The sequence below is a fragment of the Malus domestica genome, chromosome 13 (assembly GCF_042453785.1).
Source record: "Malus domestica chromosome 13, GDT2T_hap1".
Lineage (NCBI taxonomy): Eukaryota > Viridiplantae > Streptophyta > Magnoliopsida > Rosales > Rosaceae > Malus > Malus domestica.
Window position 1 is genome coordinate 24,730,676 of NC_091673.1, and position 63,359 is coordinate 24,794,034.

The window sequence follows — 63,359 nt, forward strand, 5'->3', positions numbered from 1 at the left end:
CAAAACGATGCATTTTGGAGCCTTTTGGAGCAAGATTGAGCTTGGGATGGATATCACGTGCTTGGAACGAAATGAATGGACGAGAATGAAAGAGTCCTAATTGAAGAAGGATTCCTAATCAATGAAGGAGTCCTAATTCAAGAAGAATTCCTAATCAACGAAAGAGTCCTAATTGAAGAAGGATTCCTAATCATCGGAGGAGTCCTAGTTAAGGATGGATTTCTAGAAGAATGAGGATTCCTACTCAAACAAGGTTTCCTACTTGAAGTAGGAAAGTTAAGCCTAAAGTTTCCTATTTTGGGTTGATCTTTCCTAAACCTAAATGGCTTTAAGTTTCAGCAACATTGAAGGTTTCCTAAGCATTTTTGGACACAAAGAAAAGTTCTAGAACATTTCCTTATCCTTGCCGTGGGTTGGGTCCTATTTCCCCTTGGTTTTTTCTAGAAGTCCTATCCTTTTCCCCCCATCCTTGCCGCACCTAATTCAGCAAGGGAACCTATTTCCTTGCCTTGCAAGGCTTTCTAGAAGCCTTATCTTGCCCTATCCAAACCTGCCGCACCTCCTACACCTTTTCCCTTATGGATTATGATTGTTTAAGCCTTTTTCCTAGTGGATTTGATTTCTAAAAGCCCTAATCTGATTGCCCTAGGGTTTTATGTGCCTATATATACTCTCATTCACCCTTTGGTCGAATGACGACCTCTCATTCACATCATTCACGCCAGAAACAAGAAGCCACTCTCTGCCACAACCTTCCACCACCATTCTCCATAATTCCTGCCAAAAACCACCCCTTGCCGCACGACCCATCCATCCTAAACACCACCATACTACCCCCATCCATTCTACACCATTCATAACCCCAAGAACCTATCCATAATCTCTGTGCCGCAGCAAGAAGGAAGGAGGAACTTCGTGGATGCACCTACTGCCCAAGTTGGAGTGTCTAGGTGTTCTCCTTCTTTGAATTTCAATGTCTAAACTTATTTATCTTTGCTTTGTGCATATGAGGAACTAAACCCCCCTTGGCTAGGGGGGATTCGAAACCATGTTTTATGCTTGCTATATAATTTGATTACTTCTAATTGCGTTTCATAAGTTGTGAATTCAATTTGCTTATCTATTTGAATTAAAACTTATTTGTGTGTGTTGGTTGAGAGTGCACACTTAATTTTCATGCATAAATCTAATGCTAGGATATAAGGGATTTTCACCTAATCGTTATGAACTTATATTTACAAGTAGTAAAGGTTGTTGATCACAATCGCGTTAAGTAAATTCTTGGCATAAGTTTCATGCGCTTTCACAGTTACGAGTGCCTCGTCAATACTTATGATTTTCATTGAATGTAATGATCTTTGATTGTATCTCTATTATGCGCTTTCATGTAGGGAACTTTTGAGGAATAATTTGATTGCGATGTGCTTTTTCCATCCAATTCATTGACTTAAGGGAAATCTGAAAGTTAATTTAAGCGTATCTAATTAACTTGGGGTGTTGAGAATTCATGGGTTATTGAAAAGCAATTGGAAACCGTTTTGTATGCAAGTGTGACATGTGTGGAGAAGAACCCCTTAGCTAGCTTTCTATCCATTCACTTTAATCAAATTCGTTTTAAAATCTGTTTTAGTTACAAAGTTTCTGTTTTGTTTTCAATTTCGTCAAAATCAATTCCCCATTTATTTTGAAGTGTTAGATTAGTTAGAAATCAATTTAGTTTGTGTTTTTAAGTGTCTTGAGTCAAGTTATAACCTATTTTCGTCCAAATTTGTGTTTTGTGTTCAAGTTGCCCAGATTGTGTTCTTAAGGCAGTTTTGAGTGTTTCTGTGCTATTTTGAGCGTTTTAGTTTGTTTTAGTGTTTTAGAGTTTAGTTTTGCATTCTTTGAGTCTAGTTTAGTGTTTTAAATTTTGTTTTTACGTTTTGAGTCAGTTTTCAAGTGATTTAGCAATTCCTCATAATTCCTGGCCTAGAACGATCCCTACTTACATACTTTGCTACAATTGATAAAAAGAGAGTTTAATTTGTGTGCTTATATATTTCGCATCACATATAGGTTTGATTTGGAAGGTTTACTAATGATTAGTTTAAGTTTGGAAGGTTGAATTTTATCAATTTAAATTACGGATTATTTGAAACTTTAATAATTGGTAGTTTAAATTGATACGTCTTTTATTTTGTAGAGTTACGTTTAGAATAATTAGTTCATATTATTAATTTAGTCTCTTTTTAACATTGCTTATATAAATATTATATGTAGTTTGTCTTGATATGTTATAATTTGGGCGTTATTTAGTATGTTTTGGAATAATCATGCTTATAGCAGACTTTGTATTACTTGTAGCCAAAGATGTTTTGCATGGAGAGAAAAAAAAAAGATAAGCCTAGAGTATAGGTCTGACCTTTTAAAGTTTCGTCGCGTTATGGAAGAAATGAGACTTAGTGTGACAAATGCGCATCTTGAGTTAATGAACCGTACACCGTTTGGGAGGTTGTTCAAAGCGTACCATGAGAATTTGATCATTGATGGTGTTTGCAGGAAATGTGATGCGAATATTGTGTCTATATTGAAGTGCTATGACCCTATACAAAAAGCATTTGTGTTTGGTGGAATAACTGCAACAATTTCTGCCAAAGATATAGCTGAGATTTTCGGGTTGCCTAATGAAGGGGAAGAGATCAACTTGAATAGTAGGAAAAGAAAAAGTGCGTTTACAGGTTTTTATGAGAGATGTCTAGCAGACGTCAAAGATATAAGTAAGAAGGTATTGGAAGAAAGGATTTTGCGAGTGGTTAAGTTGCATGGTAGTGTGCATGAGGGTGATTTTGTGCGACTAGTTTGTTTATATTTTGGCTTGACACTGTTTTTCAGTACGAGTGGAAATAATACTAGTTTGTACATGGTTGGGTACGTTGAGGATATTACCAGGATGAAGGATTATGCGTGGGCTGTAGCAGTATAGAATTGGTTGTTGGGCACAATTGATAATATGGGAGAACGTTACAAAAGTGTAACTGGTTGTGTAATTGGATTATTGGTATGTTAATCTACATTTTATTTCATTTTATTCTATCTGTGTTCAAATGAAATAACATATTAATATCTTACTGATGCAGTTCTGGTTTTGTGAGCGTACTCATTTGATCAATCTAATCAGTGGAAGGGAAAATATGCCTTTTAAGGTTGTTAAGTGGAATTTGTCGGAATTGTATGCAAAGATGGAAATTATGAAGATCCATGAGTTGGAGGTATGTTTATCCAACACATCCATTTGGTTTAAAAATATAAACTACCTACCATTGTAGAATATGACTTTCACATGATAATTAGTTGTAGAATGTGATTTTTACATCATAATTAGTTGTGCAAGTATACTACTGTTTGGCTATTGTGCTTCTATTCTAATATGTGTTGGCTCGTTTTTGGATTTCCCATTTTAATCTAATCCATGAGTGAGCTAGACTATGAGTTGGTTCGTTTTTGGATTTCTCATTCTAATAGAATTCCTTAGTGAGCTATTGTGCTTCCAATCCGTGTTGGAGTAGGTATGTTATTTTTTGAGCAGATTTTGTAACTAAAGTCTTATGTACTTTAATAAAATTAAACATGGTGTGTTTATGTAACAGGAAGTTGTACAGGTAGGTGGGGGCAGTCCAAAAACACCTGAAACAGAGAAGAAAATCATACAACTATGTTCAAATGGTGGGAGGATAAATGTGGAGCCTCACAAAGTGTCAGATGAAGAATTTCTCCCAATGTTTGATATACTGCCATCAGAATTTATGGAAAACAACTTGGGAGAGCCTTCCAACAGTAAGGTGGACCTTAATGACTTGGAAAGAAAATTACAAGAGATGAGTCTTTTGGTGGAGGACTACTGTTCAGAAATTATGAAGCTTACTATTAAAAACGAGAATCTGAAGGAGGAGCTGAAATGTAAGGAAAATTACATAGTGAAAGACAAATCTCCAAAACAAAACTTAATGATTTTGCTGGTGAAATCAAAACAAAGGAAGCCCTTGTTAATGCCAGATTACAAGTATGATGCTTGTGTTAATAAAAAAATGGTAGTTCATATGGATAAAAATTGTGTTGGTTCACGAGCAATTCAAATGCATGAATATGGGAACACAAAAAAAATGGCACCAGTGAAGACAATAGATGTGCGTAGGCTATGAGTGGGCAAGTGTCTTCCAATACCGTACGCAGAGAAGTTGAAACAATTTCTGGATTTGAATGATGATAGGTAGTGTATAATTTTTCATCCTTATTTTTACATTTTTTTACCTGTTAGTTATAAAGTTGTTGATTATGTTGTTTAAACTATATATATATATATATAGGGTTTCAATGTGGAAAGGAGAGCATTGTGCAGTGATCCGTGATGATATCCTCGCACTATTGAATGAGGGAGGTGTTAGTCGACATGTATTTGTAATTTTTATAATTATTTGACTTAGATAGCAATGAATACAATTATATTTGAATGAAAGGTTTACAAATGATTCATAAGATGTTTTGGTTCTTTCTGTAGGTAGTTGATTCTTTTTTTGAAATTTTGAATGACGACCAAATTGGGATTCCAAAAGATAGCTGAAATATGGGTTTATGCAGACATTTGCGTGGGTGCGTAAATTTTAGTTCTTCAAACATTGCAGTTAATTCTCCTCCATTCTAGCTAGTTTAATACCGTCCAATGCTATTTAGTGATGAGTAGTGTAATTGTCAAATGTTGATTTTTATTATTTTTTTTCTGATCCAGTTTTATTAGTATCTATTGTAATTATAAACTACTTGCCCTTGTAACACAGTAATCCATTTTTATTCTGATCTTCTAGCATTAATCTAGAGAATCTTCTACATGCCCTTGTAGAATATGATTTTTACATCATAATTAGTTGTACAGGTATATTACTTTTTGGCTTGTAGGATATTGTGGATGAATCGAATTCTACAGTGAGAATATATATTTATCTTGAACTTCTATTGAAGAAGGTACGGGAGAATGACTATGTTTTCTTTCCGATTAACCATTTCAAAGGAATGCATTATACTTTGCTTGTGTTCAACAAACAAAGTGGATGGTGGGAACATTACAACACATTACAAACCAAGATGAATATGTATGTGGATCCTTATTTCGAAGAGGCTAAAAAATTGGTAAGTTGATAACCATGTAGTATACCTCTTATCCTTCGAATTTTATTTCACACACTAACTTTGTAATGTGTTCTTTTTTTTTTATTTTTTATTTTTTTTTGTAGCATGTGAAAATTTCTGACTACTTTAAGCACATGAAAGATAGTATTTCAAGAAAGCTCAATGAGAACTCTATTTGCAAACATATCATGAAAGGTGATAAGGTACAGACATTGTTGTACATGCTTAGTCATGATGATAGAGAATTTCTCATGTGGCTGAGGCAAACTAATGTTGAGTATCCACTGAAAGCAAACATATCATGCTTACAACAATTTCCTAACATGTAAGTGTTAATTTCATCTGTAGTATGCCTATTTGTTGGTTTCTTGGTGATAGAATGTAATATTTAAGTTCATATCCTTTTTTTTTGTTAAACAATTATGATTGTGGAGTTGCTGTGATGTATATTGCACAAAAAAAGCTGATGGAGAATTAGTCGAAGGTGTCTTTTCGGCAGAGGCAATGAAGAATATGAGAGCACATGTCCTTTGTAGATTCATAAATAAGGGAGATGGTAGCTGGGAAAAGGAAGAGTAGGATAAAGATGTTATGCGAAATTTGAGTTTTTGTTTCATATAAGTGTTTCAATTTAATAAATGATGGGACTCCAATCCATCCGAATTCATTTTCTGCTAGATAAGTTTGGATGTTATGTGAACTGAGATATGCTTTGTCATATCTGTTTTTTTATTTCAATTTCAAGTGAAAGGGAATATTCTTCATGTTTTTCTTTATTGATTGCATAATAAGATTTGTTTGTAATCTCAGATAATGTTATTTTGTCATTATCTGGACATACTTCGTCTGGTGTACTTTCAAATTGTACAAGGATAGGTACTTTCGAAGTGTTGATAAAAAATGGTTGTCGGTAATTTTCCTACATGTTAGGTAGTTTAAAACCGTTTGAAAAAGTAATGTACCTGTACAACTAATTGTGTCTTGAAAAATCATATTCTACAAGGATAAGTAGTTTATATTGTAATCCAAAGTGATAGGTAGGATAAAATTTAACATCTTATGCCTGCCTGTTACATATAGGTTTGATTTGGAAGGTTTAGTAATGATATCATAATAAATATTTAGTCTTCACAGATTGCATAAGCCATATGACATGTAAGTAGATAATGGAAAAAAGAAGAATATGAGTAAACTAAAAAGTCGAAGGCATCATTTTATTACATTGATAAAAAAAAAACAAAAGCATGTGTTCATATATTTGAAAAAAAAAATCCAAATGGCAATGGAGATGTATGTCAAATAGGGGCGTTGCAAGTTTTCCGGTTGTGGCGTGTAGCATCACCACACCTACTGCACTTGTTAGGGCGTGTTTCTTCCCCAATAGATTTTAGTCTTTTAAATTTTGGTCTACCTGGGGACCTCTTTGTCAATGGGGGTTCTATCACAAACTCCTGACTCATAGATTGTTCATCATTTTCAATATCAGGTACATGAATGATGAGATATGAATAAGAAGACTTATAGAAATTTGTTGTGAAATAATCTTTGACATAATCATATGGGTTACCTCCATCTTTCAAAATAGCTGCCAAAGCATGTACACAAGGGAACCCTTTAATTTGCCACTGATAACAAGAACAAGTATGACTTTGTAAGTCCATCATGACAGAATACTCATCTCTGACTTCAAAAATGTGTTCACTTGAGAGACACACATTCCAATGTCTTCCAACTTCAACCATTTTCATCATTTCTTCATCCTTTGTTGGGCATATTGGTGAGGTCCATCTTTCGGCTTCACGTTGCCTATCAGAACTCATCTCCATCAACTTCACACGTATGTTATCAATCATTTGGTAAGTTGGCATCTTGCGTTCATCCAAAATCCAAGAATTGAAGGATTTTGCAATATTCGAGCACATCTCACCATATTTTTTCCCCTGAAGTCGGCATTGGACCAGTTTTCTTTGGGTGTGTTTTGCAAAAATTTTTGAATTATTGACCACCATCCTTGATGAGAGTTTTCATTTTCTGATCGAACACAAGTTGGGATGGAGCGTAACAACATTTTTGGAACAGGTTAGCAATGACTTCACCGTAACCATAACCCATTTGCTTTGGATATTTACTTTGTATATTCAATTTCAAATGAAACATGTAGAATGCATGTGGTGCTTCTGGAAAAACGCTGGAAACAACTTCAAGTAAACCTCTGTTGTGGTCTGATATGAATGTAACCGTACGACCTTGGGGAAGCAATATCTCTGCTAAATTTTCCAAAAACCATGTCCAATTGTTTTCTTTTTCAGAGTCCACAATGCCAAAAGCTAGCGGGAAAAATCTTGAGCCATGTGTTGAGGAAGAAGAACATGTTAGAGAAAAATCTGTTAAGGATGAATACATAAGAACAAGTTATAATAAAGGATGGACACAACATGTATAAAGTTATAAAACAATACTTTCTCATATATTATTGTTTGGGACCCTATTAAACTACCTAACATGGAGCAAAATTAACAAAATGATCAATTTTGTCAACAACATGGATAAACATTTAAACTACCTATCAATGTGGAAAAAAAATTATTAGCTTTCATGCAGTCTATAATATAAGTAGATGTCTAAATCATACCTTGATTACCATTTTTCCCAATGGCTACCAACAAATGACCTTTATCTTATAAAAGTTCCATCGAGGCACAAGAAAGGTCTGCAGAGTTTGAACCCTTCAATACTAGCATTATATGAAATGAATAAACGCTCGAACCGACATGAACTATCATTATAATCAAGCTAGACATGGGAGCCTGGGTTGGTTTCTAGCACTGCTTCTGCATACCATAATAGTTGTCTGTATGACTGTGTATCATCACCATGGACCTTCATCTTTGGTAACTCTTTACCATACCAAGCATTATAGTAAGAAATAGCTATACCATAGTTTTTCTTGAAATCTCTAACAACATCGATTGGTCTTATAATTGGATTGGTTCGAATCTCGTCAACAAGGACTGACGCCACAATTTTGGAACCCATCTTGATGCTTTTTTGATCACGAAACCTAGCTTTACATGTATGTACATTATTCATACTTTTAATGTAGATTAACTTGCTAGGACGATTCAAAATGGCATGCACACGCCAAACACAACCCTCATCATATTTATTGAAGCATTCAGCAGTAACACGTTCACTATCATTTCTTACATAGACATACCTGATACCCTTTTCAACTGCATACTTCATCAATCTTTGTCTAAACTCCTTAACACCACCTGGAAATTCTTGACCAACAAGGCTAATGTAGTTTCTCCAAGCATGGGACAAATATGTCTTCCCATGAGGAGTGGCAAACTTCCTTAAATCTGCACGATCATCTGAGGGTTTTAAGCCTTCATATGTAAAAATCTGCTTATCATGTGGGGAAGAAATGGGATCAAGTTGCTCAACTGGTTCAACCATGGAAACATTGACAGGAATAGATGCTATGTTTTCAGCACAACATGAAAATTTCATTACACTCACATCCATGTCAGATTGCAGTAAACAAGATTGGTGTTCTCCTAGAGAGTACGTCAACTCCATGACTTCAAGACTTAATCCCACAAATCGGAACAAATTTGTTCAGCAATATCCTTGAATTTGTATGATTAAATATTGGAATTAAAAGGGTCTTGCTCTCAAAAGTGCACTTCGCAATGATAGCTCCTTCCATAACTAAACAATTATAAAACACAGGAAAAAAACATAAATGTAATAGGCAGAAAAAGATATGACTATGTAAATTTATTCAGCATATTGATTATTGTACATATCATAATTAGCTATTTCATATAATGTTAGGAACTTAGCATATATACATATCATAATTAGTTGTACATGTTTATTACATTTTGGCTACTGTGCTTCTAATCCGTGTTGGCTTGTAGGATATTGTGGATGAATCGAATTCTGCAGTGAGAACACAAGGCTACTGTGCTTCTAATCCATGTTGGCTTGTAGGATATTGTATAGGTATATTACTTTGTTTGTTGAATTTTCAAAGAGGCATAACATCAAACACCTTATGTGCATTGGTTTTTTTGAATAAAAAGAGAAAGAAGCATATCAATGAGAGATGATAGAAAGGGATTAGGGGGATTAGGATAAATTCTTCATGTTTTGAATTCGCACAGCAAACAACAATAAAGGAGAAAACAATTATAATATACTTGACTTGAAAATAATTGGCACTCAATTACACCTACAGCGCTTGTTGGGGCGTGTTTCTTCCCCAATAGATTTCCGGTTGTGGCATTCAATTTGCTGTGTTTTAGTCCTTTGATAGATGGAGAAGGTTATCGCCAAACCACGAAGGAAAAACACGATCATAAAAATTGTATCTGGAGAATAGGTCTTTGAAGAAATCTGCACGTATAAAACTAGATTAAGCCATGCTGTTGACAAAATCTGCACATATAGATTAAGCCATGCTGTTGACAAAATCTGCACATATAAAATTGTATCTGGAGAATAGGTCTCTGAAGAAAACAGCACGTATAAAACTAGATTAAGAAATCTGCATGTAATTTGTATAGAAAGTTAAAAGTGATTAAGCCTTCCTTAAAAATAGATTGATAAGAAATTCAAATTCAAAAATTGTTATCAAGAAATCAGGTAGAAAGATGAACTGAATAATGAATTTGAATTCTGATAAAAATTTAAAACGTGGGAAATATATGGAGAATGTGCAAAAGTCATAGGAGGGTAAAATAGTAATAATAATGCAAAAAAATCAACTTAATTAGAAAAATTGCTGACATGGAATCCTAGTCATTGGAGCTAAAGTCAAAAGTAACTAAAAATTGGACTAATTATAATGTTGGGCTATAAAATTGGACCTATTTCAAGTTTTCCCTTTTTAAAACTAAATTTTGTGTCATCCACTAACAGAGTGTAGTGGGATTCCTTGACCCCAATAACTTTGTGGCCAAATTGTAGTTTCTTTTCTGCTAACAGTAAAAGGCAAAGAAAACTTGAAGGGCATGATGTTGTTGGTGCCTCAGCAGCATGATGTTGGTATTTTAAAAGGCAGAGAGAATAAGGGTGAGCTTCGGTGTTCGCACCATTCTCTTTTCATTTTTTTATCAAACTAGCATCATCATTCTTAATTAATAATTCAATCATCAACAATCAGATTATTTAGTTTGTAAATTTGATTTAAAAAATTTAGTCTTCCTAATTTATCCTTTGGTTTGACACTTATTCACACACAAAAAGAAGCGAGCTACGTTTGATTTAGGGGTGTGATATCTACACATCTTATTTTACTTCTCGTATACCCTTCTAATTTTTGGCATTCGGATCGAATGAATTAAAAAAAAATCAAAAGAAAAAAATTAACAAGGAGAGTCTGAGAAGTAATTTGGGATGTGTGGATAACACACCCCTTGATTTAAAGTATAAATTTGATCAGTTCAAAAAATCAATGGTGTAAGTGTAACATACAAAAATTGAATTTTGCAAATTATCCAATATTAACTTGACAGCCACAACTACACCCTAATTCCTCCTAAAACCCTCAGGCGGCGTTGGAGCCTTCTCCCTCCTCGTCCTCCTCCAAATAAAGCTCAGAGAAATCAGAATCCTCGCATGCCCAAATCCCTAACAAGCACGCAGGAGGACGCTATCAACCCTTCCCTTCTCGCATTCAAGCCTCGCCAAGTTCTGCTCGCAAACCGAGACATGAAGCACAGCAAGCCTAGTAGCTCTGCCGATGGAGTCCAAACTCTGAGTCCCGACCAGAAGGGTCAACTCCTCCGCGCCGTGGCTTGGTTCCTGGAGAGCAATGGGTTCTCCAGAACCTTGAAAAAGTTCCTTTCAGAAGCTGGAATCGAGGTGGGCACTTGTCTATTTTCTGTTTGGTTGCCTAGAAACGGAGGAAAATGCAGAGCATATATGAATTTTTATTGTTGCATTCTCAGAAAGTTGTTTCGAAAGACCCATTTTGAAAGCTCCCTAAATGATCAAAGCATTCTCTATAGAAATTTTTACTGTTTGTTTTGGATCTTAATTAATTAATCCAGTATCGATTTTCGTAGCCCTTATGATGTTTTCCTTGGCCTGGTTCATATCTAATATGATTGAATAGTAATGTATTTGTAACATTGTCCCAGAAGATGGAGTTGGACAGTTCCTTAACGAAGTATTAGATTTTATACACTGTAAATAAATTTATACTGTATTCTGTGGTTGATGGTGAATTGAATTCAAACTTGGTTATTGACCTTTTTGCAGAAAAGTGAAGTGAAGGACTCTCATTTGGATTTGGGAGAAATGCACTGCAAGTATTCTGAGATGTGGTAACTTGACAAATTCTTCAACTTTCTTTTCTTCTCTTAGTGAATTTTTATATGTTAGGATTTTAGCTTGTCAAATATGTCCTAATTGGTTTAGGATTGTTTTAGGAAAATTAGAGGTAAACCGTTTCTTGTCCTAGAGGGATTAGGAAAGATTTTCAGTTTTCCTTATTCAGTTTACGTTTGGATTTCTAGAAGTCTATTTGGATTTGGATAAGTGTAAGGCCATCTCCAACCGAAGGGTTTAGAGGGCTAGAGGGCCGAAAAACACCCAAAAACCGTCTCCAACTGAGGGCTAGGCCAGAGGGTTTGTGGGCCCCACAGAATCTGAAAATTTGGGCTAGAGGGCTGAAAAACACCCGAAAACCGTTGCACTTAAATTTCTAGAATCAGAAACTGAGGGCTAGAAATGAGTACACAGAATCTGAGGGCTAGGCCAGAGGGTTTGCGGGAAGGCTTAATTTTTTAGAGAGAAAACAGCCAGAGACAGCCGAGAGTTTTGAGATTTGTTCTAGGGTTTGCAAAAGTTCTATAATCTCTAGTATTAATCAAAGGAGCGGTCACAACTGGACGTACGCAAAAGTTTTGCCGAACCAGTATAATTCTTGTGTGTTTCTTAATTTTTTCTATATTTGCTAGTTTAGTCAATTGCCGTTGGTTACATTAAAGAACAAGGTCTGGTGGGCGTGTTTTTCAACATTATGAAGACACTAGACAATCATCAATTGTAGTATCTTCTTCAATACTTTTGAAATGATTCTTTAAATCATTACACATGTCTACTTAATGTATTCAAACGGTCTGAGTTTAATACAGATGATAGTTTTTGTGTGGCAACTTAAATTACAAAACTTTTGTTTTCTGATTTTTTGTAAGTTCAATGATGTGGAAGTAGCAAGAAGGACGGTGTCATGCTAATCTTTCATGGCATAGATATTTGGGATTAGATGGCGATAGATTTTGTTTTAATGCTTAAGTAGTTTTAGATTACAGGATCATATTTTAAACAATAGTTGTCACATACTGGTGGTTTTAGAGGTTATCTTAGATTTTCGTGTGCCATTCTAGAATCATGCTGATGGCACTCACTGGCATGACATCCAATGGGAAAAATCCCGATGCTGTTTGGCAGACTGCCATAATACCTCAAATACATTTGGTGATCGTACTTCTATTTAATTAAACATTAAATTACAGTCTCTATTCTAATTTGAACTGCATTTCTTTGTTATGTAGTAGTGGAGGCACAAATGTCCACAACGAGGATAAAGGTATGTAGGAATTTATAAATTTGCTTGCTTTCGATCGTGCATGAAGGCTCTCTCCCCATTGTATAATTATGAGTCCCATGATGTAGATATGTTCATTATTTTTAGGTCATGAGGTAAAGGTCCCTGAACTTTACCCCATGTTTAGTTTTCGTCCCTGAACTCCCATATTAGTTTTTCTTGTCCTCTAACTTAACTCTGCGTCGCATGAGTGGTCCTTCCGTCAAATTTGTCTTCCTTTCTATCAAATTTAAGGGTATAGTGGCCTTTTCATACAGAAAAAAAAATCAAATTTATTTAAAAAGGGGAAGAGCTTGGCTCCTTAAGGTTTGAGGAGTTCCTCCTCAAAATACTTTGTGGTCTATTCACAAAATTTCGTACTTCTGATTGGAACCGTTCATATTAAGGAGTTCCAATCATAAGCACAAAGTTTTGTAAATAGGTCACGAGGTTTAATCAATCTTTTGAGGAGCCAAGTCTCCCTCTTTAAAAAATTCATTTTTTTATTTTTTGATGAAATTCCTATTTATCCCTCAACTTAACGGAAAAGTTGTCGGAGCTAATGAAAAGGACTACTAGTGCAACAAATGACATAATTCGAGGATGGGAGAAACTATTAGTAGAGTTTAGGGACAAAACTAAGTTCATGGTATAGATCAAGGACCTTTGCTACAGTTTAGCCTTATTTTTATAGGGGTGTGCTATCCACACACCTCTTTGTACTTCTCACACACCCTTTGTTAATTTATATCTGTTGATCTTCGTCAATTCATCCAATCGGATGGCCGAAAATTAGAAGGGTGTGAGAAGTAAAAATGGGTGTGTGGATATCACACCCCTTTTTATATTGCTCTTATGTTAGTTTTTTTTAATTCTGCACAGTATTTAAGGATACCTTCCACTTGCTGTTAAAGGCCGATAAGTTATCCCAGGAGGCAAAGAAGAAGTCCGAGATAGCTTCTGGTTCTCTTGCCGATGCAGCAGAAGAACATCAATCAGAGCAATTTCCTGGTGCAACTGGCAAAAAAATCAAAGATGCTGTGCCTTTAAAGGAAAATGGTGTTGGTGATTCTGAGGTAGAGAAGAAACCAAAGGATAAGAAGAAAAAGAAGACCAAGTCAAGTACGGATTCTGTCAGTGCTGGTGTAGAGCAGCATGGCTTGGAAGTAAAAAATGATGCAAATGAAATTTGTAAATCAATTGCTGATGACAATCCAATGGATGAGAAGAGTGTCAAATCTAAAAGTAAGAAGAAAAAGAAAGATGGTTTGGTTTCTGAAAGTTTAGGTGGTGAGAATGGGAAGGCGCTTAGTATTGGAGTTATGAATGGAACTAGTTCTGGAAAAGATGATTTCAAGATATCAGAAGCGGATGCTACCGATAAGGAGAAGAAATGTTCCAAAAAAAGAAAAAGATTAGTTTCTGAAGGAAATGATGCACAGCCTACTGACAACAAAGAAGATGAAGAATCCAATCGCAGAATGGTAGAGGGTTCAAAAGCATCCAAGGGAAGTGAGCAACCAGTAAATAATGATGCATCACAAGGAAAAGCTGAAAATTTTGGTGAACTAGAGAAAAGGGCCGAGAAGTCTTCGAAAAAGAAAAGCAAGAAGCAACTCAACGGTTCAGCTGAGGTATTTCCTTGACCTTTATGTGTGATGGGAACCATTTGAGATGTGAGTTATTCATGCAGCCTCTTTAAAGGTTCTCTAGGTTCTACATGTCTTATCAAACGCATTTTTCTTCCATTTTATATGTGAATAAATGAAAAGCTTGTCTCATATTGAACTCTTGTTACTTTTGATTCAAGATCTTTTGTCCTAGTATTACTTGAATCTAATTTTACTAGTTTTGGAGGCGGTTTGAAGTCGTATTGTTTTGACACTCCACTATGTCATTTCAAATGAGTTCTTGGGAAACTTTTTCTCAACTATTATTGTGTTCTATATTATGGATGAGTTTTGGAACCAGTAAAAGGGTAGAGTTCAAGAAGTACTTTGATCTTATTAGATGGGGGAGGACGAAGAAGCTAGGACATAAGGGTAGAGTTCAAGAGAGTAGGATGCGTTTAGGAATGTGGAATATAGGAACCCTAACGGGAAAATCTATGGAAGTAGTGGAAGTTATTGTGAGGAGAAGGATAAATATTATGTGCCTTCAAGAAACTAAGTGGGTTGGTCTCAAGGCAAAGGATGTTGAAAACTTAGGTTTTAAACTTTGGTATTCGGGCACAAATAGAATGAGAAATGGTGTTGGCATCATCGTGGACAAGACCCTGACACAAGATGTTGTAAACGTCAAGAGGGTAGGAGATAGAATTATGGCAATCAAGATTGTAATAGGACAAGAACTCATCAATGTGATTAGTGCGTATGCACCTCAAGTAGGGTTGGATACGAGTTTGAAGGAGAAATTTTGGGAAGACCTTGGAGACTTGGTGCAAGGAATCGGTCAGACAGAGAAGGTATTTATAAGAGGAGATTTAAATGGACTTGTGGGCAAGGAGACAGGCAACTATGGAGTGTTGATGGTGGTCATGGTTTTAGGGAGAGAAACAAGGATGGGGAAGCCATCTTGGATTTGTAATGGCATATAATCTCTTCTTAGCCTATACCTTCTTTAAGAAGAGAGAAGAACATGTGATCACCTACAAGAGCAGGTCTTCAAAAACACAAATAGATTTTCTTCTAACGAGAAAGGGGGATCGTATAACTTGTAGAGCTTGGCTAATCAACATCGCTTGTTGGTGATGGATGTACATATCAAAAGAGGGAGAAAAAAGAACAAGACCTTGAACTGCCCAAAGACTAAATGGTTGAATCTAAAAGGAGAAAAACAAGTCATTTTCAAAGAAAAAGTAATCACTCAATGCATTTGGGATAAAAAGGGGGAAGCTAGCTAAATGTGGGATTCCATGGCTAGTTGTATCTAAAAAGTAGCAAAAGGGGTATTATGACAGTCCAAGGGTTTTGCTCCACACCAAAAGGAATCTTGGTGGTGGAAGGAGGATGTACAAACAAAAGTTAAGGCTAAGAAGGAATGTTGTAAAGTCTAAGGATAAAACCGACAAAAACAGTGAAAGCTATAAAATAGCGAAGGAGGCGAAGAAAACTGTGAGAGAAGCAAAGCTAGTGGCTTTTGATGATATGTACAAGCGACTAGATACCAAAGAAGGAGAGTTGGATATTTATAAACTAGCTAGAGCAAGGGAAAATAAGACGAGACCTGAACCAAGTGAGGTGCATCAAGGATGAGAATGGAAAGGTTCTTGCTACAAAGAATGCGGTTAAAGACAGATAGAGGTTATTTTCATAATCTTTTCAATGAAAGTCAAGAAAGGAGTACTTTGGCGGAGTAGAGTAACTCAGAAGAGTGTAGAAACTACTTCTACCGTCGAATCAAGAAGGAAGAAGTGGTTGTAGATTTGAAAATGATGAAGCATAGAAAAGCAGTGGGCCCAGATTATATATCGATCGAAGTGTGGAAAGTCTTGAGAGAGACGGGTACAACATGGTTCACAAACCTTTTTAATAAGATTTTGAAAACGAAGAAGATGCCAAATGAGTGGCAAAAGAACACTTTGGTGCTCATCTACAAGAATACGGGCGACGTACAAATTGCATAAACTATATGGATATTAAATTAATGAGTCATACAATGAAGCTTTGGGAGAGTAATTGAGTATATACTGAGGCAAGAGACACGGGTCTTGGACAACCAATTCGGGTTCATGCCAGGACGCTCAACCATGGAGACAATCTATTTCTTACGAAGATCTATGGAAAGATATAGAGATGAAAAAAGATTTGCACATGGTCTTTATAGATTTAGAAAAAACGTATTATAGGGTCCCACGAGACATTCTTTGGAGGATTTTAGAGAAGAAATGAGTACAAGTAGCATATATCCAAGCTATAAAGGATATGTATGATGGAGCACGGACTGCCGTAAGAACTCATGAAGGACAAACCAAAAGCTTCCCGATAACTATAATGTTACATCAAGACTCATCTTTTAAGTCCTTACCTTTTTGCATTGGTAATGGATGAGTTAACTGGACATATTCAAGGTGATATTCTTTGGTGTATGCTTTTCGCAGACAGTATAGTGTTGATAGATGAAAGAGTAAATAGGAAGCTTAACCTTGGAGAGAAGTGTTGAAATCTAAAGGTCTTCGCCTAAGTTTGTCAAAGACAGAGTATATGGAGTGCAAGTTCAGTTTGAATGAAGGCTCAAATGAGTTAGGGGAGGATTGGAGATCAGGAAGTGCCAAAGAGCGACCATTTTCGCTACCTCGAATCTATCTTGCAACAAAACAGAGAGTTGGATGGAGACTTCAACCATAGAATACAAGTTGGATGGATGAAATGAAAGAGTGCATTGAGTATGTTGTGCGATCGTCGTATGCAAACATGTACATAAAATGAGTGTATCGGAGATAAGAATACTTCGTTGGATGTGTGGGCACATGAGAAATAATAAGATTAGGAATGAGAATATCTGAGGTAAAGTAGGAGTAGCTGAAATTGAAGGAATGATGAGAGAATCGGTTATGGTGGTTTGGACATGTGAAACAAAGGCTTACAAACGCTCCGGTTAGAAGATGCGATTACGAGACAGAGGTTCAGAGACGAAGGGGTAGAGGAAGACCTAGGAGACTTTGAAAAAGACTCTAAGAAAAGACCTTGAGTACCTGGATCTAACGGAAGACATGGCACAAAACCGAGCGTAATGGCGTTCTAGATTCATACAGCCGACCCCACTTTGTGAGAAAAGGCTTTGTTGTTGTTGTTGTTGTATATTATGCATGAGTTTTGTGTGTGGTGCTTTATGCTGTTGTTGGATTGATGTTTGTTTCCTTTTCTTTATTTCTCTATCTCTCTTGCGCTTTATACGTATGTAACTTCAGGGTTAAAGTTTAACCAATGTTGATAAAGGTTGTTACTGCAGCCAAAGACCGTTAATGCATTTCAAAGGGTAAAAGCTGATGAGGTGGAATTTGTTGATGAGAAGCTTCGAGATAATTCTTACTGGGCAAAGGTGTGAGACTGATTAGCTTCTGTATTATTTTCTTGTACTCCGTACGTAGTTTTGTCCACTAATTTCTCCCTCTCAATTCTGTGCAGGATGGTGCGGAGATTGGCTACGGTGCAAAAGCACAAGAGATTCTTGGGCAAGTCCGAGGAAGGTGTGTATTCTGATTGCCACATTGTTGTATTTTAAACTGTTTTATGCTCTTGAATTATCATCTTGCTTTTCCTTTTTGGAGTAGTGCTAGTTAGATAAACAAAACCGACACTCTGATACAGGTGGCGCCCACATACAATGGTAGGGCACACCTCTGTTAGAGAGTGGGTCAGTTTTTTGTGTCCAAATTGTTGTTACCTCTTGTATTGTTAAATCTTATAGGTCTTTGGCTGAATTAAAAACCGAAATAAGTTTGCAGTTTGCACCATAGTTAACTGGTGAAACCTTTTATGTTTATATTAGATAGCATATATAAAATATAGGGGTAAATTACATTTTACCCCCTTAGGTTTGGGGTCGGGGTCGATTTCAATTTTTTACATCTTTAAAACACTTCAATTTCATACATTTATTTATCATTTTATTTCAATTTCATACATCCGTTAAAAAATCTGTTAAGTTAACCGTTAAGTGATGCCATTGCGAATAAGGGGTCCCTATTTGTGCTGACGTGGCTACCACGTTTGTGCCACTTGGCTAAAAACTTAATAAAATATTTAAAATATTAAATTAATTAATTAAAGAAAAGTAAAAAAAAAAAAAAAAAACCCCCAAACCGGATCGTCTTCCCCACCTGAGCCCACCCCCAAATCACACTCCCTCTCTCTCTCTTTAATCTCTTAACCCAAAAACCCTTATCCAGGACCTCTTTCTCTCTAATCTCTAATCCCACCTTCGAGTTATCCAGGACCTCGAGAGTCGTGAGGATCGGCGGCAACCCCTCGTCGAACCTAACATCGACGACGGCTCCGATCACTTGACAGACCTTGTTGACGGCGCCCTTTCTAGTGAAATCATCTATGATTTTTCCACTCACCGACGTCGTAGCAGGTGTGGGAGGCGCAGTGGCTGCTGCGGCCGATGACGTCAAGTAGTGGGCAGGCGGGAGAAGGTCATGAGGGGGGATCTGGGGGTGGGTTCGGGTGGGGAGAAAGGGGCGTCTCTGATTTGGGGAAGATGAAGGGGTTTCTGGGTTTAGGGATTAGAGAGAGGGAGTGTGATTTGGGGGTGGGCTCGGGTGTGGAGAAGGGGGTGGGGAAGACGATCTAGTTTTGGGTTTTTTTTTTTTATTTTTTAAACTTTTCTTTAATTAATTATTTTAATATTTTAAATATTTTATTAAGTATTTAGCCACGAGGCACAAATGTGGCAGCCACGAGGCACAAATGGGGACTTCTTATTCGCCACGTCATCACTTAACGGTTAACTTAACAGGTTTTTTAAAAGATGTATGAAATTGAAATAAAATGATAAGTAAATGTATGAAATTGAAATGTTTTAAAGATGTTGTAAGGAATTGAAATCGACCTCAAACCTGAGGGGGTAAAATATAATTTATCCAAAATATAGTAATTATGATTTTAAAGAACCTTTGAAGCTTAATGAATAGATTGCTACACGGCCTACTATTTTCGGTGGCACAAAAATGTTTGTAATTTTGATAAAAAAGTGCACATCACTGGCAAGTTCAAACCAACATGCCCATTGAATTGAGTTGTGCCTAAGTCAGTGTAGTTGATATAAGGATTTTATGTGAATGAGTGTCAAGATAAACAATCTATATATACGCAATCGGGTGGGGATGACACCAGTCCTCGATAAAATGAATTGGAGGAATAATTGTTTGAGATGGTTTGGTCATGTTTAGTGAAAGGCTTTAAATGTAATAGGAGTAATTTGATTTAAGTTGGAGTCAGGCCGTGCAAAGGTTATAGATTGACGGACAGTTAATATGGCTGTTAATTGGGTAAACAACTGGTGGGGCTCATAGTGAAACAAAAAAAATCATCTAGCTGACTTGTAATCAAAGCTACATTTAGATGTCTCTAGTGTCTTATTTCATTCCAACGGAAACCCCTCGTATTGTTGAAAAAACCCGCACACTAGACCTTGTTCTTTAATGTTACCAACGGCAATAGACTAAACTAGCAAATATTAGAAAACTTAGAAACACACAAGAATTATACTGGTTCGGCATAACTAATGCCTACGTCCAATTGTGATTTTTCTAGGCAGAGAAATCACCACTCCTTTGATTAATAATAGAGATTACAGAACTTTTGTAAACCCTAGAAATAATCTCAAAAGTCTTGGCTATCTGGCTGTTTTCTGTTTCTCTTTTTGAAAAACAACCTTGCCGCACCCTATTTATAGACATAGGGTTGGCTTACATGTCCCAAGGCTGATTGAATTCCTGTTTCTAAGTGGACTAGGAAATTACACTATCCAAATCCAAATAGACTTTTAAAAATCCAAACCTAAATTGAATAAGGAAACTGAAATTCTTTCCTAATCCCTCTAGGACAAGAATCGGTATACCTCTAGGTTTCCTAAAACAATCCTAAACCAACTAGGACATATTTGACGAGCCAAAAACCTAACACTTGTTGCCTTGGAAATCAACTTGGATAAAGAATGGAGTGGGGGTTCAGTAGATTAAAATGTTCCGACAAGACACCCATTATCATACTGGAACAGGGAAAGGGTTAGGTGTTAGAGGATCGGCTGTGAAAGATATGATAAACATAAATGGTATAAATCCTTCGAACATATTGTCTGTTAGGAAATAATTGTAATGTAGTATACTGTTGAAAAAATAACATGTGACTTCTATGAATACAACAACAACAAAGCCTTTTCCCACTAAGTGGGGTCGGCTATATGAATCCTAGAACGCCATTGCGCTCGGTTTTGTGTCATGTCCTCCGTTAGATCCAAGTACTCTAAGCCTTTTCTTAGAGTCTCTTCCAAAGTTTTCCTAGGTCTTCCTCTACCCCTTCGGCCCTGAACCTCTGTCCCGTAGTCACATCTTCGAACCAGAGCGTCAGTCGGCCTTCTTTGCACATGTCCAAAACACCGGAACCGATTTTCTCTCATCTTTCCTTCAATTTCGGCTACTCCTACTTTACCTCGGATATCCTCATTCTCAATCTTATCCTTTCTCGTGTGCCCACACATCCCACGAAGCATCCTCATCTCCGCTACACCCATTTTGTGTACGTGTTGATGTTTCACCGCCCAACATTCTGTGTCATACAACATCGATGGCCTTATTGCCGTCCTATAAAATTTTCCCTTGAGCTTCAGTGGCCTACGACGGTCACACAACACGCCGGATGCACTCTTACACTTCATCCATCCAGCTCGTATTCTATGGTTGAGATCTCCATCTAATTCTCCGTTCTCTTGCAAGATAGATCCTAGGTAGCGAAAACGGTCGCTTTTTATGATCTTCGCTAGATTGCTCCGGTCATTAGTGTGGATAAGTATATAAATGGATAGAGATAGGAAAGCAAACACAAGATGTACGTGGTTCACCCAGATTGGCTACGTCCACGGAATAGAAGAGTTCTCATTAATTGTGAAGGGTTTACACAAGTACATAGGTTCAAGCTCTCCTTTAGTGAGTACAAGTGAATGATTTAGTACAAATGACATTAGAGTACAAATGACATTAGGAAATATTGTGGGAGAATGATCTCGTAATCACGAAACTTCTAAGTATCGGAGTGTGGTATCATCTTGACTTGCCTTATCTGTCTCATAGGTAGATGTGGCAGCTTCTCTGGAAGTACTCTTCCTCCATCCAGGGGTGGTATCTTTAACTGGTGGAGATGCACAAGGTAATGTATCAATTTCACTTGAAGATTACTTGTAGTTTCAGGCTTGGTCAAGCGCGATACAAACCATGTAGTAGGAGTCCCCCAAGTCGCCGAGCTAGGGGATCTGCTGAAAGAGGTGACAGACAAGGTAAGCAATCAGAGCTCCGGCTGATTGTTCACCTTCTCCCCATCTTGCAGCAGCATGAAGGATAAAGAGAAGAAAAATGAGAAGAGATGATATGGGATACTTTTGCTTTTGAAGAAGTAACTTTCCACAGGCTTATTCTTGAACTGAGCTGGAGGGTTTTCTGGTTTCCTCCAGAGTATAAGGCCGACTGAAGAATTTGAGGGTCAAAACAAGTCCATCAAATCTAGAGTACGTTCGACCCTGCTGATATGGGATACTTTTGCTTTTGACAGAGTAATGGAAGTATCGGCACGTGTGCTGTTCCGCTTGTCTCCACATGCTTCCTTGTATCCTTCGCACTTGCCCTATCTGTTCCTCAAGCAGATGCGGTATCTTCCCTGGAAACATAAGCTGTTGAAGATGAGTACTCGAGAGTAATGCCAGGTAAGTAATCAGGTAAGGGGTTCCAGGCAGTCAGTTCCTGGCTGGGAGCTTGATTTCAAGTGCTGACTGATTGCTCTCTTTCTCCTTGTCTTGCAGGTAAAAACAAGGCCAAAGGAAAAGACAGGGAAAAAGCATGATATGGGATACTCTTGCTTTTAACCCTGATGATATGAGATATTCTTGCTCTAGTATAGCTTGTTTGCAGAGGTATTATCGGGGGGAAAGAAAGCTGAATATTTCGAAAGGCTTCGTTGGGAGTGCCCTCTCAGATATGAGGAAGGGTTGAGCATTTTTGCAGGTCTGCCTGTCCGTTAGGGATGGAGGTCGACATATATAGGAGTCTCCCTAACAACAAGTAGTAATGTTATTCCTTTACCCTGCTTGGTCATAGCACGGTAGTGGGAGCTGCCAGCTTCACATGTTTTAATTTTGTCAGAGCACTTTGAAAAAGTGGTATGTGGTATCTGGCTCTCGAGATTCGGAGAACGATGCTTCTTCGATTTTTGAGAAAGCAATCATGCTGGGGGTCTGGCTCTCGAGATTCGGGGAGCAGTGTCTCTTCGATTTTTGAGAAAGTAATCATGTTGGGAGTCTGGCTCTCGAGATTCGGAGGGCGGTGCCTCTTCGATTTTGGAGTAAGCAATCTTGTTGGGAGTATTTTCTCGGATGTGAGTAAAGGTTGGGCATGTTTGCTAGTCTACCTTGCCACGAAGCACGGAGGTTGACACACAGGGACTTTCCAATTATCCAGCAGTGGTACTGTGCCTTTACCCTTGTGGGTAATAATATGGTAGCTAGACCTTCAAAATTTATGTGTCTAAACTTTGTTAGTGTTGTTTCTTTGCTATTCTTTTACCTTTCTTGGTCAGAGCGATGTAGTGGGAGCTGCAAGCTTCACGTGCTCAACTTTGGCAGAGACTTTGGCAAAGTTATCTGTGGTACCCATGAGCTATTGTTGCGTGTGGGAAGTGGGTGATTGAACAGTAAGATTCATGTGCTTTCTACTTCACCAGAAGTCTTCGACAGAATGCCCATAATTTCCGCAAAGCTGCGTGTGCGTGTGACAGGTGCTGACAAGGCTAGAAAAGTAGGTGCCTCTTCGATTTCTGAGATCGGCCCTCGTGGTCTCTGAGCAGCCCAGCTTTTGAGAAAGCGAGCGCCTCTTCGATTGATTCGGAGAACGATGCCTCTTCGATTTTTGAGAAAGCAATCATGCTGGGGGTCTGGCTCTCGAGATTCGGGGAGTAGTGTCTCTTCGATTTTTTAGAAAGTAATCATGTTGGGAGTCTGACTCTCGAGATTCGGAGGGCGGTGCCTCTTCGATTTTGGAGCAAGCAATCTTGTTGGGAGTGTTTTCTCGAATGTGAGTAAAGGTTGGGCATGCTTGCTAGTCTACCTTGCCACGAAGCACAGAGGTTGACACACAGGGACTTTCCAATTATCCAGCAATGGTACTGTTCCTTTACCCTCTCTTCGATTTTTGAGAAAGTAGTCATGTTGGGAGTCTGGCTCTCGAGATTCGGAGGACGGTGCCTCTTCGATTTTGGAGCAAGCAATCTTATTGGGAGTGTTTTCTCGAATGTGAGTAAAGGTTGGGCATGTTTGCTAGTCTACCTTGCCACGAGGCACAGAGGTTGACACACAGAGACTTTCCAATTATCCAGCAGTGGTACTGTTCCTTTACCCTTGTGGGTAATAATATGGTAGCTAGACCTTCAAAATTTATGGGTCTAAACTTTGTTAGTGCTGTTTCTTTGCTATTCTTTTACCCTTCTTGGTCAGAGCGATGTAGTGGGAGCTGCAAGCTTCACGTGCTCAACTTTGGCAGAGAACTTTGGCAAAGTTATCTGTGGTACCCATGAGCTATTGTTGCGTGTGGGAAGTGGGTGATTGGACAGTAAGATTCATGTGTTTTCTACTTCCCCAGAAGTCTTCGACAGAATACCCATAATTTCCGCAAAGCTGAGTGTGCGTGTGACATGTGCTGACAAGGCTGGAAAAGTAGGTGCCTTTTCGATTTCTGAGATCAGCCATCGTGGTCTCTGAGGAGCCCAGCTTTTGAGAAAGCGAGCGCCTCTTCGATTTCTGAGATCGGCTTTCGTGGTCTTTGAGCAGCCCAACTTTTGAGAAAGCAAACACCTCTTCGATTTATGCGATCAACCCTCGTGGTCTCTAAGCAGCCTAGCTTTTGAGAAAGCAAACGCCTCTTCGATTTCTGAGCAGGCGCCTCTTCGATGTCTGAAGCTCCGTCGAGTGCAGCTTTTTATAGGGGCTGGCATTAAGTTCCAAAGCACACTTGAATCTCCACCAGTAGAAGCTCCATTCTTGCACTTCTAAGATCTTGATTTGTCCGACCTCTTCTCTCTTCAACACCTTTGAAAATGTCTGGCCCCTCCGACCGTCGTTTTGACTTGAACCTTGTTGAAGAGGCAGCCCCGCCTTCTCCAGACAACATATGGCGCCCATCCTTCGTCTCCCCTACTGGTCCTCTTACCATTGGGGATTCCGTGATGAAGAATGATATGACCGCTGCGGTGGTGGCCAGGAACCTTCTCACTCCCAAAGATAACAGACTACTTTCCAAACGGTCTGATGAGTTAGCTGTTAAGGATTCGCTGGCTCTCAGTGTTCAGTGTGCAGGTTATGTGTCTAATATGGCCCAACGCCTATTTGCTCGAACCCGCCAAGTTGAATCATTGGCAGCCAAAGTGATGAGTCTCAAACAGGAGATTAGAGGGCTCAAGCATGAGAATAAACAGTTGCACCGGCTCACACATGACTATGCTACAAACATGAAGAGGAAGCTTGACTAGATGAAGGAAACTGATGGTCAGGTTTTACTTGATCATCAGAGATTTGTGGTTTTGTTCCAAAGGCATTTATTGCCTTCGTCTTCTGGGGCTGTACCGCGTAATGAAGCTCCAAATGATCAACCTCTGATGCCTCCTCCTTCTAGGGTTCTGTCCAGTACTGAGGCTCTGAATGATCCCCCTCCGATGCCTTCTCTTTCTGAGGCTCTACCGACTGCTGAGACTTCTCCTAAGCAACCTTTGTGAAGGCTCCATCTTGTTTGTTTATTTTGACTCATGTATATGTACATATTTGTAGCTTATCGGGGATATCAATAAATAAGCTTTTCTTCATTTCAACGTATTGTGTTAAATACACCAAAGCCTTCTTCGCTAAGTTCTTTGAATTTTCTTTTGTTGAAGCTTGTATGTTGAAGCTTTCTGAATGGAGCATGTAGGTTGGGGTAGTGTTCCCTTAATTTTTCGAGTGAGGAAAACTTCTCGGTTGGAGACTTGGAAAATCCAAGTCACTGAGTGGGATCGGCTATATGAATCTTAGAACGCCATTGTGCTCGGTCCTGTGTCATGTCCTTCGTTAGATCCAAGTACTCTAAGTCTTTTCTTAGAGTCTCTTCCAAAGTTTTCCTAGGTCTTCCTCTACCCCTTCAGCCCTGAACCTCTGTCCCATAGTCGCATCTTCTAATCGGAGCGTCAGTAGGCCTTCTTTGCACATGTCCAAACCACCGTAACCGATTTTCTCTCATCTTTCCTTCAATTTCGGCTACTCCTACTTTACCCCGGATATCCTCATTCCTAATCTTATCCTTTCTCGTGTGCCCACACATCCAACGAAGCATCCTCATCTCCGCTACACCCATTTTGTGTACGTGTTGATGCTTCACCGCCCAACATTCTGTGCCATACAGCATCGCCGGCCTTATTGCCGTCCTATAAAATTTTCCCTTGAGCTTCAGTGGCATACGGCGGTCACACAACACGCCAGATGCACTCTTCCACTTCATCCATCCAGCTTGTATTCTATGGTTGAGATCTCCATCAAATTCTCCGTTCTTTTGCAAGATAGATCCTAGGTAATGAAAACGGCCGCTCTTTGGTATTTCTTGATCTCCGATCCTCACCCCTAACTCGTTTTGGCCTCCATTTGCACTGAACTTGCACTCCATATATTCTGTCTTTGATCGGCTTAGGCGAAGACCTTTAGATTCCAACACTTCTCTCCAAAGGTTAAGCTTTGCATTTACCCCTTCCTGAGTTTCATCTATCAACACTATATCGTCTGCGAAAAGCATACACCAAGGAATATCATCTTGAATATGTCCTGTTAACTCATCCATTACCAACGCAAAAAGGTAAGGACTTAAGGATGAGCCTTGATGTAATCCTACAGTTATGGGAAAGCTTTCGGTTTGTCCTTCATGAGTTCTTACGGCAGTCTTTGCTCCTTCATACATATCCTTTATAGCTTGGATATATGCTACTCGTACTCCTTTCTTCTCTAGAATCCTCCAAAGAATGTCTCTTGGGACCCTATCATACGTTTTTTCCAAATCTATAAAGACCATGTGTAAATCCTTTTTCCCATCTCTATATCTTTCCATCAATCTTCGTAAGAGATAGATTGCCTCCATGGTTGAGCGCCCTGGCATGAACCCGAATTGGTTGTCCGAAACCCGTGTCTCTTGCCTCAATCTATGCTCAATGACTCTCTCCCAGAGCTTCATTGTATGACTCATTAACTTAATACCCCTATAGTTCATGCAATTTTGTACGTCGCCCTTATTCTTGTAGATAGGCACCAAAGTGCTCGTTCGCCACTCATTTGGCATCTTCTTCGTTTTCAAAATCCTATTGAAAAGGTCAGTGAGCCATGTTATACCTGTCTCTCCCAAAACTTTCCACACTTCGATTGGTATATCGTCTGGGCCTATTGCTTTTCTATGCTTCATCTTCTTCAAAGCTACAACCACTTCTTCCTTCCGGATTCGACGATAAAAAGAGTAGTTTCTACACTCTTCTGAGTTACTCAACTCCCCTAAAGAAGCACTCTTTTCATGTCCTTCATTGAAAAGATTATGAAAATAACCTCTCCATCTGTCTTTAACCGCGTTCTCTGTAGCAAGAACCTTTCCATCCTCATCCTTGATGCACCTCACTTGGGTTAGGTCTCTTGTCTTCTTTTCCCTTGCTCTAGCTAGTTTATAGATATCCAACTCTCCTTCTTTGGTATCTAGTCGTTTATACATATCGTCGTAAGCCGCTAACTTAGCTTCTCTGACAGCTTTCTTCGCCTCTTGCTTCGCTTTTCTATACCTTTCACCATTTTCATCGGTCCTCTCCTTATATAAGGCTTTACAACATTCCTTCTTAGCCTTCACCTTTGTTTGTACCTCCTCATTCCACCACCAAGATTCCTTTTGGTGAATTTATTTTATTGTATTAATCAAAATTTTAGGCCGTGCGGCTTTTTCTAATGCACAAGTTAGGGTTAAGCTATTTCCAGAAAAACAGGGATAAGCATCCACCTCTCTTTGCTCTCTCTTATTTCTTCACCTCTAACCATCCTTCTCTTCTTCTCCAGTGGACCTCTGCTATAGGGAAATTGGTTTTATTGGGGAAACTCCGATGTATTTCGAGTTTCAACTAATGTACTGTTTTTGAGCGCCTGTCCGTAACATATGGATTCTATGGCTAATAACCCCACTTCTCTTGCTTGTAATCCAACACTATAGTGCAACCTAATTTCGGGTCACAGTTTCGCAAAAACTGTCGCCCAGGAGGGCAGGACTGTTGGACTAATTATTTTATCTGTCCTACTGGAGTATGGAGAAAAGGTTATATTTTTGGTGTACATAAAGAGCTGAATGATTTGGCACTCTTTAAACATAAATTTTCAAAAATAAAACGATAACTAGTGTCTTTCATATTGCCATTGGGCTGATTGTGATGCTCCTGTTGAGAACTATATTAGACTTAAAGCTTTATGCCCTTCATTCATTCTCACACGTACCATGTGCATGCACTCTCTACAATGTCTTGTGTGTTTTTTATTTTTTTTAAAATTTTTTTTTTTAAACAAACGATAGTATCTACATTAAGGGGGGGTGGGCAAGTGAGTCAAGTCTTAACAATGGGCTTGCCATAATAATGTGGTTCAACTTTGACTTTGGCGGGAATCGAACCAAAGACTTCTCACTTACAAGTGAAGATGAATACCACTAGATCGTAATACTAAATGGCTCTCTAGGCACTTGTTTCTTAATTATGCTTTCCATTGAATTTGCAGGGATTTTCGGCACGAAAAGACCAAAAAGAAGCGAGGGTCATACACAGGAGGGCAGATTGATCAGCAATCACACTCGGTCAAGTTCAATTATTCTGATGAAGATTAACTGGAAAGTTTCCTTAAGGCACAAGTCAAGAACGGTATTCACTTGCAGAAACATCTTCCTGGACCCTACCTATTTATATTTCCAAAAAAAATCAACCAAGGGCCCATTTAGAGTTTTACAATGCAAAATTTTTGAATGTGAACTAAAATTTTAAGTGATTTGTCATGTTAACTTTTTGAAACTATCAATTTGTCATATGCTCTCAACTCTGTTAGGTTTTCTATCCAAATAAGTTGTGTATGTTGCACATGACTTGTGTTTAGGCCTATTTATGACTTTCAACTCTTCACTCCCTTCTAGAAGCCTTCTAGAAGGTTGCATTCGACAGAACAAAAATCTAGAGTTTCTACAAACTAAAAATGAAATGATTATGCAATAGAATACTTATTTTTATTCTAAAACAAAATGAAACTTAGTGTAATGACATGATATAATTTTGATTTGCGTTTTTTTTTCAACAGTATATAGTCCTCAAAATATACATTGTTTTTACAAAATCATCGCTTGTGGTAAACAATGAAATGAAGTTAAAATGAGGCCAATTGTTTGAAAGAACCCCAAACACGAGTTATGTGCAAGTATTTTGAATGAAAATCTTAATGATGTTAAGATGAGTCATGAAAAATTGAAAAAAAAAATGTAAAAGTTCATATGATATTTCAAAAACTTTTCTCATTTGTAACTCTCTTCTTGTTATCGATGGGACGAGCCAATGGAAGGCTAGCTCCAGTCCGTTGATAGTAATTTTCTCTTAAATTGTGGTTCGAAGGATGTACGATAAAGTATTTATGTTATGAGTTTAATTTATTCGTAACCGTTTTATTTGTACTTTTTTGGGCCAGGAATTGTTAACTCCAAAGACTCTTGGTTTTCAAAAATTTGCGTCTCTAGCCGCAAATTGATTGGTGCTTCGTTTTTCGCGTAAGATAAACTTATTGAGGAAGCTATGTCCTCACAGAGATAATAATTGCTATATGAAGTTATGTTTACAGGTTTGTTTCGCATTTTTATACGTGTTATTGACGGAGTGTGCAACCGCACATGAAAGCTTCGAGTGTAAAGATAAATGTTCTTAAATCTTAATCACTTCTTGGCGTAAATATATACCCCCATTGACCTCCTATTGGCTTTCGACCAAAAACAAAAAAACAAAAAAAACCTCCTATTAGGTAAGTAATACCTAGGCCCACAAGTAATGAGCCCAATTGAGAGTTACTTCTTTGCCAGCCCAATGACCAAATTGCGATGATACCAAATCATTGCTAGGCCCAAATTGGACTCAATGGTAACATGTGATAAATGACAAGATGAAATTTCGTAGAGCTTTACCACAATCTTTACCAAAGCTGGGTCTAGGACTACTGCCAAAAGTGAAAAACATAGCATTGAGTAGTCGGAAATTGGAGAATAGAAATGAGTTAAGAGTACTGGTTTGGTACTGATGTGCTTTTATAAAAAGTGGGTATAAAAAAAAGCTGAGTTCAAAAAGGTGTTTGGTGCTTATTTTCACAATTTTGAGTAAAAAATGCTGAAAATGTGAAGCAGAAAAAAAATAAGCTTATTCTCATATCAAGCAATACCAAACCAGCTCAGAGTTTGATAGATTTTTCGACTGCTCCACACATTGCCCATAGTTGGGTGTGATATTTCTGTTGATGTATTGAGGCTGATGGCCACACGTGCTATCACGTCATTCAATACGTGTTGTTCACGTTTCTTCCCTTTTAGTTAGGACAAGTCACGTTTTTCACTTGAGTGACGACAAATGTGGACGGGTGTGTTGATGGTAGGTGCAATTTCTTCTCGTAAATAGTGCATAATGAGTCCTTGTGCACACACAAGTATTGCACTCGTTAAAGTACAACCTTTTCGTTTGTATTTTCAAAAAGTAAGAGTGCATGATGAATTTTTAAAGTTTCAATATCAGCAACCTAAAGAATTTGCTCAATAAACTATGCTTATTTTCTCAATCAAAATTTTTAGTAGTTATGTCCATACTCAATTTTCCACTATCAACCCATATATTTGGAGCTGTTAGATTAAAAGAAGATGAAATTGATTTTTAATAACTTTTCTAGATAGTATTATGGTTTTAACAATCATAGTATTGTTTAAGGTGTTATTGGAATTATCCTGAAAATGCTTGAGAGTAGGAATAATTAACGAGTCCAATGTTTCATGCAATGAGGACTCATCTTGAGGTGACGACTAGATATGTGGTGCATGCAATTATCCCTAATAGTCTCGAGATAACCAAGTATAAGACTTGACTTGATCATGAGTTAAAAAGAGATAAAAGGACGGATTGGCCATGAGGAAATTAAAGATAATTTTAACTATATTAAGATAATATTCCAAGGAGTATCAGACTTTACAACTTGAACATCAAGCAATTTATCCCTATAAACTCATTCAGGTTTGGTTGGCAGTCAATGGACGACGACTGACTAGATAAACGAGATTTTTCAGAAGCAACTAGTGAAGGCGATTGACTGCATAGATGGGGCTAGATTTGTGGAGTCAGTTTGCCTTAGGAATCTCGACTGACTAGATAGACGAGGATTTGCTTTGAGTCTGTGGATGGCTATTTATCTTAAGTCTCAGTCGGCGAAGATGTCACTTCATTAGCTTCTCGGAGAAGTAAGGTATTCTATAATTGGTTACATTCAGGTTACATTATCCACTTTTACAATTAAGACGCTCATAACCTTTGAGTACCTTTGCCCATACTGTTTGATATCGATTCGGTGAACCTATATTTTCACCAATATAGTTGAGGGTTTGTCCTTTCCAAATATCGCTCCTCATTATGAATTTACAACCATCTACCCTTGCTGCTAGTTTCATTGGGTGTCTCTTCTTAGGATCTCCTCCAGATGTGTACTTTGGTGGCTCTGGTGGCTCGTAGCATTTAAAGTGCACTTTGCACTATTTGGTAGGATTATGGGAGCACTCTCAGCGCGGGTAGCCTGCCTACCCCCATTTTCTGTTCATCCATTTAGTTCTTCGACCCTTATTTCGGGTAATGGCGACGGATCTGCAGTGGTGGTGGTGCTGTTTTGGTGGAGGTGGCTACTTTACATTCTCATATCTAGGCTTTTTTGGTTGTTAGTTGTGTTGGGCTGCTCTTTTTGGGCCAATTTCATTGTAATTTTCTTTTATGGAGTTGGGCTTTTGTTTGGTTATTCTGGACTATTTTTTTTAATTGTCCTTACCTTGTACTATCATCTCTTTTAATGAAATTTACTTTAATTGGCCAACAAAAAAAATATAGTTAAGGTTGCTGAACCCAGTACATAGAATCCATAACTTCACAGTGATTTACATAACCTTGTCTTCAGGTTTTAGAACTCAAGGCGATGGTGTTCCTTCAATAGCCGGACTCGCTTGATTCAGAAGGTAATAGCGGCTTCCATCACATCACCATATTTCAAGTTATTTTCCCCGGCCGAGCTCGGTGGCAAATTGGCATGCCCGCATCAACATTCAAGCCACCAAAAAACGTAATTAGCTACTAATTATTTTGTCTGCGCCCCGCTTAGACTTTGTAACTTTTAGAGTCGAACAAGTTAACATTCACTTGACTTTCTTCTAGATTCTTATATGATGTTGGCTTTTGACAAAAGGAAAGCAACGGTAACTTATAAAGATTACATTCGATGCATCCTGAGAAAGTAATAGGACTTGGATTCGATCTTATTTTCAACATCTTATACCTTATCTGTATTCATGTGTCTATATTGCTGGTATGAATTATTATCATTATGTCGTGTGACATTGGATCAACACGTTGAACATCGGATATTATTAAAAGAACACAGATACTTTAATTTTTTCAAAAGCAATTAAAGATAAACTTTAATTTTGTCAAAAGCAATTAAAGATATTCTTAGCAAAAACAGAAAACCTTGAAATTCTTGTACATTCTATATATATATATATAGATATGATATATCCCTTGCTTTCATTTGAAGCGAAGCTTGGAAGTTGAATTATATACAAAGATACTTTTGTGGGGATTTGGGGAGGACTTTGTCAACCAATCACCATAAATCCATAGCTTGAAAATGAAGCAAGGGATGCAAGATTTCTTAGAAACTTCAGTGTTGTCGGTGCAGTTGGTTAGTAATATTTCAGTGTTCTTGGTGCAGTTGTTTTGAAATAGCGAGGCCATAGTGATAGAAAAAAATCAAATAACGAGAAAAATAACAAATTAATTATAAATTTTGACTATCTTTATTGACTGTAAAGAAATAAGAACACTATATATTTACCAAGAATATTGCTAGACTAGATTTCTATCAACTAAAATTACAAGGTGTATTTATAAAAATTGAAATCTTAACAAACAAGAAAGCAATCGCAAACCCTACTAAATTATAAGAAAATAATCATATTTCTTATCCTACTAAAAACACTAGCACAAAAAATACCAAAACACGCTAACTTCAAATACACTAGATTGCTAACTTTTCCAACTCAAAGTAGGTTACAAACTTTAAAGTTAACCGTGTCCTTGTAAGATTCAAGCTTTTTGGAGCTTTAGGCCAAAGTAATTACTTTTTTATTTTGAACAAACGATATTATCTATAAGTGGGGGAGTGGGATAAGTCTTACAATAGACTAACAATAACGTGGTTCAAATTCGCCTTTGGTTAAAATCGAACTTAAGAAGTCTCACTTACAAGTGAAGAGGAAAGAGGAATACCACTAGATCATATTATTAAGTGACGGCCAAAGTAATTACATTTTCATCTATATATATACATTTATTGACACACCCCGATCTGTAATGTCCATTAGGACTTCGAATCGAGCTGTGTTGGCCGACACCTGGAAGGTGACGAAGCCATAAAGTGTAATGATGTGGAAAAATGTGAATAAATTTAAACTTAAGAATGCCTAAATACTAGGGTGCGCTGGTGAGCGGGAATGAACCCCCTTCACACGTGACGTTAGAGCATAAGTAAGTACAGTATAATGAATTAAGAATCATACCATCAAAGGCAATCTCCAATACCAAGACTTGCCATGAATCCTCGACGATAAGAAGCTCAACTAATAAAACCTGGAGGGTGAAAACCAAACAAGGGTGAGTGGCCCTGGAAACATAATTTTAATAGAAACCGTATAAAACATTACAACCCCTCGCTACAACACCTGTATAGTTTTCCAGAAAAATCATAAATATACCAAAACACAGCATCTCATCAGCAATATCAATAATCATGTGATTAATAACTCATACTAGCACGCAAGTCAGAGTCACCTATGGTGACCTGTACGACTGCACCCATATCTCATCAATCAAGGTTAACTCATAAGTCGGAGTCACCTCTAGTGACCTGTATGACTTATCCATATCTCATCATATATGCTAGCTCATCACATATCTTATCATATATGCTCGCTCATCACATATGTCATCACATATGCTAGCCCATCACATATTTTGTCATATATGCTAGCTCATCACATATTTCGTCATATATGCTAGCTCATCACATATCTCATCATATATGCTAGCTCATCACATATCTCATCATATATGCTAGATCATCACATATTTCATCACATATGCTAGCTTATCACATATTTCATCATATATGCTAGCTCATAAGTCGGAGTCATCTCTAGTGATCTGTACGACTTATCCATAGCTCAATAAGTATACATGCACACGAGTCGGAACCACCTAAAGTGGTCTGTACGATAGGACTGGGTGTAAATAAATATGCTTAAGTGCTACGATCACGTGAAGACTGTGCGAATAATTGCAGGTTACCTATGAGTTGGAACCACCTAAAGTGGTCTGTAAGATAGGACTGTGCACCTACCTTGGATCCAAGGTGAGTGTAAGATGCGGGAGGTGAACATCACGTGAAGGATTGTGCCCTGGCCACGGTCAGGAGCACTAACACCGGGATGCAAGTTTATGAGCTCTAGATGCATCTCATCATATCTCGCATAACTAAAGCAATCTCATATGACATATGCAACTCATAGGCAACCTGTACTACAATGTCGGAGTTGCCTAAAACATAAATGTGATCATGCCATAACCCAATCATTTCAACTAATACCATAACTCACCTGAATTTACCTATGTATTCTGCGTTCACCTTCGCACTTCAAAGCATTCACAATAATTATGTGCAGGAAAATATACATATGGATATGCCATAATGCAAATCTAAAACTTAACCATATCATAGTATTTTTCCAATACATACATACATATATATATATATAATGTGGCGTAAAATGCACAATCTATAACGCCCTGCGCCCGAATTATTTATTTTCGAAAATAATTATCAAGGATAAGTCCAACAAAACACTAGTTTAATTAACTATCGTTACTTACGTGTCCTTATTTCAATTTCTTGATTCCTTCCACATTGATTTATGACCAATATCCAATCACTAAAAACATAAGTTTAAATCTCAGATTTTCACCAATTTCCTTCACATTGCTCAATTCCCAAACAAGGCTATTGTCTCAATTATTTAGTCTCATTTATAGTATGGCTGCATCTAGCGTCTCGTTAGACTGCCTACGTACCCTAAACAGGGATCAAGTCATTCGTAGTTCACATCAGTACTTCTAAGCATTCACAGTAATTATATGCAATAATCAATTTATAACCATTTGTGAAATTATCAATCATATATATATATATATATATATATGTATATGTATACAATAGGAAGGAAAAGACTCACTCACTTAGAGTTTACTCTACAACTCCCTAGCACACACAAAGAGGCGTCACGAGCGATCGGCGCCTAGAACAATTATCAAATCACATCTCAAAATTCTTATCGATAGAATACATAATTACATAAAACACACCCTTAAGATTCAATCCGGAAAATCCGCATCATAAATTTTCAATCTGTTACTTCTAAAAATACACATTATACTTCTCGAACAACATCCTAAAGTTCCATTACGATCCAACGATCGGATCTCCGCCAATTGCCAAAACCAAGTGGCGGTTAACATTTTATTTTATGAACTTACAAATTCAATTCAGGAAGATCCGTACGTCAGATTCCCAATCCATAATTTCCTATGGTCCTTAAATATTATGTATTATAACATATTAAAGTTTGGTGACGATCGAACGGTCGGATCGTCGATTCACATTTTTACCAAGTAATGTATCGTAAGGAATTTAGTTTCAAACGATCAACCTACGTTATAAAATTACCAAAACTAAACTCAAGGCCTCTAATTTAGCCTAAGAATGACATTGACGGCCCCTTGGCCACGCACCGCCGTGGGTGGCGGTCGGCCGTCTCGACTCGTCGGAAAATCCAATTATTTCCAAAAATTACCAAAAATTACAGGAATGAAGATCTCAATGAGTAGGGTAACTTTCATACATGTGACCAAGGCCAAATAGGCCGGGAAGAGCTTCAATTTCATTAAAACCCGTCGGAAACCCTATATTTAGGTGTGCTTGATTCGACCTCCAAACTTGCTCCAACACCTCCACCACTGCCTGGGCTTTGTTCCTGGGTTCTAGGGGAGCCTAATGGTGGTGGAGATTGACATGATTACCTTCGGGATTGGCCGATTGCCTACGTGACCCGCCGCACCCACTAGTGCCATTCTTCGTGATTTCGAGCCCAATTTCTTCGAATTTGGGATGGAAATGATAAGGAGAGGGTCTGGAGTACATTCCAAATGGTGGTTCAACTTAAACCGACGTAATTTGGCCGGCGGAACCTAAGGATTCCATTATTTCCGACCGGGTCGAGAAAAAAAACGAGTTAAGGTGGTGACCCGATTTCTTCCCTTTCTTTCTTTCTTCCCTCATTTCCCTTCTCTCTGGTTGGTCAGTTCCCTCTCTTCCTCTCCTGCGATTGGGCACCAACCCATCTCTCTTCCCTCTCCCGTTCCCTCTTCTTCTTTCTCTTCCTCTTTTTCAACTTTTTCCCCCCAAAAAATCACTAAATCATAAATAAAGTATATATATTAGAAAAATATATAAAATATATATAAATAGTGACCAAACCAAAAGTACTTCTCGAGTTTCCAGTTTCGTAATGTTGAGTACTTCAAGAAAACGCTAATGGATTAATTCATACACCTCGCTATATGTTGATCAACGGAAGTCAAGACCCTTGCCTTTGATGTCATTTTCATAAAATCACACTTTTAAATTTTGTAAAAACATAAGATTAGGGACGGGTCGTCACATTTATATATTTTTTGTGTGTGTATGTGTGTCATTTTCTAGTTAATTGGATTGTTTAAGAGTTCAATAATCTTGTAGGTATATTTTAAGCTATAGACTCATCAATTCTAAGGGGTAGTGATATCTATACCCTTCTTTTTTCCTCATGTACATTCCTACTTTTTTATGTTTTTTTTTTTTTTTTTTTTTTTTGTGTTTGCTTCGACTGAATAAATCATAAGATAATCAAATGACAAAAAGTGCACGAGGAGAAATAGAGTATGCATAAATCTTTTCTTTTATAAAATTAGAAAATAAAATTACTAGTTAAAATTTTAATGTACATGATCAAATTGTAAAGTGGATTAGACCTCCGCACTCTAACTTGTCATTAGAAGAAATGTTAAAAGACAATTGTGTTTAGGTGCTTGAGTATGCATTATAAGACCCGGATGCATATATGGCTGGAAGCCCCTACTTCCTAGTAGGCCTCTTAGTTATTTTCTTCCATGACAATTTCGAAGGCACTAGGAAATAGGATCGAATCGATAAATTTGTAGAAAAAGTAAAAGATTACTTTGAGAACAATAAGCTTGCAGATGTTCCAGACAACGAGTAGACAAGCAGGCAATGTGGTTGTTATTGTTCGAGAAGCAGCTCAACCACTCTTTTATAACTTAATGGGGTTTGTGTCCTAGACTTGTTTGAGAAGCAGCTCACACAAAGTTGATTAGAAAGCGGAAGATGGAAAAAGAAGACTTCATATTTTACTCCTACTCTTACTAATACCAAAATCTTTTGTGATAAAACTCAACACCTGACGGATTGTGCAAGTAATAATTATATAATTATCAAATTGTGGACAATATCGTTGTTGTTAGAAATGGGCTTTTGATCCGTCTCTCGGATAATTCAACACAAAAAAATATCAACACCATCAACAAAATTGCCCCCACTGATTTGGATAGTTAATTAGCAAGCGGAAGATGAAGTGAAACTATACACAACCAAAATTAGGTGGGAAATTTAGAAAAATAAGCAAAATTTGGACCTGGATTATGGCCATCCTTTTAATTTTATGATAATTATAATTAAAAGTTAATATAAAATTATTAATATATCATTAATGAATAAAAACTTCCTCATATAAAGGAACTACACGCCAGAGGTTCTACTCTTACAGAGCTCCTCCTCCAAAATCTAGAAACCCCTCTCTCTCTCTTTAGTGTAGATAAATATCGTTTGCTCAACAAAAAAAATTTGCAAACTTAGTTCAGCATTCGAATGTCCACTAACTCACTGGAATTGCGAGCTGAAATTGCCCAAGATGCTGTCAACATAATGTAAACACTAGCCTCTCTGCACTCGCTCACACGCATGCAAGAGGTTTTTTTGCATCACGGGCGCTACACACCCCAGAGATGTGTTACTTCTTATATATCCTAAGTGATTACTGAAAATAAATAAGATCTCATTGCTAAAGATGTCTCAAGTTAGTTATTTTTCATTGTAATTGTCAAGATATATGTTTAATGTATTGCGCATGCGAGAGATATTTTTTTTATCACGGACACTACGCGTGCCCCTGAAAATGTGCTGCTTAATTTGTTTCCTTATTTCGTAAGTGCTTATTTATATTTTAATGTGAGGGCCATTTCGAAGTTTTTGATTTTGAATTTGTGAGAGGCCAACACCCATCTTTCCTCCTATTTTTTTTAATATATAACTTCATCGTGTGTTTTTTTTCCTTCTGTTGAGAAGTAGTAAGCACAACCATGTAACCAAGAAATATGTCAATGACTCAGTATAAAAGAACCAAAAGGGGAGAGAATTGCACATAATATTTTTTTTTGTGACAAATACACACCAAATCATTTAGTCTTTCTACACGCGCTCTTGCAATTTTTTTTTGGTTTACCTTAGGATTAGACTTAGAAATACAATATTAAGAGACAATTTATTCTACTATTGTGTTGAACAACGTTGAATAGAAGTTACTTTGCAATATTTTGTACTCTTCTCCGATAATAAATCGGTAAATAGGTATGCAATAGTAGTATATTTCCAAATAAAATAAAATCATGCTGCATATATACACACATTTAACACGGACCAAGAAAAGAAAATTTCTCTTTGCTTTGATAGCTTATAGAAGCATACATCTATAAGCATACTGATGTATGACACTATAAAATAATGGGTACGGCAACAACATTATCTTTGTGCAATCAAATCTAATCGGTAGACACTTCGAACAAATAGTCTGATTTCCACCCGCCAGTAACATCCAAAAAAAGAAGCAACTTCTCCTGCATTAGCATAATATACACAACTGAAATTTTGTCCGTAAGAAAAAAGAAACTCCATACTACTTATTCTCTTTTCTTATTTTGATGGATAAAATGCACTGAAACCAAACTGCCTATAGGCATACTTCGTTTTAGTTCCATGGTATATATGTACAAAGAGTGAAGCAAGAAAATTCCTCTAAGAATACAACCAAATATACAAAGTAATCTGAAATAAGAACATAAAAAGAAGGCATAAAGAACTCATAAAGCTATAAAATGAAGAAGAAGATAAAGCACATAGCACTTTAAATAAGTTCCAATAACCAAATATTAGAACTCTAAATGCAATCACTTAAAAACACAAATGGAAGACATATACCTGAACAATTTTTTCGTTTGCAGTTGAGTTTGTACCCAAATTGTCTCTGGTTGCATCATTCTCAATCGGTTTTTGAGCACCTAAAACGAAAGAAATTAAGCTTATAGAGTTAATGAAAACGAAAACTTAAACTACAAAAACTTTAAAGCTAAAATGTACATACAAAAATTGAAAATTAAACTATTTAGAGCATAATAAGTGCCATGATGTCCAATTCACTCATTAATGATGGATCTAGGCCTGGTGTTGTGTAGATATCCAAGCAAAACTCTGTTAGAATATTAAAAAAAATAAAAATAAAAAAGAAGTAATTACCACATTAATAGATACTGAAGAAAAAAACATTATTCTTTAAATGTGATCCGATCACTTAAAAAAAACAATATTTTGTACCCCAAAATCAACTACCCAGCATAAAGGTGAAGAAAGGAAACCGACTTCAATCATACAATCACCAGCAAGAAATACCCAACCTTATTCATAAATCTGCAAAAACATAAACAAAAAAACTACAATGAAAAAGGCTTTTCAAAAAAAAAAAAAAAAACACCAAATGATAACTATTCGTAAACTGAAAACAATTACCTTATCGCAGCCTATATATGAGCACCCTCCAAAGGCTCTCTTCTTTTACTATTATACACACAAAAAACTCATAATTTTGTAAAAGCAGTCTCCAAAACCAAATAGAATGTTAAGAAGAAAATATTGAATTAACAAAATTAATTATGAAAAATAAAAGATTCTCATGCAGTGGGCATTTCATTATACCCTGGAATTCTAATATCTAGTACGAATTATTCTTCAATTAAGGGAATCGTAATAGTTCCATAAATTATACATCAACATATCTATCAGTTTACAAAAGCGTGTTAACAATTTACCAAGAAAATAATAAAAGTAAGAAGAAAACCAACATAAAAAGTACTCAGAAAGAGCATACGTAGTTGAATCCTAAGCAACAAAATGCCGCTCCGCCTATCTCTTCCTCCAGTTTTCACAGGATGGGTCGTGCTTCTTTCCATCCGCTCCCTGCAATAGATTTCCTATACCTGAAATTAAAATGAAAGACGAAGGGGGAGGGGGGGGAAAGAAATCAAATACTAAGAGACAAAAGTAGATTTTTCGATTTTTTTGGATTTTGATTGTGAAGGAAACAAAGGGTCATTCTTCGCATTTTACAATGCTTCACCAAACTGGGGCTTTCTTTATATATATATAGATAAAAGAAGACAAAAGAGAAGGAAAAAAAGTAAAAAATTTTAGACCTAAAAGAATAAGATGATTCAGTTTTGCGTGATGAAGTCCTCGTCGTCTTGATTTATTTTAGACCTAAAAGAATGAGATGATTCAGTTTTGCGTGATGAAGTCCTCGTCGTCTCGATTTATTTATTTAAGTAAGGAACTAATTCGTTTGTCAAATATTTCTTTCCGCAACATTCTATCCAAGAAAAGTGACTGCTTGAAATTGAACTTCTGTTAAATACTCTGCCAAAAGATATAGCAACTGAAAGGAAAAAAACACTTGTAACTGAAAGATTATAATCATGCTACCAACATTTGACCCAAAATTGAAAGGAAAAAAGATGAAATTCTATGCATATAGCAGATGATTGATAAATCAAACTCTGCAACGGAAAGATTGACAATGGCTTCAAAATTAACTGAATATCTAAAACAACTTGTAAACCTAATTATATGGAAGAGGTAGAGAAAAGCAATGTGCTGCAGACAGCTTACGGCTCAATATTCGTTGTAGACAACTTACGGCTCAATATTTGGGTACAGGCTTTGGTTCAACTCTGGAAATTCCTTCTCTGATTCCATTGAATTGCTAGATAACTTCAGCTCACTCTCAAAGCCCACACTTTGCCCGCGCAAAACTAAATCCGAGAATTCCTCTTCCCTGCATTCAAAAACACACCGTCAATTAATTTTAGATTTTAGAGAGAGAGAAAGCGAGAGAGAGAAAGGGATTGCAGATGGTGCTGGGAGTGAAAGGGGAAGGATGCGGAAGAATAGGAATTGAAAGCAAGGTGTTTATACCATATTTAGGGCCTCGTATTTAGACCTCGTATAAATACTCAGGGGACTTAAATGTAATTATATAATAAAGGAAGGGGCAAATATGTAATTAGGGGAGGAGCCCTTATTCTATAAAATGACCTCATCACCCTCACAAGCACTAAGCCTCTCCTATATAGAGCAAAACTCTCACACTCTCTCCCTCACAAATACTCTTAGATAAATACAATCAGTGTGGACGTAGCCCAAACCTTGGGGTGAACCACGATAACTCTTGTGTTATTTACATTTCTTGCAGATTCACGGTCGGATTTACATTGTACCAAGACCTCCGGTTTTGTGCATCAACATTTGGCGCCGTCTGTGGGAATTGATACGAAAAGTTGTGTCGGTTCTCTTTCATTTTTTCACTTCCACCTTGAATCTGCAAAATCACAAAAATCCAAGAAAGCAGTCCCTTCCTATCCAGATTTCACATTTCCAAATATTGTTTGATTAGCCTCACTACCATCAGCCAAACAGTGGAAAATGGAGTTTTGGAAACTGCTTCTGGCAACCGGGTTCTTCTTGGCTTCGTGGGCTACTTTTATTAGTGGGTGTGCTGATTGAGTTTGTTTCCACTATGCCGGGTCGGGTTCGGGTCTCTGCCGGTTCAACAACTCTCTCCTTACCTCACACAGCTCCGGGCACCAGGGTTTAAGATATCTTCCCTCACTTCTTCCATCCCCAATATTTCTTCACTCTCTCTACACCTCCACTGAAACCCCTCAATCTTTCTTCGAGCTCTGCCATGGCTTCCACTTTCGTCATACTACCAACTCCTTTGTTGTACAAACCCAACACCGCTTCTCTGTCCAACAGCCAGAAGCTACTCCCAGGTCTGCGAAGAAATTCAATGAGAGTCAAAGCAAATTGCCCAAAAATGGGAACCCGCCAAGGTGGTTCTGCAAGCTAACAGAGTGCTTATTCGTCTTGATGAACTCCCTCAGAAATCAGCTTGAGGAGTTTTGCTGCCCAAGACAGCTGTTAAATTTGAATGCTATCTTATGGGAGAAGCTGGGAAAAAGGTTCTTTTTCAGATATAAATGCATACGAGCAAAACTTGGAACACATCAACTCATCCCAACTCTAACAAAGCAGAGAGGGATTCAGGAGAGGTTGACCTGTAAATCCCAATTCCCAACCACAGTGATGAGAATCCCTCATCCTAGTCACCACCCATCTAGTCTGCCACAGCCCCAGCGAAAGACAACTCTGACCTGACCCGACCCACAATGCCCGGCTTCGGCATGTCGGTGGCTGGCGGGCTGGGGAAGAAGGGGCTTGGCGTGAGGCCATGGTTGTTTCTAGACTCCAGCGGGTAAGCCCAGGTTGTAGAGGCCGACAAGCACGCTATCATGCGGCGGACCGGTCTACCCGCTCGGGACCTTCGGATCCTGGATCCGTTTCTTTCGTACCCGTCTATGGTGATGGGTCGAGAGCGAGCTATCGTGATCAACTTGGAGCACATCAAGGTCATCATCACCGCCCATGAGGTCCTGCTGCTCAATTCCTGAGACCCGTCTGTCACTCAATTTATTGAAGAGCTTCAGCGGCGGCTTTTGCGCCATCAGAGGGATTCTCCGTGACGGGACTAAAGTTGCTGTCAAGAACAAAGTAACAAAGACAGCACCTCATTCTGGAACAAGATCAAGAGCTGTCTCATTGATAGGAATATCTGCTCTACTTTCCGAGAAATGGTGGAGGCTCTTCGGAGATGGCGGTGGTGGATCCTACCCAGTACTTGAAAAACGGTAAGATTCATGGCTGCAGTGATGGATGTTATTATTTGCTCTTTCCTTTTGATATTTCGGCGTGTCTGCACATGCATGACAGCAAAATGGAGACAAAATGATTACTTGCATTGATGATCTTACTTTAAGGATTTGGAGATTATCAAAAATTGCGCCTAAAGGATTGCATCAAAAGATGGGGAACATGGGTGGGCAAAGAAATGGAGTGACAAAAGCAGAAAAGAAAATAGCACATGGGAAAGCAAAAGCAAAGCAGGAAAGCAAAAGTAAAGTAGAAAAACAAAAGCAAAAGAGAAAGCAAAAGTAAGGAATAAACACCCCATCAGAATTATGTGATTTACTTTCCTTATTTTTGAATGATGTAATTTATTTTCCTTATCTTTCATAAACATCTGTATAAACCCCATCATAGGGTAATATGTATAAACCCCATAAGATGGTAAAATAAATAAATAAATAAATAAATAAAAAACGGCAAAGCCCAAAATAAATGGGCTAGAATGTTGTGTAAAGGGCGAAGGCCCATAAGCCCGAAATAGCACCAACCAGGTCATCAAAAGTACGCCTAGTACTCCACAATTATTCGGCAACCCGCCGCTATTACCACCAACCAGGTGATCAAAAGTACGCCCAATACTCCAAAATTATTCGGCAACCTGCCGCTATTACCACCAACCAGGTGATGAAATGTACAACCCGTACTCTAATATCATTTGGCAACTAGCCATTCATGCCACCAACCAGGGGATGAAATGTACAACCCGTACTCTCCTTCATGCCACCAACCAGGTGATCAAAAGTACTCCCAGTACTCCAAATTATACATGAACATTACTCATGTCATTCATACATAAACATTCATGAGCATTACTCATGACAATCATACATAAACATTCATGACCATCACTCATGTTAACATTCATGAGCATCACTCATGACAACATCCATGAGCATCACTCATGTCAATAAACATAAACATTCATGAGCATCACTCATGTCAATCAGCTTCAAAAGCTTCATTTACAGAGCTCTAGCTTCAAAAGCATCATTTACAGAGCTCTAGCTTCAAAGTTTTACTTGCAAAGCTTCACCTACAAAGCTTCAGTACAGGGTATACAAATACCGCCTCCGAACAACCGCGAATTCGGACCATACATGGATTCAATTTGAAGTCTCCAGCCAATAGACTCTATTGACCGAAGACTTGAGGGACTACATTAGGTACCATATATTGGGCCTCAACTGGGCCTCATGAAAAATACTTGGGAGACTTAGCCCATTATCTATGTACTGAGGAGCGAGCCCTTATTCTATAAAAAGGACTCCCTCACTTTCATTAGAGAGCACTCATGAAAAATACTTGGGAAACTTAACCCATCACTTATGTATTGAGGAGCGAGCCCTTATTCTATAAAAGGGACTCCCTCACCTTCATTAAAGAGCAACGCTGCCAGCTGAGCAACCGCCTCGCCGCGAGCATCATTCCTAACCCATCACTTATGTATTGAGGAGCGAGCCCTCATTCTATAAAAGGGAATCCCTCACCTTCATTAGAAAGCAACGCCGCTAGCTGAGCAACCCCCTCGCCGCGAACATCACTCATAACCCATCACTTATGTATTGAGGAGCGAACCCTTATTCTATAAAAGGGACTCCCTCACCTTCATTAGAGAGCAACGCTGCCAGCTGAGCAACCGCTTCGCCACCAGCATCACTCCTAACCCATTATTTATGTATTGAGGAGCGAGCTTTTATTCTATAAAATGGACCCCCTCACCTTCAAGTGCCACAAGCCGAGCCAACCAAAGCAACATAAGCCACAAGCCGAACAGCCTCGCAACATGTGCTACTTATAGTTGAGCATCGTTTCACTTTGAGCACCGCCTTATATTGAGCATCAGTTCAAGACAACATCTAGTTACTTTGGCCCACACATGGACTAAATTTCAAGTCTACAGCCAAGACTCTCTTGACTGAAGGCTTAGGGGACTATTGTTTATACCATATTTAAGGCCTCGTATTTAGACCTCGTATAAATACTCAGGGGACTTAAATGTAATTATGTGATAAAGAAATGGGTAAATATGTAATAAGTGAGGAGTCCTTATTCTATAAAAGGACCCCTCACCCTCACAATTAGATGAGGCCAATTTCCTAGGCCATGGAAGGGCTCTCTCACCTTCAGAAGCTCTCTCCATCTCTCTCCCTCACAAACAGATAAATACATATCAGTGTGGACGTAGCCCAAACCTTAGGGTGAACCACGATACTTCTTGTATCATTTACATTTCTTGTAGATTCAGGGTCGGATTTACATTGTTCCAAGACTTCCGGTTTTGTGCATCAACACAAGGTATCGGCTTTGATTTGGTTGTTAGTTCGCAGAACGTGGAGGGTTTGTTTGAATCCCACGTTCGTGGTTCTCATTCCTCATCCAGCAAAACTCATATGTTTTAATGCTTTCTCTCTCTTTCAATTATCCTTTTTTTACCACTTTGTCCTTTATTTTTATTTTATTTTTTTATTTTAGGGGTTATTCATCTCTAAATATTAGTGGGGGCGTAGGTAGTTATTGTGGAATGTCCTACTAAACTCAATCCAGATTGTGGGAATCCTGCAGAGGAAACGTATTTACTTTTTGTTTTCTTTTTTTTCAAAACAGTTTTTTTGTTCAGTTATGTGTTTTTACCAATTTATCCTCATTTTTCCATTTTTTTGGATTTTGATTGTGAAGGAAACAAATGGTCATTCTTGGCATTTTAGAATGCTTCACCAAACTGAGGCTCTCACTTTATATATATATGATATATCAATTAGATAAAAGTCTCATATATTGGTACGAAAGCAATTAGATTTTCAGGAGATTATGATAGATCAATCATTTGTTCAAACCCAGTTTTGATTAGGGGTGGGTTCAAAAAACCGAAAACCGAAAAAAACCGAAAACCAAACCGAACCGAAACCAAAAAAACCGAACCGAACCAAATTCTTTTGGTTCGGTTCGGTATTTGGTTCGGTTCGGTTTTAGTGATCTAGAAACTGAACCGAACCGAATTAATTAAATTAATTTTTTTATTTAATTATTTGTTTTGGGTATTATTTTCTAAACCCAATTTGTAAGTTAAAATGTGCTAAACCCAATGTGTTGCCAAACTTTAAGCTCAAAATATTAAAAAAAGGCCTATAAAAACTCTAAACCCTAACCTATTATTTCTCCTCCATATAAGGTTCCGGAACCAAACCTCCTCCTGAAGTACCTACATCCATCTCCATAGCACTGTCTACTTCTGCCCCAGCTTTCTTTTCCAAATCTACTCTCATATAACATGTAACAGAATTCATAAACATTTATTTCAAGTAGATTACTTGGGTAATTTGTGATGGAAAAGAATCCAACACACACTAAATAAATCCACCCACGCATTACTTTTACTAATCAAGTTGTCAACATGCAGTTACAAGCAAACAACCCTGATCTTTGAACAACATCATACAATTTAACTTTTCTAAGTCATTTGTACGATTTTTGTGTTGTGAGGTTGTTAGTTTGGACTTCGGAAGACTTGATTGATGATTTTAGTTCAACTTTAAATGTTTATTTTCTTTGTCTTTGATTCTAGTTAGAATGCTTATGTTATGATTGTGTTGGATATGTTAAAATTTAAAATTTCAATGCTTTTTAGTTTTTGAAAAAAAACAAAAACAAAAAACCGAAACTGAACAAAAAAAAACCAAAAAAAAAAAGAACCGAACCGAACCGAAATTTCGGTTTGGTTTCTGTTTTGGCAAAAAACTGAACCGATTTAAACCGAACCCACCCCTAAGTTTTGATATTTTTCAAAAACCAATTCAACAACCAATTTAATTAAGCAGAATTACAATAACAGGATCAAATTGTAAGCCACAAAACAACCAGGATCAGATTCAGCAGAATGTTTTCAACAGTCCGAGCTTGCAAACACAAGCATTCAAATTTCAATTCAAACCACTGAAATATCTTTTTCATTTCCTTACCTTTCCCACCAACCAAATAGAAGCCAAGAGAATCTGAAAAACCCAAAACCAGAAGAAAATTTCTGATTAGCGAGAAAGCAGTTCTGCTTTGAGAGAGAGAGGTTGGTATAGTTAGAGATGGAGAGACACACACACAAGATGAGAAAAGCTAGTTTTTAGTTATTAAGGGTATATTAGTAATGATATATCAAATTTTGGTTATAATTATCATAAATTTAAAAGGGTAGTTATTATTCTATTCATGGTCTAAATTTTGGTTATGTTTCCAAATATCCCAATATGGTGGAGTCATAAATATCAGAGTAATTGAACAATTTCCTAGAGTATTATACAATATGGTAGGTCTACATGCTACTTAGAGAAATTTTATTTGAACCCATATAATTTCTTTCTACACTGAATTTATTCTAATAAACCCAAATTTATTACGTAAACGACCCTAACAAACCCAATTCAATATATAAATTTATCTTTATACCCATTTAGAAAATAAAGACACAAAATCAGTATTTTTGCAACTCATTCAAGGATTAAAGAGAGCAGTATCTCTCACATATTTGTCTCGTGCTTATTTATTCTTTTGTTGCATATTTGTCATTACTTGTATTTATATATTGGCATTTGTTTGGAAGTTGGGGATCATAAAATTCTTGGTTCCCCTCAAATGTAGTCAGTCAAGATTGTTTGTAGTCAGTTGAAGTGCTTTGAGCGATTTGCATGGGTAAAGGGTTATTAGAAAGATACCATAGAAGTGATTATTCATAAAATCCAGTTTACTTAGTTCAGTAAGTTTAGAGAAATCAAAGGCCGAGATGTTACCTCTGAAATTGTTGAATCCCAAATTTAATTTAATAATGTCTATGTAATTCATCAAAGGTAAAGGATGGGCATGAGCTTTAAATTGGAAAGCTTCCTAATATTTTCACTGATGGGACCGAAAATTTTATTCGAAGGTAATGAAATTTCTTGAAGTGCTTGAGCATTGTAGATATCATTAGGAAGGGACCTTGACACGAAATGATCACCAATTTGGAACAGTTTCTTAGTCCCTATGAAAGGATTGTTGCAATATTTCTAAGGCTCTATTATGAAAATATAAAGTGGAAGCAACGGAAAGTAAATTATTTCTTCATAGTGTTAGCGTTCAAAGCAAGATATGGTTGGACGCGTATCCCCAAATGCAAATAGACAAAAAAATTGATAAATATTTTCAAAAAGAAAAAAAGAAAAAAAAGAAAAAGAAAATCTCAACGTATCTATCAAAGCATTTTCAATCACCTTCAAGAGGCTACAGTATCATTAGTGGCTACATTCTTTGGCCCTCAACGTTGCTTAAATTGATATACACGCTCTTAGTACTTTGAATACATGTTAGAATGAACGTATAATAAAGATTGCATGATGGTAGAGTTTGATTATTGGGTATGAGTTTACCGATAAATTTTAGTTTTATTGTTAATTTAATCTTGTAATTGATGGTAATTATGTAATAAAGGTAAAAAGGATAATTTACATTAAAAGTTTAAATTGAGTGTAGAATGAAGTCAGATGGGTTCAAAATTCCCTATTGCTTATCTCATCATTACGGGAGATATTAGCAATCTTCCCTTTAACTATTTTTTGCTATGTTTTAACATTCTTCTTTATGGGTACAATCATGTAATATTACTTGATGATATATTTAGTTTCTATGTTACCATTTTATGATCAATATATTCAGTAACGAAATTCAGCAAAATATAAAAAAATATTTAATTGTCTGGTTAATGTTGTCATGATTTTATTGTTTATCTGAATAACATGAATTCATATATTATTGAATAACAAGTTAGAGGACTAAGTGATTTTAAATTTTGCTAAATTTGTTTGTAAATATAATTTTTAAGAAGTGACCAAAAACAAACAATTTCAATGTACGTAGAAAAATTCAAAAGAGAAGATTGGTAATACTCTCTGTCCTTGAATATCCGTTTGTGTTTGGATAATGTTAGAGAGACCAAAATTTTAAATTAAATTCGCAAATTAAATAATGTATCACCCATACAAAATAAACAAAACTAATGAAAAGTCCAAAAAACTTTCATTTTTAATGAAAAGCCCTTTTTAAAGGTACAGTGAATAGTACTAGGGAAATTTATAAATATGGTTTTTCGTTAAAAGTGAATAGTACTGGGAATGTTTTGTTAAAACTCCCTACAAAATAAGCACATTAATGAACACTTAAGTAATAATCTAATCATTAACAACCACATTATTTAGTTTATAAAATTTCTTTTAAAATACTATTCTCCCTATCATTACATTTTGTTTACTCTTTCTTCTTTAATTTTAACACATTGTCTTCGTCTCATTAATTGACCTTGACTTGACCTCGAACCATGAACACTTTTAGTTTTGTTGTGTCTAAAAAGCTCCGAGTTATATGACACTTCAATGAGACCGATGATATATACAATGTACGCAATGCTAGCCGAAGCATCCATATCTATGACTTTTATAAATTAGGGTTTCACATGACGAGATGAGCCTGTTGTAAGAAAAGCCTGTTGTAAGAAAAATGGGTCCTGCCATCTACATCTTCTTCTGCTACAAACGAGGTAGGGAGAGAGGTTTGAGCACTCGAACATCAGTCTCCTTCCGTTGAGAGATCCCTCAAATAAGTTTATTTGAAGAGTTTTTATAAGCCTCACTCGATATTGTATTTTAGCGATCCAGCTATTTATCTTTTAAGTCTTTCTTTAAAAATTATCTCTAACAAAAATCACCCAAATCCAAAATCATTTGTCAGTTGGATTAAATAGTAGTCATAACAGTTTTTCTTTGAAAAATTGTATTCGTTCATTTTCATGCCTACAAGTGGATGTCTCAATAGTTTTGAAAAAAGTTATAAAATGAGTAAGTGTTTGTCAAATAAAATTAATTGAGGGATCCTTTGTCACAGCCCGTCCCGAGATTCTATATATCGAGGTTGTGAAATGACAAAATTACCCTTGACGGTTACTAAGGTATGTATGTGGCATGTTATTGAATATGCATATTTCTTAAGTTTTGGAAAATATAATTGGATTAAAGGTTATATGTATTTTTGTGGTTAGGGAGTTAAGAAAAATGGATGGTGATGGTTTTGGGATGGACCACACACACATACACACGGATCAAACCTCTCTCTCTCTCTCCCCCGTGCTCTCTCTCTCCCCCGTGCTCTCTCTCTCCTCTCCATCTCAGTCTCACTCTCTCCCTCTCAAAAACGTACGGACGAGACCAAATTCCCTCTAAACATCGTGGATCGACGCCAAAAAGGTAAGGTTCTTCATCCTTTCGACCTCCTGAGTCGTTTGGTACTAGTTTTAGAACAAGAAACCTTAGAAATCACGTTGAAAACGCAAGGTCCGATTTGAGTATTGTTCATGCATTCGTGATGTGTTGATTTTTAGGGAATTCTAAGCTTATAGTGAGCTTAGTGAGGTCCTAAGGAAGCTCGGAGTGCTTAGTTTGAAGGTTTTGGACGTCGAGATCGTTAAGTTCGAAGTTGGCCGGTTTTCTTGGAATTTCTCCGGTGAAATTTCGTAGTTTTTAGAACCTTAAAGTAGTGTAACGTGAATCTACATGCTTAGGGCTTCATTTTGACATAAAATGCGTGAAAAATGATTGAGAAATGACGGAGAACAAGGAGATTGAAAAATCTCCAGTTTTCCGGCGATTGGAGGTTAGGGGTGATGCGCGTGGGGGCACGTGGACCCGTGCCCATCCCAGCGCGTGGGGGCGCGTGCAGCCTTGGAATTTTTTTCTGAAAATATGTCGACATCCGTGACGTCGAGTAGGTCATTGTGGTATATTCATATACCCAAATTGAGCACCGTATGAGAAGTTATTACAAATTGTCGGTTATGTGCTTTAAATAACGTTATTTTAGTTGTTTCGCATATAGGTGATACCTATCCCGAGGACGAGCGCATCCAGGGATGTCACGGGGGTTACGACCCTTCGACTTATCAGTGAGTGGGCAGTTATTTTCTGTTATTACCTATATACTATTGATTTTCCCAGAAATTGAATTTAAATGAAAGTATGTTTTCAAATGCCATGCATGCATTTTATGAATTATATGAATTAGTAATTGATGCATATGTATATGAATTGGTGCTGTGGACGCACATGTGAGTATCAGGTGAGTTTTATGTTAATTATGTGAATCATTGATGATGTGAATTATGTTGAGAGCTCATAACCTGCACCCCTGGTGTTAGTGCTTATAGTATTCACCGCACCGCACGCTCATCTTGGATCCAAGTAGGTGCATGTCGTACAGACCATGAGAGGGTTCTGACATGCTAGTCATACAGATCACTAGAGGTGGTTCCGACTGGTAGGTGACCTTAGATTATGTGCACAGATGATTGATGAGAGAAGCACTAGAGCGTATTATTACACCATTCTTGTTGTACAGACTACTTCAGGTAGTTCCGACTTATGTGCAGAGTAGTGCCGTATAGGTCACCGTGATGACTCCGGTTGGTTTGGATATTGAGCTATGGAATTAACCGTACAGGACCAACTGCAGGGTCTTCGGTTGATTCATTATGTCACCTGTTATATTGATGCATTCATAATCTGTTATTGACATTTATGGCATGGCATATTTTTTGGATTTGATGAAAAATTGATGATTTGAGATATATGAGGAATTATTTACTATTATGTTATTTTCTGGGAAAGTATACAGGTTTTACAGTGAGAGGTTAAAATTATTTTTGATGAAATATTTTTTAAAAGCTTTGGTTTTACTGACCCACTCAATTTTGTTTTGCGCCCCTCCATGTTCTAGTTAGCAGCGTTGGTGGCCCACGAGGATCCCCACGGCGTACTGACAGACTACATAAATGTAGGACCCACCTGCAGGTGTTGTAATTTAGTTATAGTCCTACTTGACTGCACCTAATTATTATGCTCTGAAATTGTGTGTTTCGCACTTAAACTTACTCTAGCAGGATACTTGGTTATTATTACTAGTATTTGGTTTTTGTTTATTCGTATTTCTCTTATCTTTGACTTCCGCGTCGCACTTTTGGTTACGTCACACTCACGTGACGGCCAGCACGCCTTGATTCTAGGATCGGGGTGTGTCAGTTTGGTATCAGAGCCTAGGTTGCAGTCTTGTATAAATTGTTAATACTCTAATGATCTTTTGGTGTCTTTTGTCAGAATTATGCCGCCTTGTAGGGAATCCCGCCTTGCTTCTGAGTCTAATTTCCCTGATATAACTCAATTAGAGGAAGCGATGGCCCATGCCTTTCAAAATGCAATCCATCCTCCTCATCATCCTTCTCAGAGAACACCCTGGAGACTATGTATAATATGAAATTGGACCGTTTCATGGGTAATGAGGGTCATGAAGGGGCAGAAAAGTGGTTAGACCATATTGAGAAAACCTTTCAGGTGATGCAGAGTCAAGGGTATCTTCCTGCTAATAGATGGGTTGAGACCACTACTTGGTTTTTAGGACGAGAGCCAGCAGCTTGGTGGGTAAATTAGACTAAGTTTATGTCACCTGAGATGGCAGCTGACTGGGAAGTATTCAAAGAGAATTTTATGAAAAGATTTGTTCCTCCGGAGTACATTGATCGTAAAAAGCAGGAGTTCACTCAATTGAAGCAAAAGAATATGTCGGCGCATGAGTATTACAGGAAATTTACAGACTTATCTCGTTATGATCCTGAAACAGCTGGTAATCAGGCAGAGATGCTTCACCGTTTTAAGCTGGGAACTAAGAGGAAATGGCAGACTTTTGCTAGTGCGCTTCCTTGCACCGATTATCATGAGTTTTCTGAGATTTTGGTTCAGATGGAGGATTCCAACAACCTTCCTAGTAACAGTGAGGATGATGAAGATAAGAATGATAATCAGAAGAAAGATGATAGGGGTAAAGGTATCTCCACTCAGGGACCCCATAAGACACAAAATTTCAAGAAAAGTGGAGCGAGTTTGAGTTCTTCCAGTGGAGGATTTAGTGTCACAGGCCCGAGGAAATGTGGAAGATTTGCTAGTGGACCCAGGTTTCAGAGACAGAGAGATTTTTGTGGTGCTGGTGGTTCTGGTGCTCCGTTATGCCGTCGTTGTAACTTCAGACATCATGGAGAGTGTAGGAGAAGTGGTAGTGGTGGTGCTTGCTACACTTGTGGACAGATGGGACATAGGGCTGCTCAGTGTTCCCAGAGTCAGCAGAGATCTCAGCAGTCTGTTATGCCACCTCCAGCATCGATTCAGCAGAATTTTGGATCAGGCATTTATGGTCAGACGAGTCGTGGTGGTGCTTATCACTACCAGGGTGATACTGCTCCCTATGTTTCCAGACAGTATCAGTACCCCCAGGATCCTTATTCTCAGACTGGGTATTCCCAAGACCTTGGAGGTTATACTTCTTATTCTTCCATGCCAGTTAGTGGATCTCAGTGGCATTAGGGAGGTCAGCCCCGATAGGGAAAGGTTGCTGCTAGCAGTGCAGGACCACCTAGGCAGTCTAGCCAGCCAAGACAGGGACGTACTTCTCAGGGGCGAGGTAACCAAGGCAACAGAGGTCGTGGTGGACGACAACAAGCTTAGGGACGTGTTAATCACATCTCACTGCAAGTTGCTCAGAATCATCCGGACTTGATTATGGGTACGTTAAATATCCTTAGTCACTTTGCTAGAGTTTTGATTGATTGTGGTGCTATACATTCTGTGATTTCTCATACGTTTGCTCAAGTGACTCAACCTCACCCTACACCTCTAGGATTTGATTTAGAGTTTGCTATGCCTAGAGGGGACAAATGTTATGTTGATAGTGTTTACCCAGGGTGTCCAGTGATGGTAGATGGTGTGGTTATGCCAGCTAATCTTATCCCGTTAGATATTGTGGATTTTGATGTGATTTTAGGGGCAGATTGGTTGCATTATAATCGTGCCCATATAGATTGTTACGAGAAGTCAGTTACTTTTCATCGTCCTGGACTTCCAGAGGTTACTTTCGTGGGTGAAAGCAGTGGGGTGAGACATGGTGTTATTTCTGCCATGAGAGCAAAGAAATTGTTATCGAAAGGTTGTCAAGGATACTTAGCACATGTGGTGTTAAATGATGTTGTTCCTAGCAGTGTGGAAGAAGTTGGAGTAGTCAGGCACTATCTTGATGTATTTCCAGACGATTTGCCTGGATTGCCGCCAGACAGAGATGTGGAGTTTTCGATTGATTTGCTTCCAGGTACGGATCCTATATCTTTAACTCCATATAGAATGGCTCCAGCTGAATTGAGAGAGTTAAAAATTCAGTTACAAGAATTAACTGATAAAGGTTTCATTCAACCTAGTACTTCTCCATGGGGAGCTCCGGTGTTGTTTGTAAGAAAGAAAGATGGAACTTTGAGATTATGTATTGATTACAGGCAATTGAATCGGGTAACGATTAAAAACCGTTATCCCTTACCTCATATCGATGATTTGTTTGATCAGCTTAAAGGTGCGTGTGTGTTCTCTAAGATTGATTTGAGATCTGGCTATTATCAGTTGAAGATTAAAGATGATTATGTACCTAAGACAGCTTTCAGGACCCGTTATGGGCATTATGAGTTTTTGGTGATGCCATTTGGATTGACTAATGCACCTGCAGCTTTCATGAGGCTAATGAATGAGGTATTCCAGCAATATCTTGACAGGTTTGTCATTGTCTTTATCGATGATCTTCTGGTATACTCTAAGTCTAAAGCAGATCATATTCGACATCGTAACTTGGTATTAAAGAAATTGAGGGAGCATCAGTTGTATGCCAAGTTCAGTAAATGTCAGTTTTGGTTGAATGAAGTGGCATTTTTGGGGCATGTAGTATCGGCACAAGGAATTCAAGTAGATACTTAAAAGATAGCAGCAGCAGAGAATTGGGAACAACCACGAACCGTCACTGAGGTACGGAGTTTTCTGGGTCTAGCAAGTTATTATCGACGGTTTGTTCAAGATTTTTCTATGATTGCCTTGCCACTAACGAAGTTAACCAGGAAGGATGTTAAGTTTGAGTGGGACGAGAATTGTGAGTAAAGTTTCCAGCAGTTGAAATATTGCCTCACTCATGCTCCGGTATTGGTACTTCCTGATGATAGCGGTAACTTTGAGATTTACAGTGATGCTTCTTTGAATGGTTTGGGATGTGTTTTGATGCAGCATAATAGAGTGATTGCCTATGTTTCTCGACAGTTGAAGATTCATGAAAGGAATTATCCTACTCACGATCTTGAGTTGGCAGCCATTGTCTTTGCTTTGAAAATTTAGAGGCATTATCTCTATGGTGAGAAGTGTAAGATCTTCACAGATCATAAGAGTCTTCAATATCTTTTCACTCAGCATGATCTTAATCTTCGTCAACGAAGGTGGATGGAGTTACTAAGTGATTATGACTGCACTATTGAGTATCATCCGGGTCGTGCAAATGTGGTAGCTGATGCACTGAGTAGGAAACCTCAAGGTCGACTCAATGCTTTGTATGCTTGTCGTGTTCCTCTTCTTGCAGATTTGAGAGCTACTGGAGTGAAGTTGGAGTTAGAAGAACGAAGAGAAGCTTTTCTTGCTAGTTTCCAAGTCAGGCCAGTTTTGGTCGATCGTATACTTGAAGCTCAGATGGTTGATGAAGAAATCCAAGAAATGATTCAATTGAGAAGTGAAGGGAAAAAGAAAGACCTCAGGATTTGAGAATCAGATGGCATGCTTATGCAGGAGAACAGAATGTATATGCCGAATAATGAGGAATTAAAGAAGGAAATTTTGGATGAAGCACATTGTTCAGCTTATGCGATGCATCCAGGAGGGACTAAGATGTACCATACCATTCGACCATTTTATTATTGGCCGGGTATGAAGAGGGAGATTGCAGAATATGTAAGTAGGTGTATTGTTTGTCAGCAAGTTAAAGCTGAAAGAAAAAAGCCTTTTGGTCGGATGCAACCATTTCCTGTTCCTCAGTGGAAATGGGAAAATATAACTATGGATTTCGTGTATAAGCTTCCTCGTACACGAAATGGATTTGATGGTGTTTGGGTGATTGTAGATTGGCTTACTAAATCAGCACACTTCATTCCAGTAAGGGAAAAGTATCTTCTGGATAAATTGGCTAAGTTGTTCATCACGAAGATTGTGAAGTATCATGGAGTTCCAGTGAATATTATTTTTGATCGAGATCCAAGATTTACTTCGAAGTTTTGGGTAGCTTTTCAGGAAGCTCTTGGTACGAAATTGCTTTACAGCACTGCTTATCATCCTCAAACCGATGGGCAATCAGAGAGGACTATTCAGACGTTAGAGGATATGCTGAGATCTTCAGTGTTACAGTTTGGTGATTCTTGGCATGATCGCCTAGACTTGATGGAATTTGCCTACAATAATAGTTTTCATTCGAGCATTGGTATGTCACCATTTGAGGCACTTTATGGTAGAGCTTGTCGTACGCCATTGTGTTGGTCAGAGGTTGGCGAAAGAGTGCTTGAGGGCCCAGAGATTGTCGATGAGACTACTCAAAATGTTCAGGTGATTAAGTCTAACCTGAAAGCGGCCTAGGATCGACAAAAGAGTTTAGCAGATAGACATGTTACTGATCGAGTTTATGATGTGGGTAATTTGGTATTCTTGAAATTGTCACCTTGGAGAGGTGTAGTGCGGTTTGGAAAGAAGGGCAAGCTAAGTCCTAGGTACATAGGACCTTATGAGATCATTGAGAGGATTGGTGAAGTTGCTTACAGGTTGGAGTTGCATCCGGAGTTATCTAAGGTACATAATGTGTTTCATGTCTCGATGCTTCGACATTATGTTTCAGATCCTTCACATGTGATTCTTCCTCAACCTTGGGAGATTAATCTGGATTTGACGTATGATGAGGAACCAGTGACTATCTTGGATTGGAAAGACAAGGTTCTAAGGAATAAGACAGTGAGCTTGGTAAAAGTATTGTGGAGGAACCACTCAGTAGAAGAAGCTACTTGGGAGACAGAAGATCGAATGAGAAAGATGTATTCGAGGTTGTTTTATGAGTATTAAGTGGATGGTTTAGTTGTATGAATTTCGAGGATGAAATTCTATAAGGAGGGTAGATTGTCACAGCCCGTCCCGAGATTCTATATATTGAGGTTGTGAAATGACAAAATTACCCTTGACGGTTACTAAGGTATGTATGTGGCATGTTATTGAATATGCATATTTCTTAAGTTTTGGAAAATATAATTGGATTAAAGGTTATATGTATTTTTGTGGTTAGGGAGTTAAGAAAAATGGATGGTGATGGTTTTGGGATGGACCACACACACATACATACGAATCAAACCTCTCTCTCTCTCCCCCGTGCTCTCTCTCTCCTTTTCGTCTCAGTCTCACTCTCTCCCTCTCGAAAACGTACGGACGAGACCAAATTCCCTCTAAACATCGCGGATCAACGCTAAAAAGGTAAGGTTCTTCATCCTTTCGACCTCCTGAGTCGTTTGGTACTAGTTTTAGAACAAGAAACCTTAGAAATCACGTTGAAAACCCGAGGTCTGATTTGAGTACTGTTCATGCATTCGTGATGTGTTGATTTTCAGGGAATTCTAAGCTTATAGTGAGCTTAGTGAGGTCCTAAGGAAGCTCGGAGTGCTTAGTTTGAAGGTTTTGGACGTTGAGATCGTTGAGTTCGAAGTTGGCCGGTTTTCTTGGAATTTCTCCGGTGAGATTTCGTAGTTTTTAAAGCCTTAAAGTAGTGTAACGTGAATCTACATGCTTAGGACTTCATTTTGACATAAAATGCGTGAAAAATGGTGGAGAAATGACGGAGAACAAGGAGATTGAAAAATCTCCAGTTTTCCGACGACTGGCGAACCAGTCCGGCGACTGGAGGTTAAGGGTGATGCTTGTGGGGGCGCGTGGACCCATGCCCATCCTGGCGCATGGGGACGCGTGCGGCCTCGAAAAAAATTTCTGAAAATATGTCGACATCCGTGACGTTGAGTAGGTCACTGTGGTATATTCATATACCCAAATTGAGCACCGTATGAGAAGTTATTACGAATTGTCGATTATGTGCTTTAAATAACGTTATTTTAGTTGTTTCGCATATAGGTGATACCTATCCCGAGGACGAGCGCATCCAGGGACGTCATGAGGGTTACGACCCTTCGACTTATCAGTGAGTGGGTAGTTATTTTCTGTTATTACCTATATACTATTGATTTTCCCAGAAATTGAATTTAAATGAAAGTATGTTTTCAAATGCCATGCATGCATTTTATGAATTATATGAATTAGTAATTGATGCATATGTATATGAATTGTTGTTGTGGAGGCACAAGTGAGTATCAGGTGAGTTTTATGTTAATTATGTGAATCATTGATGATGTGAATTAAGTTGAGAGCTCATAACTTGCACCCCTGGTGTTAATGATTATAGTATTCACCGCACCGCACGCTCACTTTGGATCCAAGTAGGTGCATGTCGTACAGACCATGAGAGGGTTCCGCTATGCTAGTCGTACAGATCACTAGAGGTGGTTCCGACTGGTAGGTGACCTTAAATTATGTGCACAGATGATTGATGAGAGAAGCACTAGAGCATATTATTACACCATTCTTGTTGTACAGACTACTTCAGGTAGTTCCGACTTATATGCAGAGTAGTGCCGTACAGGTCACCGTGATGACTCCGGTTGGTTTGGATATCGAGCTATGGAATTAACCGTACAGGATCAACTGCAGGGTCTCCGGTTGATTAATTATGTCACATGTTATATTGATGCATTCATAATCTCTTATTGACATTTATGGCATGGCATATTTTTTGGATTTGATGAAAAATTGATGATTTGAGATATATGAGGAATTATACACTATTATGTTATTTTCTGGGAAAGTATATAGGTTTTACAGTGAGGGGTTAGAATTGTTTTTGATGAAATGTTTTTTAAAAGCTTTGGTTTTACTGACCCACTCAATTTTGTTTTGCGCCCCTCCAGGTTCTAGTTAGCAGCGTTGGTGGCCCACGAGGATCCCCACGGCGTACTGACAGACTACATAAATGTAGGACCCACCTGTGGGTGTTGTAATTTAGTTATAGTCCTACTTGACTGCACCTTGTTATTATGCTCTGAAATTGTGTGTTTCGCACTTAAACTTACTCTAGCACGTTACTTGGTTATTATTGCTAGTATTTGGTTTTTGTTTATTCGTATTTCTCTTATCTTTTACTTCCACGTCGCACTTTTGGTTACGTCACACTCACGTGACGGCCAGCACGCCTTGATTCTAGGATCGGGGTGTGTCATCCTTCAACAAAAAAGAACTATATATATATATACACACACACACAGACACCAAATGGGGGTGGAAGCTATCTAATGACGATGATAGGATTATGAGCACAACAATTAAGACTAGAGTCATTATAATGTTATAAGTAGATAGAAAGAATTGAACAAAGAATTGATTGGTATTTACCTTGGATTTGAGATAATTAATGAATTGACTGGCATGCAATTCAAAATCAATTGTGATAAAAATATTCTTCATAATGAAAATAATGAATTAAAATTAATGATGCAGATAGGGATTGAAAATAATTTTATTAAAATTGGATTGTTGACTTACAATTTTGTCTACTGACAATTGATGGAAAACACAATGGAGCTCGCAGGCATCCTTGATGATAGAAATAAAATACAAGTGTTTATAATTTGATATGGGATGGTGCTGAATATTAACTCTGTTCTTGTTCTAGAGAATACACAGAGTTTTCAGCTTATGGCTAGAGCCCCCTTCTTCTGAGAATGAATTTTGTTTTTGTAGGCATGTGATGTGAACTGTAAAGGCTGGTGGATGATGATGTTTTTCATTGTGGAGTCACGTTGTTGTCTTCTGAAATGATGGATGAATCGTAAAAGTGATTTTACTATTCATGAATAGTGTCTTGTTGGAATGATTGATGATGCTGCTTTCGGTGATAGAATCACATGGCTTCTACTGTAGGTTTTACATACGTAAAAATTTGAAATGATTACAAATGATTACATTTTGAATTCAAATTTCAAATGGGTATTGAGAATCCTGATAATCAGCCCATTTGGCGATTTGACTTGCCATGTTGACTGGTGGTTGAGACGAAGCGTCTGATGAGTCGGAGTTTGTTTCTTCTTCTTCTTCGTGCAGTAAAGCTGCTTCGGCCATGAGCTTCTGGGCTAAATCTTTGAGTTGCGAGGATTTTTCTTTTTTCTTTGAACCGGAAGACTTGGATGATTTGGACTTTCCTTTGAGAGAGGATGAAGGACTAATGTCTGATAAGGATTGTGTCTGCCCGGGAAAGTCTGGCAATGCCTTTGTTGTTGGTGAAGAAACCACTGGGACAGGAACAATGGGAAATTCTGATAAGACCAAGTTGATGATCTTCTGATGGTCGAATTTATCCCACCATTTAACCTATCCGGAACGATAAATTTCACCTTTTTCAATTTCATAATGCCATTTCATAATCCAAGAGACTTTGTATTTTGCCATAAATAACGGCAGAAGTGAAATTCTGTTGTCGAAACAGTTGCGATCAAATTTTTTCTGGAAACCATTTAAGAGAATGTGCATGAGATCTTCTGGCAGTAAACTGGCTGTTGAGCCGTGAGTAAACCACCATTTGGGAAACCATGATGGAAAATTTAATCTGAAATTTCTATTAAAAGTAATAAACCATGAGTGACTAAAGTTTGTTGTTTGATGAAGAAAAATGTTGGTTCAGGCTTGGATGTAATCATAATAGTTGTAATGATTGTTAGGGATGAGAATGCGTTAAGTGTGAAGAGGTTTGGTTTGATAGAGAGGGATTCCCCATTCTGGTTCGGTAAGAAATTTTCCAATGTGGAGGGAATGGTAAAGGATTTTATTTTCATGGGTGTTGCTAAAGATTGGTTTTATAGCAATGCTTTCTGTCTCACTGAGAATGACTTGGTAGTATTTAAGGGTTTTGAGAGATTCAGTTGATTGATGATGAAAGTTTGGAGGGAGGAGAATTTTGGCTATTTTGTCTAGGGATTGCCTTTTATCAATGTTGGAGGGGATGCTGAAAAGGTACTCCATCGGATTTTTCTTAATGTAAGGAGATGTTTTAGCAAAACTAGGTGTTTTGGGTGTTGAAGGGGATGACATTGATGAATAGGGGTCATAAGGATTGGCTAATGTCGCTTGGTAGTTTGGCCGGGGTTGATGGTAGTTTGGCCTGAGGTTTCCTATTGTGGAACCTAAAGGAGTGAAGCAGTTGGTAATGGCTAAGGCTAATGAGAAATCATGAATAGATTCCTGTTTTACTGGTGGTGTAGGTAAAGTGGCTGGAAGCCTTCTTTGGCTACTGCTTTTGTCTGTCATTCTTCCCCTGCAAAAATTAGCTGGTTAGGAAATCAGGGATGCAATTTTAACAGCCTTTAATATATTCAATGTCAAAGTCAAAAATACTTAATATGGCTTGCCACCGTGCAAAAATTTGTTTTCATGCAATGTTTTGAACATTTTTTGTAAAACATGTTTTGCGGATTTGTAATCGACTCGGACTAAATTTTTTTTATTTAATAAATCATCTTGAAATTTGCTAATGCATAATACAATAGATAATATCTCTTTCTTAATAGTACTATAATTACTTTGCGTTGGATTCCATACTCCTGAATGGAAACGAACAATTTGTTTAAGAGATCCGGATGAAGTTGATTGCTTGAGGATACCTCCATAACCAGTATCAGATGCATCGGTTTCAACTATTTTAAATGAGTTGGGAGTTGGAATGCCAAGGCATGGCAAGGTCTTGACATGTGATTTAATCTTTTTGACAATAGAAGTATGAATGGTAGACATGGTGGAGGTTTATTCTTAAGACGATCAAATAATGGTTTACATTGTTGACGAAGATGAGGATAAAATTCAGATACATAATTTATGGAACCAAGAAATTGCTGGAGTTGAGTTTTATCAGTAATCTAATCAGGAAATTTGTCAGCAAATTGGATGACTCTGTCAATAGGTTGAATGGTAGATTGATGGATATTGTATCCTAAAAATCTAATGTTAGTTTGAAACAATTTAATTTTAGATGCAGAAGCAACTAATCCATTGGACTTAATGATTCTAGCAAACAGATGCAAATGTTCCCAATGCTCGTCTATTGACTTTGAGTAAATAAGAACATCATCAATATAAACAATTGAAAAATGGCTGAATTGATTAAAAATTTCATTCATACTATTTTGAAATTCACTGGGAGTATTCTTAAGACTGAAAGACATTACATTCCATTCATAGTGACCGAAAGGAATTACAAATGTTGTTTTATATTTATCATTTTCATGAATCTGGATTTGACAAAAGCCTGATTTCATATCAAATTTTGAAAAAATAACTGCTTGAGAAAGTCGCTTTATCAAATCTCTTTTGTTGGGGATTAGATGCCGAATCCATTCCAAAACTTTATTCAAAGGTTTATAGTTAATAATTAATATGGGAGTTCCTCTTTCTAATTCTGCGTTCTTTTGAACATAAAATGCAAGGCATGACCATGGAGATTTACTTTTCCTAATAATACCCTTATTAAGAAGTTCATGTATTTCTGTTTTGCAAAATTCTAGAACTTCTTGACTCATTTGAATAGGTCTGGCTTTGGTTGGGATTTTTTATTCATTAAAATCCTTTATGTAAGGAAATTTAACGATGTGTTGTTTTCGGTGCCAAAAGGCGTTGGGAATGTCAGAACATATATCATTAATAAGTTTCTTTTGGAAATTGTTAATAGTTTCTAACAAAGACTTATTTGTTAGCTGCTCCTCAATTCTTTTATGATTAATTTCTTCTTTTAAGAAATTAATATGTTGTGTTTTGTGAGTGATTAAATTAATGGATTGCGATATGCTATCCTTTTGAAGATGTCTTAATTTTTTGAGATTTGTTTCCGTGTAGAACTCAAACGTGACCTTTTGTCCTAAAACTTGGGTGGTAATCCTATTGTGATGAACCTTAAAAGGATATATAAGTGCCATAAAAGGGAGTCCTAAAATGACTGGATCAGAAATATTTTTTATTAAAACAAATGGAGTTTTAAAACAAATATTATTTTGGCAAACATGCGCTTTGGGTATCTCATAATTTAATTGCATTGATGATTGGTTAGCACTACTAAGTATTTCGTTTGACTTATGAAAATACTTAGTAGGAATTAACCTTTCTTGAATACAATTCAAGTCTGCGCCCGAATTAATCAAAGATTGACTCAAAATGAAAATCAT

At 37.7% G+C, this 63,359-nt stretch overlaps 3 protein-coding genes and 1 long non-coding RNA gene across 20 annotated transcripts; 3 read left to right on the top strand and 1 right to left on the bottom strand.

The window, feature by feature from the left end:
* The first annotated feature begins 10,626 nt into the window (after positions 1-10,626).
* On the top strand, positions 10,627-28,634 carry LOC103424197 (uncharacterized). 2 transcript variants are annotated; one of them, XR_003767937.2, is made up of 7 exons: positions 10,627-11,037; positions 11,437-11,501; positions 12,735-12,769; positions 13,649-14,400; positions 17,704-17,806; positions 17,893-17,954; positions 28,280-28,634. XR_003767937.2 is itself a non-coding variant. In XM_029091355.2 (7 exons), exons 1-7 carry the CDS (start codon positions 10,792-10,794, stop codon positions 28,383-28,385), a joined length of 1,356 nt encoding a protein of 451 aa, XP_028947188.2. In that variant the 5' UTR covers positions 10,627-10,791; the 3' UTR covers positions 28,386-28,634. The 2 variants fall into 2 exon arrangements, 1 of the variants encoding a protein (XP_028947188.2); XM_029091355.2 differs by having other exon boundaries at positions 17,717-17,806.
* On the top strand, positions 21,566-22,190 carry LOC139190374 (uncharacterized). Its single transcript, XR_011574554.1, has 2 exons — positions 21,566-21,636; positions 22,036-22,190. It is a non-coding gene; the product is annotated as an uncharacterized lncRNA (long non-coding RNA).
* Positions 28,635-38,618: 9,984 nt separating the features above from the next.
* On the bottom strand, positions 38,619-41,276 carry LOC139190375 (uncharacterized). 16 transcript variants are annotated; one of them, XR_011574567.1, is made up of 6 exons: positions 40,577-41,276; positions 40,188-40,512; positions 39,830-39,877; positions 39,718-39,730; positions 39,245-39,324; positions 38,619-38,883 (listed from the first exon to the last, which is right to left on the bottom strand). XR_011574567.1 is itself a non-coding variant. In XM_070810532.1 (4 exons), the coding sequence occupies exons 1-4, from the start codon at positions 41,069-41,071 to the stop codon at positions 38,809-38,811; spliced, it is 303 nt and encodes a 100-aa protein (XP_070666633.1). In that variant the 5' UTR covers positions 41,072-41,276; the 3' UTR covers positions 38,619-38,808. The 16 variants fall into 16 exon arrangements, 1 of the variants encoding a protein (XP_070666633.1); XR_011574566.1 differs by adding an exon at positions 39,408-39,514 and having other exon boundaries at positions 39,638-39,730; positions 39,830-40,512; XR_011574565.1 differs by having other exon boundaries at positions 39,245-39,730; positions 40,188-40,276; positions 41,013-41,276.
* An 11,353-nt stretch (positions 41,277-52,629) lies between these two features.
* Positions 52,630-60,496, top strand: LOC139190893 (uncharacterized). The gene is made up of 4 exons (XM_070811383.1): positions 52,630-53,485; positions 53,993-54,795; positions 60,013-60,071; positions 60,256-60,496. Exons 1-4 carry the CDS (start codon positions 52,630-52,632, stop codon positions 60,494-60,496), a joined length of 1,959 nt encoding a protein of 652 aa, XP_070667484.1.
* The last annotated feature ends 2,863 nt before the right edge of the window (positions 60,497-63,359 follow it).

What these genes read in the sequence shown, in the direction of transcription:
- LOC139190893 (XM_070811383.1), top strand. Translation starts at nt 52,630, where the DNA reads ATGGCAGCTGACTGGGAAGTATTCAAAGAGAATTTTATGAAAAGATTT. An exon ending in TCTTTATCGATGATCTTCTG is followed by an intron (nt 54,796 to 60,012) that starts GTATACTCTAAG and finishes ATTCATGAATAG; the next exon opens with TGTCTTGTTGGAATGATTGA. An exon ending in AGAATCACATGGCTTCTACT is followed by an intron (nt 60,072 to 60,255) that starts GTAGGTTTTACA and finishes TTCTTCGTGCAG; the next exon opens with TAAAGCTGCTTCGGCCATGA.
- LOC103424197 (XM_029091355.2), top strand. Translation starts at nt 10,792, where the DNA reads ATGCCCAAATCCCTAACAAGCACGCAGGAGGACGCTATCAACCCTTCC. An exon ending in ATAATTCTTACTGGGCAAAG is followed by an intron (nt 17,807 to 17,892) that starts GTGTGAGACTGA and finishes AATTCTGTGCAG; the next exon opens with GATGGTGCGGAGATTGGCTA. An exon ending in CTTGGGCAAGTCCGAGGAAG is followed by an intron (nt 17,955 to 28,279) that starts GTGTGTATTCTG and finishes TTGAATTTGCAG; the next exon opens with GGATTTTCGGCACGAAAAGA.
- LOC139190375 (XM_070810532.1), bottom strand. Translation starts at nt 41,071, where the DNA reads ATGGAATCAGAGAAGGAATTTCCAGAGTTGAACCAAAGCCTGTACCCA. An exon ending in GTTGCTTAGGATTCAACTAC is followed by an intron (nt 39,325 to 40,187) that starts GTATGCTCTTTC and finishes CTTTCGTTTTAG; the next exon opens with GTGCTCAAAAACCGATTGAG. An exon ending in CAAACGAAAAAATTGTTCAG is followed by an intron (nt 38,884 to 39,244) that starts GTATATGTCTTC and finishes ATGCTAATGCAG; the next exon opens with GAGAAGTTGCTTCTTTTTTT.